The 69727-nt window shown below is 43.8% G+C and overlaps 5 protein-coding genes across 8 annotated transcripts; 4 read left to right on the top strand and 1 right to left on the bottom strand.

The window, feature by feature from the left end:
- The first annotated feature begins 29648 nt into the window (after positions 1-29648).
- LOC128951159 (arylamine N-acetyltransferase, pineal gland isozyme NAT-3-like) lies at positions 29649-32996 on the top strand. Its single transcript, XM_054296404.1, has 2 exons — positions 29649-29736; positions 31585-32996. Exon 2 carries the CDS (start codon positions 31592-31594, stop codon positions 32462-32464), a length of 873 nt encoding a protein of 290 aa, XP_054152379.1. The 5' UTR covers positions 29649-29736; positions 31585-31591; the 3' UTR covers positions 32465-32996.
- Positions 32997-37579: 4583 nt separating this feature from the next.
- LOC128951160 (arylamine N-acetyltransferase, pineal gland isozyme NAT-3-like) lies at positions 37580-40295 on the top strand. Its single transcript, XM_054296405.1, has 2 exons — positions 37580-37667; positions 38987-40295. The coding sequence occupies exon 2, from the start codon at positions 38994-38996 to the stop codon at positions 39855-39857; it is 864 nt and encodes a 287-aa protein (XP_054152380.1). The 5' UTR covers positions 37580-37667; positions 38987-38993; the 3' UTR covers positions 39858-40295.
- On the top strand, positions 37598-46533 carry LOC128951158 (arylamine N-acetyltransferase, liver isozyme-like). Of its 4 annotated transcripts, none has more exons than XM_054296399.1 (2): positions 37598-37667; positions 45277-46533. In XM_054296399.1, the coding sequence occupies exon 2, from the start codon at positions 45282-45284 to the stop codon at positions 46170-46172; it is 891 nt and encodes a 296-aa protein (XP_054152374.1). In that variant the 5' UTR covers positions 37598-37667; positions 45277-45281; the 3' UTR covers positions 46173-46533. The 4 variants fall into 4 exon arrangements, with proteins under 4 accessions (XP_054152374.1, XP_054152377.1, XP_054152378.1 ...); XM_054296402.1 differs by lacking the exon at positions 37598-37667 and adding an exon at positions 37682-37947; XM_054296403.1 differs by lacking the exon at positions 37598-37667 and adding an exon at positions 39401-39482.
- A 396-nt stretch (positions 46534-46929) lies between these two features.
- Positions 46930-53029, top strand: LOC128951145 (arylamine N-acetyltransferase, pineal gland isozyme NAT-10). The gene is made up of 2 exons (XM_054296378.1): positions 46930-48011; positions 49927-53029. Exon 2 carries the CDS (start codon positions 49932-49934, stop codon positions 50802-50804), a length of 873 nt encoding a protein of 290 aa, XP_054152353.1. The 5' UTR covers positions 46930-48011; positions 49927-49931; the 3' UTR covers positions 50805-53029.
- Positions 53030-56600: 3571 nt separating this feature from the next.
- MPHOSPH6 (M-phase phosphoprotein 6) lies at positions 56601-64000 on the bottom strand. The gene is made up of 5 exons (XM_054296379.1): positions 63880-64000; positions 60362-60474; positions 58718-58808; positions 57683-57780; positions 56601-57228 (listed from the first exon to the last, which is right to left on the bottom strand). Exons 1-5 carry the CDS (start codon positions 63928-63930, stop codon positions 57069-57071), a joined length of 513 nt encoding a protein of 170 aa, XP_054152354.1. The 5' UTR covers positions 63931-64000; the 3' UTR covers positions 56601-57068.
- Between the last annotated feature and the right edge of the window lie 5727 nt (positions 64001-69727).

Raw genomic sequence — 69727 nt, 5'->3', positions numbered from 1 at the left:
CTCAATGCTCTGAACTTGGGAAATCTGAGACTATTTCTCTCTCTCTCTTTCTCTCTCTCCCAATTTCTTCCCCTATTTCCCTCACTTTTTTACGTGTCAACAAAACTGTGTAATAAAACAATATAATATTTAGTAACCAGATGGCTGTGCCTCTCTGTCTCATCTCACCTTTTGTGTTTTTGGGGCTCAGTGCTCCATCCCTGCCTTGTTCCCTCATCAGGAGAGCACTGAGGGGAAGGGTGGGAGCTTTTCCAGAGAAAGGGACAAATGGCAGCGGATCCCAGTTTTGGGCAGGCTGTTTGGGGCAGGCTGTGATCCCAGCTGGCCCAAAGGCAGCTTTGAGCAGAGGGAGAGGTGAGTGAGGAGCTGGGGCTGTGCTGGTGCCAGCCTGGGAGGTTTGGCTGCCCCAGGCTGAGGGAGCTGCTGCCAGGGAGCCCATCTCCATCTCCATCGTGGATGCAGGTCGCTGCTTTTCCCTTCACACCCAATTTGGGTGTAAATTCTGAGGGCTGGAATTTTGCCCTTGGGCACACTATACAACTGAAATTTGTCTTAGCAGTCACTCAGCTCCTTTGCCTAGCAATCTCCATAACAATCTTTAATTGTTGCTTTGTTATTTGGCTCTGGTTATAAAATGTAATTTTTTTTTCTCCCATTGGCTTTCCTAATAGGAATATTATCTTGCACGTTGCAGACATATTAAATTAGCCATTTGCTTGGAAGTTTTGACTTCATTTTAATTTTTTAAACTTTTATTTCCCAGGAAATTTATGTTCTAAATAGTCATTTTATGTTTCTTCACCTAACTACAAAGATATTTTAGCAGATCTCTAATAATTGCAATATCAAAGATTGCTATTGTTTTGTTCCTACAGGGATCTTGCTTTGTGTTTTAAAGATAATTCTGTTGTAACACATTATTGAATTATGTGTCATTTAATGGGCTGTAGTATTAGAAGTAAATTTCTTTTGCTAATGGCTTGCATTGCAAATAATCCCAACTGTGAGAGTGGCAGAACTGCTGAATAAATTTTTGGTGTTTGTGGCCAGCAAGCCCAGGTGGATGTTGGTGCTGACACTGGTCCATGGTGTCAAGGACAAATGTCTGGGTGTGATGGTGCTTTGCTTGCCATAAAGGCTGATCTGATACGAAATATTTGGGCAGTGGAAAGAGATGATGTTGGGTTCTAGCAGTGGAAACAGTTGTATTAAAAACCCCAAATGAATTCTTGTGATTTGGGTCTATTCAAAGATAAGATTTTTTAAAGAAAAAGAGGCCTATTTTGGGCTTCTTTCAAAGATAAGATTTTTTTTTAAATGCACATGGTGTGAGGAAAAGCATCTGAGAAACTGAAGAAATTGGCTGTGGCCCTAAAAAGGGATGATGAATAATAGACTAAAGCATCGCATAATGCCCCACAGAAATCAAGTGTGAATATATTACAAACATGTGCACAGAGTAAAAAGGGGTTATAAAGTATGGAGATCACGATTAAAGAGCAGGTTTTATACACACCCCTCTGATCCAGCCTCTGGAATGAAGTTTGTGACCAATAAGTAAATGCTGTTGGATGCTTTTGACAAAGGAATTCCCTGGCTGGAGTCCTGGGGGTGCCCCTCTCCTGCTCTGCATTCGTCCCTTCCCTCCTGTGAGGAGCTGGTTTGAGGATATGCAGCTCTGGGGACACACAAGGTGAGTTACAAAGCAATTTGTTTTTATAAATTCTTTCATTCTGGCTCCATTTCCCCTCTTTGTGGGGCCCCTGCTGACAGCCCTGCCTGATGCATCATTGCAGGCTGGGGAAGATGGGTGAAATATTGTGAATTTTTGTGGTTGTGTCACTGACTGGCTATGGTGGGGACATTTTGGTGGCCACTTGCAGAAGGACCAGCCCTGCATTTCATGGAGTGTTAATATGTGGGGCTGAGGAAAAGGGCTGGGAAAGTTTAAAGTGTGCTCAAATGAGAGCTCTGACAGGGAATTTGGATTGGGTAGAAGAGGTGGTGTGGGAGAATGGGGAGCTCCAGGTCACTGAGGGTTATGGACTCATGCAGGGACAAGGATTAATCCTAAAACTCCTTTCAAGCTCTGCAGGAGCTTGGTCAGACCCATTTTTCACCAGGGGGGCCAAAAACAGCAATGGGGAGAAAGGTAATAGTCACTTTGTCTAATTTAATGAGCATGGACAGAAATGTAATTATTTCTAAACTAAAGATTTTGATCAGATTCAGATTTTGCCAGTTTGAGTCCCTGCTATCTTCAGACAAGAGAGGATAATTTCCATGTCCCTCTGGGGTATGTGAGGGGTTTTTTTGTTTATAGCTACATATGAAAAGTGTTTAGAATTTCTGTATGAATTCTTTGTTTCAAGAGGATGCTTCCAGGGGGCTTTCAGGTCTCAGTGATGTCAAAACACTGGTTTTGCTGTAAATTTACTCACCTGGACACAACATGGCAAAGGGGGAACTAAAATGTGTCACATTTCATTTGCTTGAATCCAAGAGTCCACGTGTAGCCACCAGCACCCATCTGAGCACCAACCATATTTGCAGCATGTTTGGGACAGATGTGTGAATTTGGATATTTTTCCTAAAGAGACTGATTCTGGAATCTTTTCTGGGTCACAGTGTTGTCTGTTTTATCCTGTTTATTCTCTGTTTTGAAAGTCAACTGGATTCCTAAAATGATGCAACCCCTGAGGGCATTGTGCATCAGAGAGTCACCACATTTCTAGGAACTCTCAGAGAAATTAATTTGAAATCCAATTCATGCAGGCTTCAAAGGAAAAGGGTTCAAAAAAAACATCTTGGTACTTGTGAGAAAATGGGGTGTGGAATTTTATTTTTTTTTCCCTCCTCCCAAAAATCTGAGGATACATAAATGGAAATTATTGCCACTGCAGGAAACACCCTGCACAAATGCATCCTGGGCTGCAATTGCCCCTGACAGAATGTGTCAGCTGCTGCAGGGGATGCACACACCTTCGTGGCAGGTGTGTGCATCCCCTGCAGCATTTCTACAGCCAATGCTTTTGTCAGTCAGGCTGAACATCAGAGCTGCTGCTGCTCAATTATAGATGAATTCTGGCGACCTTGAGGCAGTGGGTTTTTACCATAGCAAGAGAGGTAATTGCTTTTACTTTTAAAGCATGACCAAACCATAAATCAAGAATCACTGACATCTCATGAAAGGAGGAGAGTTTTAAATCCCTTTAATAGGATAAATGGGTTGTAAGCATGTTGTATAGGTCATTGTAACCTAAGCTAATGAATCTGACTTTAACAACCTGTATGAAAGTAATTGCAGAGATACAAACACTCTCCACAGGTTTCATGCCTGGAATATGTAGGTTAAATGATCCAAGTTTATATCCCTGTTCATGTTGTTGCCTGTGGCTCTGGAAAGAGCTCTGAACAAGCTGGAAACCAATCCTGGGAGCTGAGAATTTGGATCTCAGCATCTGCCATGGGTGAGAAAAGGGGGCACAGCTCAGTGGTCAAAGGATGGCTCTCAAATCTTGGTGGCCTTTCCTACCAGTCTGTTAAATCAGGAGAGGTCTGGAGGTACAGAGTGTGTGGCTCTTTCCACAGCACCTTTCAGAATTGACATATTATTGGACTGTTTTTTCTATGAGTTGTACATTCTGGCCATGTTTCCCTGATTTGGGACTTTTCCCTTGTGGTATCAAAGGACGCATTCCAAAATAAGAGGCAGGATATGTTGTTTTCTTTATGTCTTTCATGCTCACACCCCAGCAAAGATCAAGGGGTGTGAGCATGAAAGATATAGAGAAAACAAAGTTGTAGTGACTGGTACAAAGGGAGGGAAGGAAGGAAGCAAGAGGGATGATTCTCAGGAAATGGGTTTGGGCAGATCCAGCTCCAGTGACATCTCACACTCTGGGTCAGGCTGACCTACTCACTATCTTCCACCACCTCCTTTAACACCTGACTTTTTAAAGTGCCATTTGAGAGGCTGTGGCCTGTGATAAATTTATTTACTTTGAAGTCCTGCATTTCTTGCTCTTGTAGCACCCCAGCCCATGAAGAAAGAGGACGTGGGGTGTTGTGGTGAGGACAGAGGTGGATGCTCCTGCTCTGGGTGGTAATGGGAGACAAAATCTTATATTTCCCCATCCCTGTGAAAGGGGAGATGTTAGTGCAGCATTGCACTCCCACACCCAGCCCACACAAGCCTGGCAGCGCTGACTGCTTTGCTCTTTCTTTGGGGGAGAGAATATCACAGTGTACTTGGTTTCATAATGGAAAAAGAGACATTTTTGGCCTTTAGCCATAGCAATTAACATGTCAGCGATCTGTGAGAGAAGGCACTGCTGTCTGTCTGTTTGTCTGTCTGTCTGGGTTTCCTGTGGGCCTGCACTGACACCCATCCACTGGTGTGTGTGGGAATCTCTGGTGCTTGCATGGCACAGCCAACAAAGCCCTCAGGGTAGGGTGATGTGTCAGAGCATGGCCTGAGGGTGATTTATTCCCCTGCTCTGTGGGCAAGTCCTGTCTCTTTAGACAAAGGGATAGCAATCAGTGTTATGGCTTCTGTGTATCTCAGAAAGCATCTCTTTGCCTTTAGTTTCTCAGAAGAACTCAGCTGATAGAATCACAGAATGGTTTGGGTCAGAAAGGACCTTTATAGCCCATCTCATTCCAGCCCTGCCATGAGCAGGGACAGCTCCCATTAACCAGGTTCCTCAGAGCCCCATCCAGGAATGGGCACCCACAGCTTCTGTGCACAACCTGCTCCATTCACTGCCTGCAGAGCAAAATCCTAAAGGACTAATTGAATTAAAAGGATGAACTGGGGAAAGCAAACAGTCTTAATTAACAGTGTTCTAAGGTACAGGCAGCAATGGAGTCATGTTGTGTGCTTGGCATAGAAGAGTTAAGGGAGTGATAGGCTTTAAAAACAGCATTTTTGAAAATATTTTATCATGTAGAAATGTGTTAGAAGTTCATGTTGGGAGCTGGCTGTTTCATGGTGTGATTTGAATTGAATCATGCAATAGTATAATGTGCTTTACATCCCTTTTCCCCTAATGTTGCCAGTATGGTTCAAATGTGTTGCCTTAGAGCAGGAAGCACTGCTCTCAAAGGTTAAGAAAGCCCAACCAACCAACCAAAACTCCACAAAAACATCCCCAAACCAGGATCCAGGCACCAGCAGTGACCCCAACCCATGACTGGGCCATGCCATTTCTCCCTCTACATTTTCCAAGTGTCCTTAAGGGTAGGAGAAGGCTAACTGGAATATTAAAAAAGGAATGATGCTAAAAACAAGAAGATAAATGATTGTGCTCAGCCTCCAGGTTTAACATATGCTGTGGAGAAGCAAATGGGATGTGGTGACAGCCCCACGTGCCCTGTAATGGATGGTAGTGTCAAAGGGGAGCTGCACACAGCCCAGCTCCACTGGAACCAGCTGAATTTGGGCACCAGGGAGGAAAGGGTGCCTCAGCCTCAATGAGGGCAACGTGATGGATGTGCCACGTACCAGCCAGAGCTGAAAGCTGAAATCTATCCAGGTGGTTTTGTGCAAAGAGATACAGGAACTCCTGCTCTGGGAGAGGTTGTGTCCTTGCTGAGGGGCAGGGGCTGAGTGAAGTGGATTTTTTGGTTTTGTTTGTGTTGTTAGTTGCTTTAAAGCCTCTTGAAAGCATTTTTAAGTATCACAGACTTACTGTGTGAGGAAGGAAGGAATTATGGGCTTTCACCCTAATGCTGAGACTTTTAGCTGTAGGATGTGATGCTTGCTCACCACTCTCTGTCTTTTTGGGGATTAATGACTGAAGAAATGAATCTTTGTGGTTGGAAGGAAAAGCTTTGGGTTTCCTCCCTCTGTGAGTTGAGAGGCAGCTCTTGAAACCTTTTGCATACCTGACTCCAAAAAAATACCCAGTGCCCACAGAAAATAGTCCCAAACATTTTGAGGGAATTGGCTTAGAGAAACACAATTCCTCTGAAAGGGTTAATCTTCCCCATGGAGTTTGCACAACCCTCTGGTCTCCACTGAGTGTGTAGCCCTGCTTTTGGTTTTCTCCTGTTCCTCCATGGTGCCTGCTCAGCCTGGAGGATGCTCTGTTCTGGGTGAGGAGGGGAAGCAGGGCTGATGGAAAAGGGTTTGTCCGTCTATTAATGTCTGATGGTCTCGTGTTACTGAGGTCACTTTTGCCACCATGGCTCCCCAAAGCTGCTGTCTGCTCTGGATTTGGGCTGCTCTTGAGGAACCCTTGCTCCTGTGCTGTCCAGCCTGCAGCTGTGCATCCTGGAGCAGGGCTCCTGTGCAGAGCATGGAGGGACAACCCCTGTGAGGCTGATCCTGCTCCATCCCAGCTGGGGCAGCCCTGAGGGGCCTGCCAGGATCCCACCTGGATGTGTGAACACCTTCAGAGGCCTTTCCCTTTCCAGAGTGACACCAGAGCTGTTTGCACAAGCAGGGCAGCATTTGCACATCAGACTCCATCTGAGTGTATTCATTGCTGGGAGTGGGGTCACTGGGAATGGAGACTAATGCTGGCTTTCCTCTGGGAATGGGCAGTTATTTCACATCCATTAGCTTGCTGCTGGCACAGGTACAGCTTGGCAGGAATGCTGCCAGAGCAGCAGTAGAGCCTGCAGGATGGCCAGGGCACCATCCCAGGCCCTGGACATAAAGCAAATGCTTCCTCAGAGAACTGGAAGCTCTTCAGGCTTGGTTTCCTTCACCTTCTGAAGCCCAGTTTTAGCTTGGGTTGTTGCTGGTTCTTAATGGATGTTTCTACATCTAACAAATTCCTGGTGCAGTAATTAGTTTTTCAATACCAAAGCATTTAAGTGTCTTAATTTTTACACTAATGAGCTGGGATTCCCCATGGGTTGTCTCACAAGCTGTTTCAGCATCACAGAACTTCTCTGTGCCAAATATCACTGGTATCTTCTGGGAAGAAGGAGTTTCTGTGACCCCTCTGTGCCATTAAGCTGGTTGCTCTCTGCCTGTGTCAAGGGTGACTTTGACAATCCAAATTATTCCAGGCAGCAGAGCTGCTCACTGATCTTTCAAATGAACAGATTTCTGCTCACTTCCAACCTCAACCAGCTGAAGCTGCTCCTTCTCCCTGGTCTGATTTATTCAGCAGCTTCAGGGTGGCTTGGGACCAGCAATAAAAGCAGATGTTGCTGGGGCACAACCCATCTCTTGTGTGCAATATTGGGAGGAATGTTGCTGGCACCTTTGTGCCAGTGCTCACAGGGACCTGAGGGTAGCATTCAGGTAAAATCAGCATTGGTAGAATCTCCCTTTCCCCAAAATCCAGACAGCAGGACAGGCTGCTGCCGGCTCAGCTGCAAGCACCCCAAAATCTGCTCAAGGCAGCAGCAGAGGCTGTGTCTCTCTGCCAGCATGTTAATGAGACAATTGACTACACTTTGCTAAATATTTACAGCATATTTACACCTGAATTTGAGCAATAAATCCTCTCACCCACAGCTTTGGGCTGTGGAAATGGTGCAACATACTGAAACAGAATAATCCCAAGAATTCCTAGATGCCAGTTTTACCCAGCAAACACAGTTCCTCTGCTGCTGAGCTGTGGTCTCCAACAATGCAACTGTTGGAAGATTTAACAGGGAGACAAGCAGATGATTTAGCTGTTTGTCTGTGGTAGATGAAGAGGAAATCAGGCTGGAGTGGAGTGCAGGTAGCACCTAGAGAATGTGAAGGAAAGCAGGGATTTCCATGGCTGAGAGGGGATTTTTGAGGATGTTTCATTTTGATGTGCGCTGCCAAGGGGGACAGGGGAACAGCGCCTGTGCCTGGATGACAGAGGTGAAAATGATGAGAAGCAGGGCAATGGTGCTGTGAGGGGCCATCAGGAGCAGGTAATGCGGCATCCTGAGTGCCAGGAGCAGGAAATCTGGAGTTGGCTGCAGGACATCTCCCATGGAACCCTGCAGAGGTGTCAGGTGTGCTGAGCACAGCCCATGGAGGCAGGGGGGTACCAAAGGCTGCTCCTGGCAGCCCAGCCCAGACTGGTTCTCACGGTGCAGGAACCTCACAGCTCTAGAAAACACAGGAATGACTCTGGATCTACCTTTGAGATTGTGTGTTTTGTAGAAAGTTTTTGTTTTTGCTGCTTTCATAAAAACATCGTTACCCTCACATACATTTTTGGACTGAACACGTCCATGGATGTTTCTACATCTAACAAATTCCTGGTGCAGTAATTAGTTTTTTAATACCAAAGCATTTAAGTGTCTTAATTTTTACACTAATGAGCTGGCCAGTTGCTGTTGTTGCAGTGGTGGACCTGCAGCAGGTAATTCTCACTGTTTGCAATGAACAAGTCTGGGCTGCATTTTCTTATTAAAAAAAATGATGCTTGTGCACTCCATGAGTGTAAACCTAATGATAAAAACAGTGGGAACCAATCTGGAGGTGGTTTGCAATAAAGAGCACAGTACACACTGTCCCAGCCTAGAGCCTTAATTACTTTGAACAGCAACTAACTGCAAATTTCCCTCCCAGGTTAAGGAAAGAGAAGTGCCAACCATTTCAGCTCCTTGCAGACACACAGTGTCCCCTTCTTTAGCTAAATGCACTAAACTGAGGAATCTGATATTCTCATCCTGAGTAAATGCTTACTGCCAAGAATATGCAGAGTGAGATTCACAGGATGTTCTCATTAAAATCTAGATCCTTGTAAACAGCAAAAGCCAAGGGGGAAAAAAAAATATAGGGCTTGAATTTACAAATGAAATCATATTTCTTGCATAATTAAGAAGAAATTGTGAAATCTGCCCGGGCATGGGAAGCACTGCAGTTTGCTGCACATGCAGCTGGCTGCCCAGGGCCCTGCCAGGGCTCCCAACTTGTTTATCCTAAGCAAAAAGCATTGCAAGGGGAGGAGGCCAAGCCCCAGCACCAGCAGTCTTCTCTTGTGGTCATCTGTGTTGAATTGGAAAAGCATGAGAGGTTTGAAGCCCATCAGCCCCTTAGCAGGAGTTAGGTCTTTTTTTGTAATGTCTGAATAAGTAACACAGGTAGGAATTAAACAAAACCAAAATGAAACATGGAGAAATGAGAAAAACTGTCTCAGCTTACTGCACTAAAATGAAGCTGGAGAGAACTCTCTCCTTCTCACCCATCCTTTCCTGTTTCTTCCTTTGTGCCCCTGGTTCCCCTCAGGCTGTATCTGGTAGAGGTTCCCACCAGACAGCATTAATTAAAGAGCACCTCTCTCTCCAGAGCCCTTACACTCCTCTCTTGGGTCCATCCAGGCAGATTCAATTTTTCACCTTGAAACTTCTTTTACTTCTTCTTAATCTATGTGACTGCCTGGCTGTGCTTCTTAATTAGATGAGTTTTATTCTTTTAAATCTCATCCAGAAATACAATTTTATCAATTCTGCAGAGGTTCAGAGAAATATGAATGGCAGCTTCTTCCTATTCCATGATTTCCCAGCAGCTGCCACCAAGGGCTTGTGCAGTGATGGAGTTTATGAAGCCAGGAGGGAAAGCTGTTCTGCAGTTAAACAGGAGATGCTGTGGTTGTGTCACAATCTGTCAGCTGTCATGAAGATACAGCTAAGAAAGCAGCAAGGGTGGAACTTGGAGCACCTGGAGTGTTCTTTGTCCTGCAGAAACACTCCCTGGCCTCAGTGAGCTGAGGTTGGGGCTCAGCAGTGGTGGATGAATGTGACAGTGGCCATGGGGGGCTCAGTGAGGTGTGCTGGCCCTGTGGGCTCAGAAATCCTACGGGATTCCTTAAGTTAACTCCTGAACTCCTCCTGAAGGTCCTGCCCATGGCAGCAGGAGAGGCTCAGCCCTCCTGAGCCCAGCTGTGGATGGTCCTGCCATGGATCAGCTGGGCTGGTATGGAGGGAAGGCCAAAGAGAGCACTGAGATAATCCTGCCAGACTGAGCAGTTCCTGCTTAGCCACTGGTGTCCGGTGTCTTGGAGTTCAGAGCAAAGCCATCTTTGCCTTGTCTCACGCAGAGACCCTCAGCTGGATCAGGGGTGTAAATTTTGGGTGTCAATAGACACTCCTGAAACACCTTCTTAGAAAAACCAAACCCAGGAAAGCTCCCAGAAGTGCTGTCAGAGCCAAGCTGTGTCTCCTGTCCTGAAGGTGAGATTAAAAAAGTGAATTTCAGCTCCAGTGTTTCCCTTGCAAGGTGTCAGGTGTGGGATTTGGGATTTGTTTCCTTTCTGGGACATCCCAGGAGCTGCCACAGACACTGAGGCCTCCTGAGGGGCCCAGTTCGCCCTGGGACACTCTGGGCTCCTTGCACCTGATCTTCTGAAGTGCTCCTCTAATTAAATTTAAGATCCAATTATTTAAAAGGTCTGTGCATGCCAAAAGTTTGATATTAGTGTGACTTGGGAGCCTGCAATTCAGCACTCTAGCATAGACAATGGCCCAGGAGCTCCTGTGGCTGCTGGTCTGCATCAGCAGTGGCTGCCTCTAAAATGTGTCTGTACCTGACACCCTGAGCTCACTCATCTTCCAGCCTTGGAGGCTGGAACTGGGTGTCCCTCTCCAAATCCCATTAATATCCCCACCACCAGGCAGCTCTCACCTCCAGCTTAGCAGCAGTTATGGTTTTTAGCAGTCAGATTTGCTGTTTTCAAGCATGGAGCCAGAAGGAAGCTGGAGAATGCAGTTAATTTTAATGGACCAGTTCACTTAGAAAATCCTCTGCTAATTCCTGCTGTTTTCCAAGCTGCTAAAAAATTTAAGAAGACAATAATGTATGTCACTGTAGACAAGTAAAATAGCACAGTTACTTGTGTTTTAATTTTTTTAACCTCCTTTGTCTTGCAAACTTGCTAGAAGGTTGAAAACTAGGATGTAAAGAGAATAATTAAGAATAATAAGAGGTAGGATTTGTGTCAGAATGGTTTTAGAGTGGGATAAATCAAATGTCTGCATGTAGGAGCATGCAGACCATTTACTTTTTGCTTGTCTAGGACCAGCCTGAGCCTGTGTTGTTTCCCTGAGACAACCTCCAGGTACAAGAAGTACAGCACTGTGGCTGTACCTGTCTTTTGTGCAAGCCAGCTCCAGCTGGGATGTGGAGGCAAAAGGAAAATATTGTTTCACCTGGCTTCTCCAGTAAATCTGTCTCCTGGATGTGACTGGAAATCTGATGGTGCACTTCAATTATTCAGCTAATTGGGAGACGAGTTAATTTTTGTGTCAAGCTGTGCAAATAAGTCAATGGGTTTAAAATCCTCCCAGCCCAATACAAGTCTTTTTGACATGCCTCTGAAAGCCCTTTCCTTTTTATGCTTTCCTCTATACTAAAAGAGAGGTTAATATTATTTATTTTTTCCAGAAAGAAAGAAACATAATATCAAGTGTTTTGAAAGCTGTGACCTGGAGGCTTTCATTGTGCTGTGCAGTCAAGGGCAAGGCTCATATTCAGAATTGCAGAGAGACAGACAACAACATGGATCAACATTATTAAAATTATTCAGTGAAAGAGAGAGAAAAAAAAACAACAACCACACCAATACCCCAGACATCAAATATTTACTGGTAAGTGCAGTGAAACAGGTATAAAGAGGTGGTTGTGTTCTGAGTTTTAAAGACCAAATTACCTTCCCAGCAAAAGGGTTGCTGAGTGAGGTTTCCATCCCACCAGCAGCTGTGGCTTTTCTGTGAAATAATGGGGCAATTATGCCTTGTTGACCTCAGGAGTGTTTGTAGGGAACAGGAGGAGAAGCAGGAGCTGGTCAGGGCACACTGGCACACAGAAGAGGAGCATCACCCACCAGCAGCAGCTCCACTCTGTCTCTGGGACAGCAAAGATGAATTTTAGTTTGTTTTCTTTTTTTTCCTTGCAGATAATGTCCCGTGCTGCTCTGGCTCTGGCTGCTGGAACAGTTCAGTCCCACATCAGCTTTGCCTGGTGCCAAAAGGGTGAGTGAGTGCCCAGGCTGAGCAGGGGACAGGGAGGCAGCTGATGTCCTGATGTCCCCATGCTGAGGAGCTGGGTGCTGCCTAATCTCCCTTCCCCAGCTCAAAGGGCAGCCTAAGGTGGGAGCACTGCAGCAGCACAGATGGGCTGAGCTGCAGAAGGGAGCAGAGCACTTCCCCAGATTTTCCCTCCAGTGCCTGAGCTTCTGAGGCTAATGAAGCTTTAAGGGATAATGTGAATTGCTGCATAAATTGATATCCTTTGCTAATTGCATCAGCATTTTGCTTTGATGATATTCTAGTATAAGGTGCCAAGAAACTAATAACATACAACAGCAATAGCTATCTTACAAAAAACAAAAGTTGATGATTGACTGATTGATTGATTGATTGAGCATCTGATGATTCATGGAGCTGTGAGTCAGGTCACCAGGAAAGGTTTTGAAAAGTTCAATGGAAAAGTATTTCAACATAGTAAAGGATCATCACTTTAAAAAAAACAACCCCCAAACACTGTCAGAATATGATTCAGGCTACTCAGAGGAAGGTCACCTTGTTCTGCTAGCTGAGATGAGACTTTTCACCACCCACAAGTTGCTTCAATCCTCTCTTGCTTTTCCCCCTCTCTGACTGCCAGCCAGTCATCTTGGCCCAGCTGCAGGAAATCAGGTGGCCAGAAAACCCTGCTGAAGGTCTCCAGAGTCAAATGAGTCCCAGGCCAGGGCTGCTGTGAATACCTCACCAGCGTTTTCATGGCCAAATTGGACAGAGACACACTGGCTCCCTTTAGCTCAGGGTCTGACAGAAGGAAAAGCCCTGGTACTCCTGCACTCTGCTGCCTCTGTGTCAGATGGTTGATGGCAAACAAATTGTTATTACCTTGGCAGTTGGTTGGAAAGAGAAACTCATTCACTCCATCTTTTTAAGGACATTAAAAAGCTCATTGAAGTGGTGCCATTCCCTGAGAGCCAGGGGCTATGTCCTGCATGGCTGTGACCTCATTGCTGCTCCTGGCCAGCCTGTTCATCCTTATTTTGGACACTTCTGCCTCGACCTTGTGGCAACCTCCTCTCACTGCTGTGGTGTTGACAAATGCATTTCATGTCTCCAACTTCTGTGCTCCCTCCCCATCTCCACTGTGTGAACCAGAGGTGTTTGCAGGGACAGCAGGGTCACAACGGTGGCACCAAAGCCAAGAGCTGAGTTTGCTGTCCTGCTGAAGGCAAGGATTCCATGCCTTTATTTTCTTGGGTGTAGATAGTGATGGAAGCTGTTTGTGATGGCTGTGAGGAAGTGGCTGGCTGGCCATGGTGTGGCAGGTGGGAGCTCAGCCAGCAGGGCAGGGACAAACCCAAACATCCCAAACCCAAACATCCTGACAGATCCTGGGAACACAAAACTCCTGTAAACCATGGACAGAAGCACTGCTGCCTCATGAAAAGATATAAAGTTTGAATGAGGAGAGAGTAGAGGTGAGCTCAAAGGTGCAGGGCCATGGAATGGTGTTTGGGGATGTGCACATACCCACCTCCTTGTCAGGGGTTAATCACACCTCAGTGGTCGACAAAAATCATCCAAGTTGCATGAAAGCATTGCTAATTTCCAAATGGAGGAAGAACTGAAGAATTCCATTGAAACCACCTGGGTATCCACCAGGATTTCCCCACCATTCAGCTCCTGCCCCTCTGCTTCACCTGCATGATTTTTATTCCCATGTATTCCTTTTTTCATTGACACCAAGCATGTCACTGGAAAGTCTTATTGAATAATATAGAAATGTCTACAGGAAAATACATTGCTAAAGAGATTTCTGCATGCAAATAATTTCAAGCCAATCTAATTTATTTCTGAGATGGAGCTACATATGCATAGATCTGTGTTTATCCTCACAGGACTTTAGATGTTGTGCCTGTGCCATTTCTTTAAACCAGTGGAGGAAATACAGGCTAAAAAAATTTATGTATTAAAATGGGAAGGATGAGAAGAACTCTCACGATCTCAGCTCTGCATCCCTGAAAGCTATCCAGAAAAAATGTATGGGTATTTTATCCAGGTGCTCAGGCTGATTGTAGTGGAAGAAGTCAGTCCTCACTTGGATAAAGGATAAGATGATTAAACTAAGGATAAAATGATTAAGTTTATTTGAAGTTTCTGTGGTCATGGGCAGCAGTGTCTAAATCACACCAACAATTGCTATTAAGTCCTGCCAACATGAAGAATTTCTTGTTTAATCTGATTCCACTTTTCACATTAATTTAGCTAAATGAATGCAAGTCACAGTGTATTGAGAGAGTGGCTTATTTTAATTAATCTTAAACCAGTTCCAGGTCAAATGCAATAACTAGGAAGAAGTGACTAAAACTGATATAAGTGTGTCTGTATAGGGATTTCTCTGTTTAATTAAATGGAGTTTAAGTCTTGCTTTTATATAAAATGATGCAACTTTCATGTGCAAAGATTTGGAACAGTTAAGCACCCTTAAAAATTTAATTCTAAAAAGTTACAAATTAATAAAATAATCAGAGATGCCAGCAGGAAAAACATACGAGAGAGATCCAGGACATAATTTGCATTACTCTGTTGGTTTAACCATTGGATTTCCCTGTCCCTGCTGGCCCTGCAAGCTGTGGCCCTGTGCAGCTGCACGAGGTAGGTGTGAAGCAGCTGAAATCTGGTCTTGAGCTCCTCCTTTCCTGCACATTCCTGACACATAATGAATTTCTCTTGCTTTTTAAGCAGGGTGATGAAAGCAGTGGCACTGCAGCACTTGGGCTTGGTCCAGCTGGGGGCTGAGGCTGAGGTAAGTGTGGAGCTCTGATGGATCATTTGCTGATTCAGGATGGGGGCTCTGTGCCACAATTCCCAAATGGGTGGATCCCAGACCTTGTTCCCCCACAGCCAATTATACAGCTCTTATCAATTTTATGCTTTGTTGGGTATTTTTAAACCAGCCCAAAGGAGCTGTGTAAGTATGGAAAATAATTGCTAACAGCACCGTTCATAACTCTTCCTCTGCTCCCAGTTTATGCCTCCACACTTGATGTTACCCATTATGCAGAGATCAATGTGTCAAAATGAGGTAGATTTACAGTGAAGATAATTCTGCTTCTGAGTTTGAAAAAAAAAGAGTGTGATATTTTCACTGAGTTAATCAAAGGAATTCAAAGGGGGTTTAAATCTTCCAATTTTCCATGGCTCATGGAGGAGATGAAAAGGGTTTGACCTCTAGTAAACCATCTGAATTCATGTGGTGGCTCTGTAGATAAATAAAATGTCCACCCAGGCAGAATATTGATTACTTAGGTGCCATTTGCTGAATCCCAAACAGGACCATCAAACACAACAGCAAGGAAGTGTCATAAAATACATCAGGGCATCCCAAGTGTTGGGCTTAATGCAGAAAGACAAGTTAAATAAGTGGTATTGCACTAACAGGGCTGAGGACTGGCAAGATGCATTGTTCCAGTGCATTATTCACGGCGCTGGCAGGAGCCCCACTCACACTGGCACCTGCTTTAGGGGCAGCTTGATAAAGGCACTGAGGTTGGCACAGCAAATTTGGCCTCCAAATGCTCTCACTGAGACAGGAGGTTTGGACAGGTGATTTACCAGAGCGGGAATTACCCATTTGTGCCATTTGCAGCTGAATTTTTTAAAGTGTTGGTTGTGGATCAGAGCTCACAGGCTGATGAGGTGACCAACTGGGGACACTGGAAGTGTCACTGCTGGGGACAGTGGCCACTCTCACACAATGGTGGGATCAGCACACAGAGAGGATCCATCACCACTCTAGACATTAAGAATGAAAGAATTGGGATTTTTCCCCTCCTAAGGGACCAAAACCTTGGATGGATATACCCACCTGATTTAAACAAAAAACCCACAAAAAAATCAAACCAAACAAAAAAACCCCCCCAACAACAGCAACAAAAAACAAAACAAAACAAAACAAAAAAACCCAACCAACCCCAAAAAAACCCCAAAAAACCCCCCAAAAAACCCAAACCAAACAAAAAAAATTCCACCCCCCCCAAAAAAAACCAACAAAAAAAAAACCCCAAAAAACAAACAAAAAACCCCCGCAAAACAGAACCAAAACCAAATAAACAAACAAAAAAAGGGCAAATGTGGGGAGTTTGAGTAGTTGTCTGATTTCTGAGCAGAGACCTTGTGGCTCTGATCCTGTGAGGGATTATCACAAGAGGGCAGAGGGTACAGAATCACCCTCCCCACCTGTCAGGGATCTCTTCCATGCTGAGAAGTGGCGTGGGAAGTAAGAGAAGAGGATTATGGAAAATGTGGAATGAAAGATTCACTTCTTTTTGCCTTCCTTGTGGAAGTGAGCTCTGGTCAGTCCTTCTGGGTGTTACACTGGTTTTACTATCAGAAAAAACTGAACCAGTAGCACAGTACAAAGAGACAAAGTTACAGATATTCTCCATGAAAGAAATTAAAATAAGTAACTTTTATATATTTGTGCAAGAAGTCACCATGAAATGCATATCCTGTTTCACCTTCTTTCTACAGAAAATCCAAAACCTGCAATTAATTTCAAGTATAGCAGCACTGCTGGAAGAAGTGCTCATAAACCAAACCTCAGACTAACAATCTGGTTAGTAATATTTCCAAGTTGAGATAATTTTGGACTTGTCATCTTTGGCCAAAGTTCCAAGCCAGGCATATTTTCTTTTGTATTAAATATTTTATGTGTCATGAGGCAAAAATGAAAATAAGCCTGGACTTATTTCATAGAGCTATCTTCAGACAGAGCTGTAAGGACTGTTTGTTTGTTTGGCTTTTCTTGGATGACAGTGGACTTCAGATTGGAAGAATATGTGCAGAATAATCCTTTCAGCAGATGTGGGTATATCTCCAGTAATTCTTGTAGCAGGGTATGAAACTCTGGATCTGAGCAGAGCAATGGGGTGGGTCGGGGTCTGATGGGGCAATGGACACTTTCACCCTGCTATGAAATCCTGAAGGGGATGAATTCAGAAAGAGAGCACTATTTGCAGCAATTTGTGCCTTTCAGGGCTCATCCAAAGCCAGGCTGCCAGGGATCTGCTGAATTACTGCATGAGCTGAGGTCAGTGCCTCAGCTCCTTCTGAAGGGCTTTTTTATTGCTGGGTTTTGGTGTAAATGGGGGGAATGGACTTGCACAAACATCTCCTTGGACCCAAGGAAGCAGAACAACAGGAGAAGGGTGAGCTGGACGGAGAATCTGCCAGCCAAAGAGGAAACCTGCAGGTGTTATGGTTTGTGCTAGTGTTTGGCCATAGTGTTTTCATAGATATGAAAATATCTCTGTTAAAAACCCCAACAGTTGAAGACCAGGGTTTTTGAGAGAAAAAAACTCAAAAGAACTCTGTTCAATTCTGTTCAATTCACTATCTAAATATCTTAGAAGTCAGACTGTAGGTTCTATGTCTCATGAGCAGACACCTGTACTAGCACCAGCTGCTTGGTGTTAATGAGGGAGAGAAACACCAAAAGCAGAGAGGTGTTTTTATGCTTTGGCATGGGCTGTGCTGCTGCAGGGACCTGTTAGGGTTTGCACACAGCCCTTGCTCTGTACATCCTGTGTTTGAGCACATATCTGGGAGGTTTCCTGCATTTTAACTGGCACAGGTTTGGAATTTGGGGACACTGGAACAGGCTCCAGTGCTCACTGAGCTGGTGCTGGATTGCCAAAATCCCACCTCTGCCTGGGCTGATTTAACGTGATTTTGTGCCTGTGAGGTGAGAGATAAAGTGGATTTTCCTGGGGCTATGAGCACAATATCTAATCTCTATCCTCTGGATTTTGAATGGTGTGATTTCAGGTTAATAATTAACAGTGCAGGCTAATGGAAATAAATGTGTCAGCAGCACTGATTGCTGGGGCCCTTTGTTTTCTTATGGCTGCCCATGTTTTGGAAATGGAGGAATTCCCAGAAGTGGCTTTGCTGATTTGTTTGTATGTGGAGCCATTTGGGCCATCTCATCCCCAAATCTTCCCTTGTCCACTTTGATGCTCTGCTGGTGCTGCTCTCCCTCAGCTGCTTCTTTCCAGGCAGGAATATCAAACAGGGGGGATAATACAATTTTACAGATAAAAAGGTTGGATAATTAAACAGAGCTTCTATAAGTGCATTAAGGTTTAGCCTTATGCCTGGTTGGAGAAACTTGATTTTAAGATACCAGACTATCCTCCTGCCATAAAAAGACAAAAGTCATATCCATCCTAGAGATGGGAGACACAAAAGCGGGATTCTGTGTCACTTCTCCCTTCTCTGAGCTCAGTGTTCATTGTAACAGGGGGATAATTTTTTATTATTAATGATTACTTATTTTCCTCTTCTTTTCTTATGGTCCTGGCTGGGCACAGACTACGAAGGAAATAAAATCCTGGTGACATCTAGTGGCAGCTGGGGCTTCTCTGAGGCATTAGAGGTGAGAGTGCCTCTGCTCTGGGCATTTCAGCAGGCTGTGCACACAACAGAGATGGAAATGAACCTTTCAAGACCAACAGACTCCCACAACCTGATTTTAGAGACCTCCCCATCTTGCTCAAGGACAATATTGCTGGAATTGCTTTGATTTGTGCAGCAGCCTAAGCAGTCCTGTCCCACCTTCCTGGTCACACCCAGCACCTGTGATGCTTTGGAGGCACCAGAAATGGGTGATGTCACCAAAGTAAATAAATCCAGATTTCCTTTAGAACAGTCCCTGATGTCCCACTGCCTGGCTGTGTGCTCCAATGTGTCACAGGAAAATTGGTTTGCAGATGCCTGGTGAGAGAAATTTGGGCCAATTACAGAAATATTTTGAAAAGCCAATTTGCAAGGAACACAACGTGGCACTATGTGTTAATTAGCAAATCCAAAAGGAAATACTGAATGAAGCTGGGAGATTTGGGGTGGGTGGTAGAACACAGGCTGCTTTCATGCCAAGGAAAGCTGGTGCTTAGACAAGGAACATTGATGTGATTTGAGTTTGGACACGAAGTTCGGGCAGCCTGCAAGACTGCAAGAACAGGCTCCTGCCAGTGTGCATCAGCAGTTGGAGGTGAGTGTGGCTGGGGAGAGGCTTGGAAAACAACAACTGCAGAAAGGAAGCAACACCTGTGTGCTGCAGGGCTCCTGGCAGCTGTTTCCCCCAGGGCAGCCTCAGGGAAGGGTTACCCTCATTAAGGCAGAGCACAGATGCCAGCTTGGTCTTTTCCCATTGCTCTGTGCCTGGAATGGGGAAAACAAGCTTTGATTTTGTGATGAATGAGTGAAATTGTATTTGGGTTGTGCTCGAACAAATCAGCAGTAATTTCAGAGTGCCTGAGCCAGGGACAAGGCTGGCACGTGGGGCAGCACTGTGTTTCTGTGTGTTGCTGCTGTTTCTGTGTGATTCTGCTCTCTCAGGCAGCCACAGCCACAGCCTGGCATGAGCTGGGCACTGCCTCACCCAGCCAGGACTGTCAGATCCAAACACAGAATCAGCACACACACACACACACACACACACACCCAGTTTCAATGAAATAAAAAATACCAGAGGTGCACAGCCAGGCAGTTCATCCCCTCCCACTCACCATCTGCCCCTGCAGTCCCACATCTCCCCTGGTCATGCAGCTGGCCTGGCTGCTGCTGTGGGCAGCTGGGCAGAAGCCTGCACGTGTCCTGCACTCATGGCTTGCTGGGGAGGTTTGAAGGAGAGAAATTACAAGGGAAACTGAGGCTCTTGATGGTGCAGTTGAGAGGTTTCAGCATGGCCAGTCAACACAGCACGTGTCCAACTAGGAGTGGGGGTGGCCCATCATGTATAATTCATCAGGAAATGAGAGCTGCAATTATGATGTGTTTGCACAGCAATGTGCCTGTAATTACTGGATATATTTACACCCATTACAGCTCAGTACAGAGAAAATGAACCCCTTCCCCTTTCGTGCTGCAGTGATTCGAATCCTCAGAGTAGTCAGGGCTCAGACCACCAGCACCCTCCTAGGAGGAAAAAGCAAGCAGTCTCCTTTTTAACAGGAACCCAGGTTAAAAATGATTATTGGGTACCAATCAGGCTGCAGGTAAGATGTGGGAATACAAGAACCCTACAAATAAAGAGGCAGAAAGAAAACCCCTGGAGGGAGCAGGCTGCAGAGCTGGGAATGCAGCACATCCCAGGCTCCAGATGGGGCTGCAGAAGGCTCCTGTCTGCCTTCCCTGGCTCTGTGCTGCAGGATGGGAGTGGCACTCCCATGGGAACCTGTCTCCTTCCCCTGCTGCACCCCAGGTGAGAGCTGAACCCTGTGCAGGTGAGCCTGGGCTGCACAGAACCTTCAGTAACTCAGATCTGTTAGTGGGGACTCTTACTTCACTCAAGGCCACGTGCATAAAGTGCCAGCCAGAGTGAATTGTGGAGGCAAGGTCTGACCATGGATAAATGTTTCCAGACTGGGGATTCACTTTTGTTTATAAACACCTAATGATATTTTTGCATTCAAGTCCAATTTGCAAAATGGAGTTGAGAGCAGAGCTCCCTGCAAACCCCAACCTCGGGGCTTGTCTGCAGGAGGAACTCTACCTGCACTTCTCCTGTAGTCAAAATGTAAGTGAATTAAAATAAATCCAATTATGGCCATGTTTTCTCTGATGGAGCACATCCACACAGGCTCACCATCTGCTTTAACTAATCTCTGCTCTGAATTCATAGCCCTGTGTTGTTCAAGTTAGTCTTCTGGGGTATTTTTGGGTAAACAAAGATTAAATCTGTTCAAAAATATGATTTACAGCAATGTTTATGCAAGGGTGTTCTACATAACTTCAGTCTTGTTTTGAGCTGTTTTCCATGCAATATTAATCTGTTTTGCAACTGATGAAATGAAATGTGTGCTAACTCTTAATGTGCAATCCCTCACCTTGGACTGACAATGGTTTATGCTGGCTTTTGTTGAAAGGGTTCCTGATTGAGTTGAATTATGTTGAAGGAAGTCAATGGCCTGGAGAGCCATTCTATGTTTAGGAGTTGCCTGTGTTTAAATGGGGCTTAAAGTTGTCACACCTGTAACTGAACTGTTTCACTGCATTTTATGTATGCACAATCAGGTTCCAGGTAATCTATGGTCCTTCAGGATGAGTCAGAAAGTGCATGCAATTCCTTAAGAGGAGCCTGCTGTATATATGAAAGCAGATTCAAGATGTTATTTTCATTACTTACTTGCTTTAGACCTTTGTTTTCTCTCTCCCTCCTTACATTTTTTACCCGTTGTTTCCAGGAAAGACCTTCCAGTTCCTGGCAGAGGGACACCATGAGAGCTGGCATGATTTCACGTGCCCACCACAGACATGGACCTTCAGGACCCTGAGTGTGACCAGAGTTGTGTGCAAATCCCAATCCCACTCCTCCTGCCCCAGGTAAACCACCAGTGGCTCTATATCAGCTTTTTCCCAGGGCTAATGAGTCTCCAATTAACAATTTCTTCTGTCTGTTGGGCACCAATCTAACAGAGATGTGGTTACAATATCTAACAAGGCTCCAAGTCATGTTGATAAGTGAGATCTGTTTATGGGTACTATAATTTCATTCAAGGCCTGTTGCATAAAGTGCCAGTCAGAATGAATTAAGCACAAAAATCCTAATGTTTGCCTAAATTCAGTGGCAAAACTTTTAATATTCTCTTTACCTCTGAATTTGTCTGTTGCTGTTACTCATCAAAATGTGGTGGTGTGCTGTTGAGTGGAGGAGAGCTTCTAAAGAGGGGACTGTGCCACTTCAACTAATTAACAGAACCCAAAGGAAATTTAGGACTTTTTATGCTGTGGCTGACACAGAAGACAAAAGATGTTTGACAAATCTCCTCTGGTGGCTCCAGAGAGAAATAAAATGCTGGTCCAGAAGCATTATTGCTCATGAGTCCTGGATGGCTCATCAAAACTGAGGTGGTGTTGGTACCAGTGGTATCAGGCAGCCAAAATGTTGGGGTTACTGGAGGTGGGCAGGCCATGGAATTTGGGTGGAAGTAGCAGAAGGTGCCTTTATTTGTGGTGTTTCCCCTTGCCCAGGCAGCTCACCCCAGGAGCCTTTAAAATCCTGTTGTCACCCTGGCAGAAGGTGACAAAGTCAACGTGGATGAGTTCAAAGGGCAAGAAGTTGTTTCAGAAATCTGGTTTGTACCCACACACATCCCTCTCACACCACCCTGACTCCCTGTGTTACTCCTTCACAGAAAATTCCTTTTCCTGGCTCTGAAGCTCTCCTGGAGGTGCCCAGGCCCTGCCACTGTGTCCCATGGCACTGCAGGGACAGGGACACCCCCTTGGTCCTTTCTCCCTGCTCACCAAAAGGTGCCAGCAAAGAGCTTTGGTTCCTCGGGCTCGGCTGCCAGTGCTGCACACCCGGGAGCTGATTTTCCTTGAAAGGTCTGATTTTGGCATATTCCCCAGTGGGACTGGAGTGCAGAGTGAAGCCTTATTCTGCTGATCTGGATAATGTCATCAGATGGAGAAAAATGATTTTTAAGCAGGCATTTTCACTAATTTTAATGGTGGATTTTTTTCCAATTAAAGGGAAAAAAAAGATAAATCCCATGTGCGCCCATGCAGGAGTGTGGTCTATAATATTTAAATTGCCATATCCCAAGGGCTGAGTACAATGGAGAAATCAACAATTCAGGAAATAGGGAGTGTGGATTTGCATTGGCCTTGAAGAAATGTATTCTGTAACATCTTTTAAGATAAGTAAAAGAGGCAAGATGCTTCTATAGAGTTTTCTGAGTTCTAAAACTTGTGGTTTTACCTGAAGTTACTGTAGGAATGGGATGATTGGATGGAAAAGAGGAGATGGGAGTGCTTAGATGATGGTGAGGGAACCTGGGCTCTGTGTTTGAGAGAGAAGTGAGGTGATTATTGAGGAAAAACAACAACATTTTAAGGGCATTTGGTCATTAAAGCTACAGGGAAATCTGCAGAAGAGCCCTACAAATGTCCCAGCCCCAGTGACCCACACACAGCCAGAGCTCTGCAGGGCTGCACACACCTGAGGGATCCAATAAATCACACAAAATTAACAATAACTCACAAAATTAACAGGAATTTCAGGTGTTGAGCTACACATGACACATGCACACACACATGTGTGAGTGTTTGGCCCCAAAGCTGCCTGGTTTTGTGTTATTCACACACCAGAACCAACAAAAAACTCAAAAAACCTGCCCCAAAAAACTCAGCCAAAGCTGGTTCTCAGCCCTCTGTCAGGACAGAAGCTGGGTAATTTTCTGATCACTAAAAAATTCTCCAGAAGCATTTTAAAGCAAGCTCTCTTTAAAGCCCAGGGATCACAAAGATTCAGCAGGGCTGGACTGCAGACAGAATAAAATCACAGTGACATCTAGTGATCACTGTTGTTTCACAAAGGGGTTACCAGTGGAAACAATAAACATTCATTTAAAAAAATTTTAAAAAATCAGCATTTTAAGCACTTAGCACAAAAAATCAGAAGCCAGGGAAAGAGGTGGGCTAGGAATGAGGGTAAATTATGTGACTTAAAGTGCTGCAGGGCTGACAGAGAGCACAGTGCCACAGCTGTGCAAGGGCTGGGGGATGATTTCTGCAGGGATCTTTCCTGGCTCTGCATTTCTCCCTGTTTCAGCAGAGTTTGCTGATGGTACTAAATTGCAGCACGTTCATATAAAAGAAACTTGACGTTTTGGAGCCTGGGAATAGAACTAATAAAATGATGTGCAGCTTTGGAAGTGTGAGCTGGTCCCCAGGGAGGGGAGAGCAAAATGAACCTTGTTTCGTGGCTGGAATATGTGGTGTGGCAGCAGCTCTGCCTCAGTGCCAGGCACACACAGGGAAAAGGCAAATAAAGAGGAAATGCCAGCTGGGCAGCAGAGCTGCAATTCAGGTTTGCATCTTGAACCAAAGAGGGATTTGGGTTTGTGCTTGGCAGCAGGAGGAACTAACTGGTTTTGTGATGTTGATTGAGTGTTTTCCACTCCAGGTTAGTGATGGCAGTTAAAAAAAAAAAGGGTTTTTCTTTTGGTTGTGTCAGCCAGGCAATCTGGCTGATTGCCTGATTGGATTCCAATTCTGCTGTCCTGTCCTGCCCTGTCCTGTTCTGCTGGGGCTGAACCCCATTAATGGTGCATTAATGAGCAAAGGATCAAGAGAAACTCTTCCTCCAAGGAGGATGGGGCAGGACATTGCCTGTTTATGTCTTCATTGTGCAGAGTGATGAAAGCCCAGTCAGACAGCTTGGCTGGAGTTACAGTGGCCATGGAGAACCGATGCAGTGGGTGAATTGATTTTGCAGCTTTAACCCAGGAGTCTTTGTGGCCACATAAATATGCAGGCAAATTTTCATATGATGAAACATTCAGGAGCTGCTTTGACAAAAGTTGAGAAGGAAGCTCTCAGCCAATTTCCAAGCCCTTCCCTCGAGTCCCCAGCAGCCAGGCAGGTTTAGTCTCTCAATTATTAGCTGAAAGCAGAATATACATTCTCACTGTCTGATTGTGGATGCCACTGGAGGATATCTCTCAGATAGATGCATAAGGGGAGAGACAGATTCAGGCACTTCAGATGCTGTGGCTGCCTCTGACTGTTGTGAGCAATAGCCACAGAATGGGAGTTTATTAAGAATGGTAGCACAAATTAACTACTGGGTTTCTATGATTAGGTATGAGATTTTCTAGGAGGAAGAAATGTGTAGTGGGACTTCAGGTGCTGAATTTCAGAAAAGATTTTGATATAATTCTGTCTGGAAACTCATTAGCTATGCTGACATAGACAGGAATTGGAGGAATAATTGCAAATTGGGTAAGGACCTGGCAAAAGACAGATGATTTGGTGAGGTTGCTTAGTGCTTTCATGGGGATGTAGGGGAAAGGTTTCACTTGCTGAAGGATTTACAGACCTGCTCACCCCATCTTCCCTGCAGAGCTGGGGAGCACCTGGTGCCACCGAGGGAAGCTGGAAAATGAGGAAAAAGGACATTGCAGCTGCTTTGCTGGCCTGGCTGGCTGCTGCATCTTGGAAATTTCCCAAAGGGTTTGCACAGCTCAGATCTTTTAGCAGAAAGCTGTCCTGACTTGGAGGCACTTTATTCCATCACCACCCCGGGTTCAGGGTCTCAGCCTCCAGCCCCAGAGCCAGCAATGGATTTGTCAACATCATGTTTGAGTCTGTTTGTGTGGCCCAGGGGATGGCAGGGGCTGCCCTGCAACACAAGGCGCAGAGCCTGGCACTGGGCAGGTCCCAGCACAACTGCTGAGAAAGCAATTAAAAACAGCATTAGTGGGAATTGACAAATCTAGTGCTTGGTTTGGTCTCAGGGGGATGTGGCTGAACCACAGGCTTTTCTCCATGACAGCTCTATTTATTTTAAATAGAGGAGCAGAAGAGATGTGCCTCCAGATGCTTAAAAAGCACGTGGTTACTTTTCAAGGAGTATTTGACCAGAATTTCACAGCACAGCTCCATTTTAATAAGGGTTTGGGAGGTGGATGACAATCTTCCATCATGACAGAATCCTGTGAGGAGACACTGCCTTGGGTGTAGCATCGATTTGCAATGGTGTGATGAGGAAAAGGAAATACCATGACCACTGCAAGGAAATTAGCTACCTTTTACCTTATGCGATGAAAATGCCCAGGGATGATGTCAAATTAATCAGGTTCATCATCTCACAGCAAAGGCCATTCAGTAGTTTGTATGATCAAGGATCAAATTGCTCCTTGCTAGAAAAAAGTAATATTATTATGGGTAATGTGTGGGTTATCACAGCAGGTGTGGAGCTTTATTTTGGGAAAGGGATGATTTTTGTCATAGGCATAGCTGGATTCCTGGATACTGGATTTCTGACTGGATTCAGCAACCTGATATTTTTTTACAGGATTCACTCATCTCCCAGGGCAGAGGTGGATGTGATTTTAGATCCCAGCAGCTATGAAAATTTACATGGAATTTCTTTCCCCACTCTGCACTCCAGAATATGACTCCCTGCACTGACCACATCTACAATCTGCTTCCCAGCTTTCAGCCCCTCCCAATCTCCTGGAGGACTCACTCCTCCTCCCATTCCTGCTCAGATACCTCAGTGCAGTGTGACAGTCAGCAAATCCATGGGCAATTCATCCCAGGCTGGGAGTGATGCCTGAAGTTTTAACTTTCATATTTTTCAGATTCTATACTGCCTTAGTGTGTGACTCTGAACTTCTTATAAAGTGTTTGCAAGTTCTCTTCACAGCTTAGTCAGACAGAACAATCCTTTTCCAGCTTGAGAACCAAGGACACCACTGGAGCTTCAGGCCCAAAAAGTATAAAACCCAGAGAATTAAGGAGAATACACTGTGAGGATGGGACTTCATAACCTGAAGCTGTAATTGGACAATTGACCCCAATATGGAAATGGACCAAAATTTATAAAAGTGTGAAAACTCGTGACCTGTCATCCATCTTGGGCAGAGCCATGGCCAGGCTCTTGTGCTGCCCAAGGTGTATCCTTTGAAGGCCTTTTAATAAATCCATACTTTATTCCTTTGACTCTGTCTAGCCTCTGTTCCAGGCCAGCCTCTTTAAGCATCAGGAGGAATTTGCTCCCCTCCTGCTCCAGGTGTGAAAATGTCCCCCCTTTTCTGTCCCATGCATGGTGCACATGGCTTTGTGCTCTCCGGACCAGCTGTAAACATACAGGGCAGGCAGAAAAAAACTGTGAAAAGGACATTTAAGTGTGCACTCCCACTTGGGAGTCACACCATTGTGTCCCCCTGAGCTCATTGCAGGGCAGAAAACCAAAAAAATCCCACTAAAGGTAAGTCTGGAAGAGCATTGTTAATCCAGAGCATCTCTCCTTTCTTTTCTCTGCTTGTATACCAAATTCAGCAGTGGAGTGATGGGAATACTTTGTCATCACAAACATATTTAATTTCTGTGATGTGTGTTAGTACATTGTAATGAAAATGTGTTTTCCAAAGGCACAGTTGCTTTTTTCCCCTTTGCTGTCACTATAACACTCCTTGCCAAGATAAAAGGTTTCCTTCCCACCTACCTCAAAAAAAAAAACCCAAAAAAACCCTGAGTAATGGGAATGACAGAACTTGTGTAATTGTTCTGCTTTGCATGCTTCCAGGCTGATTGCCTGAACTGTGACTGATCCAGATTCCCACTGAAATCCAGGAGGGTTTTTGCACTGAAACAACAGTTTGGTTTTACAGGAGCTTTTCTGAGGAGCAGACCCAAAGCCAGGGAGTGGAAGCAGCATTGCCACGTGGTTGTGGTGGAATGTGAACAATTTAACCCTGCTGAGGATGAGGCTTGTAGTTTCATGGCTCATAAATGGTCACTGCTGCTGCATTTTTATGCCCAAAATGAAGACTTTTTTTGTTTAGAGGTTAAAAAAAAATTATCTATGTCTATATCTATATTGATCTATATATATAGAGCTAAAAATATAATATAATATAATATAATATAATATAATATAATATAATATAATATACCTTCATTTCTTATACAGTGTGCCAGAGAGCTGAATATAGAAGGGAGCAGACACTTGGCTTTTACCTCAAAGAGGGCACCCAATGCTTTTATTTCCCCAAGCAAATATTGCAGCATCAAATGCTCCATTAAAGCCGGGAGGGAGAGATATTTGATGAGGCCTCTCAGGAGAGTCAGTATGAGAGAAAGATTTCAGTATTAAATTTAATGCTGTCAGCAGTTCAAATTTATATAAAAGTGAGTGCAATTACATTGAGGAACTTCTGGAACAATCTCAGCCAGCTCCTGCCAAGGTTGGGAAATGGCATTTCAGTGTCCAGGTGGACAGCAGGGTCCTTTCCAAGGACATTCCTGTGGTTGTGTTCCCCATCCTTTGTGGCTCCTGGGGGCAGGTGGGGGCACCTTGTGGCCATTGCCCACAGCTGTGATTGCAGTTTATTGCCCCACCTGCAATTAGCCCTGCTGATCTCGCATGGCACTGAGCAGACCTCAGCAAATCCTGGGGCTCAAGATCAGCCTTTGCTTACCTTCAGCACTCCCTGACTGAGCTTTGCCCTGTTCTGGCCTTGGGCCTGCCTGGGGAGGGTGGGAGTTCGTGGTTTCAATGGCTTGGCTGTAAAATGTGCCTGAAGAAAAAGGAGAGGGGTTCTGGAGCTGCAGGCTCATCCTCTGGCTGGTGGGATGGACAAAACCCAAGTGCACGTGGTGGATGTTGAGGATACAAATCCAGAAAGACACCCAGCCACAGCTTTGATGGCTGGAATTACATAAGGAAGAGAATGAATGTAGTGGGCTGGGATGAGAATTTGAAAGGCATGGAAGAAAATGCTCAGTAGCAGAAAGGTTTTAGGGAGAGGAGTTGAGAAAAGCTGAGTATAAAACCACCAGGGAAAATGGATTTTGCTCCTTCTGGGTGAGAAAACACCTATGTTTAAAAAGGGACCCCAGATTTCCCTGGAAGTGACCCTGAGCCAGTTCACATAAGGGAATGTGGCAAGGGTTCAGTTCTGGCACGTTCTTTGGTCCCAGTAACTCTGGTCAAGGAGCATGGATGGGTCTCCTCACACATTATACAGAGATGCGTCCACAGAATTTCAGGATGGTTTCCATCAGGACTGGGATCTGCCTGCTTGACTTCTGGCTTCTCCCTGTCAAAATGAGGGTCTGTGGGAAGAGAACACCAGCAAGATCCAGACAGGAATATGAACTTTCTCTTTGTACTGATTTGGAGCTGCCCAGATGAACCTGATGAGGGCAGGTTCTCCTTTCCCTTCAGCATCTTGTGGCTTGGGCATGGGTTCTGTCTTGTGGGGTCACAGACAGGGCACTGAGGGGATGATAAAGAGCCAAATTTGGATATGGGAGTGGAGCTAGTAATGGGTTATCACAGACATCTTAGTTTGATCTGATTTATTAGCTCTGCTAATTATCCCAATAAATCAGTGTTTGAATGGAACTTGGCATTGACACTACATGTGAGGGACTGGAACTGCTGTTGGGGAGCTAACAGGGAAGATCCAGCTGCAGATGTCAGGGAATGAAGGAGACTTGCAAAATGCAATCACAATTGGGAGGTACAAAGGCAATATTTAATACTGTGAGAGGATGGAGCTCCCTGTGTTTTAATGCTTCATCTCTGTGCCAAGAGCATCTTGACCATCAGCAACATCTGCAGGTGATTCCTGTGGGCAAAGAGCAAAGGAGACACACACTGCTGGCCCAGTGCGTTCTTACATTCTATGAAATTTGCTGCAATAAAACCCACATGGAAATCACACAGAGAGCAAAGGAAGCAAAGGTAGCAGTGAAGTTCCTGTGCTGCAGACTGGGGTAAGCAGGTTGCAGATGCAGGTTACTGTGCTGAAATCTTGCTGTTCTTCAGAAACAGTGCAAAAACATTCTTGGACTGAATGCATGCAAGCTTTCCTTCCCCACATTTCCAAACAAATAGTAATCTAATGACTGGGAGTAACAAATTGCATCACCTGAGCACTTCTCGCAAGCTACTGAAACCAAAATATTTTGGTGACAGCCTGAATAGGCCCCTGCAGACAGCATCAAACAGGTGAAAATGTGAAGCAGCCTCTGCTCTGACAACAGGCAGGTTTGCACCGCTGCTGGCTGTGCTGGCTCACTCCAGCTCTCATGCTCCACCCTTCGGGGTTTGGTTTGTTTTTTTTCAGTTTTGCAATCTGACAGAGGCGGGTGAAAGCAAGTTGAGGGAAAGGACATTCCCCTGAAGAGCAGCTGGAGAGCAGTCCTCAAGCCCTGTCTGCCTGTCTGTGCTGAGTAAAGCACAGCCACAAACCTTCTAGGCTTTAGCCCCGGAGCACACTGGCACTTGAACTGAATTTCCAGGTAAGCCTTTTTTTTAACTCCTGGATCTTGGCAGCTGAGCGCTCTCTAACCAGGAAGTTAAATCTGTCTGGGGACAGAACACAGCAGGAATGGTGTAAGGGCAGAGCAGGGAGCTCAGCTGCTCGCTGTTGTAGCTACGCTGCTTTATTTACTCAGTGGTGAGCCTCAAGCTACTCGGGCATTTGTGCCATCTGCCTCATTTCAGCACCCCCATGAAAACAGCCCTGTAAACACCCTCAAGAGATGGACAGACAGACAAAGTCACACTAACATTTTCCTTGTGAGTAAAAAGTTACTGCACCTGTTCTGCTTGCTGTGGCAGAGGGAAAGGAAGGGAGAAAAAGGGAAAAACTGCTTTAACTGGGACGTTGGTTTAAAATTCACCCAAGAAGAACTAAGCTTGTGCCAAGTTTTCAGAAATGAACGGAACTGTAGTTCTGGGAAAATCCTGGGAACAGCCAAAAGCTGAACAAAGAGAACCTCCTGACTCTGATGCTCTTAACCCCATCGTGGATCACTCAGGCCTGCTTGGATGTTGAGGCAGTGGTGGCCATGACCAATAGTCAGAGTTCTGTAAAGCCTCTGTCCTAAAGGTTGTGTGGGGATCCAAACCATGGCACCCTCTGTTTCTGCCAGGATATTATACCAAATGGGAATTTTTCATTATCTTTGTTTATTGTCCTGAAAGTACCTTTCCAAAATTCCCATATAATTTTGGGGTTGCCACTTTTCATGAGATTGGGAATATAATCCTGTTGAACAGTTAGATATTTTTCCTTTGATTTTACTTTGGGAGTTGCATACAGTAATGTGAGAGCATTTTTGGACCTCTTGCATCAATAATGGGAACCAGATTGCTCCATATTTACAGATGTCTGAAATTTAGCAGTGCCTGGGGAGAAATAACAAAAATACTTGGCTCCATCAAAATCCCATTCCATCCATCAAGGGCTGGGAAGGCTTGAACTGCTTTCCAGCCCTGTGTTTGTGCAACAGCCTTGCACGGAGCCCTTTGCCATCCCAGAGGAGGGAAATGCCTGCTCCCTCACCCATGGGCAGCCACCCACCACTGGGAAGACAGTGAACAGAAAGAGGAACTGCATCCCAAAACATGATTTTAGAAAATGTGAGGCCTCTGATCCTTGTGGTTTAGGCCCAAACCTTGGTTTCCTCCTGGTGCTGGAGAAGGGCTGTGATTATCAGGACTGGGGAGCTAAGCTGTGCTATGGGGGGGCAGCTCCCAGCAGATGCAGTAAAAACCCTCCCACAGCATTTTCTGCCCTAAAACCCTTCTGCACTCCAGGTCATGTCTGTTACTGATGGCAGAAAGAGCAGGAGCAGGTGAGACCAGCTCATTCCTGGCTGCCTAATAATGGATGAAACACCATGGCAGGACAGACTTGCTTCAGATTTGGTTGCAGAAGAGGTTCTGGATCCCACTGAAAAAGTGGGAGGGTTTGTTTTCTGCTTCTGCTTTGCTGAAATCATGAGCAAAGCAGTTCAGATCTGGAGAGTCTCAGTTCCTATAATTTCTAGCAGGGTAACATTGCTGCTACTGCTTTTGTTCCTTCCTACAGAGATTTGTAGCTTTGCTGGGCAGGATCTCTGCTGAAATGTGCTTAGCACAGCTGGAGCCTCTCGTCACAGCTGTAAGAGAGGGAAATAAAAATAACATTTGTGCTTGTCAGCAGTGTCCCATTGGCTTCTCTCAGCATTATTACTCAGCTGCCTTTGATTCAGATATTAGTCAAATCCTGCTCTCTTTCTAAGCACCCCATTATAAGGGATGGGGAAGAGCCTTCCGTGACTTCTGACACAGCCTATTATTTTTTCCCACCCTTCTCTCAGAGGCAGCATGGACATCAAGGAGTATTTTGCCAGGATTTCTTACAAGGGCTCCCACAGTAAGCCAGACCTGGCTACCATGTCAGATATAGTCCAGCACCACATCCAAGCTGTTCCTTTTGAAAACCTGAGCATCCACTGTGGAGAAAGAATTGAGCTGGACCTGGAAGCGACATACAACAAGATAGTGAGGAAGAAACGTGGGGGCTGGTGCATGGAAAACAACTACCTTCTGTCTTGGGTCCTGAAAACTCTTGGCTATGATGTCACTCTTCTGGGAGCAAAAGTTTATGTCCCAGAGCTCGACGGCTATCCAGAAGATATTGATCATTTGCTGCTACGAGTGGATCTTGATGGCAAATCCTACATTGTAGATGTGGGATTTGGGATGGCCTACCAGCTGTGGCAACCAATGGAGTTGATTTCAGGGATAGATCAGCCTCAGACTCCCGGGGTCTTTCGTTTTCAGGAGGAGAATGGGACATGGTACTTGGAGAAAGTGAAAAGGAAGCAGTGGGTTCTGAACCCGAGCACCTCGACTTCCCCAAATGTGGAAAATGAAGTTTGCCGTCGGGTTTATCTCTTTACCCTCCAGCCACGAGACATTGAGGAGTTCAGGGGCTGCAATGCCCACCTGCAGACAGCACCTGACTCCCTCTTTGTGACCAAATCCATCTGCAGCCTGCAGACCGCCGATGGTGTCCGGGCACTGGTGGGGTGGAAACTCACAGAGATAAAGTACAATTATAGGGACAATATGGATCTTGTGGAAATCAGAATGCTTGCAGATGAAGAAATAGAGAAAACACTGAGGGAGAAATTCAGTCTAACACTAGACAAGAAATTTGTACCTGCCAATACGAGCAAGTTATCTCTGTTCTAACTCACTGCCTGGATTACAATTCAATTCAGTGGCATTACAGGCAATTCTTCCCTCTCTTTCTGACAAGCATCCAAAGGTTAATCTTTCTCCTTCCAGCTACACCTGTGTAAGGCAGAACATACTATCATGAATCTGGAAAACAAATGGATTTTCACAACTATTCCTGCATTTCTCTTTAGGTTGGGTACCGATAATTTCTGCCAAGTTCAATCAAATCATTACCCTTGTGTTTGTGCTTAGCGGGAAGCAGACTCAGCTCATTCCCTACTCCTTCCATCTCTTAAAAGCTTTTCTAAACACACCCAGTATAGCTGGGCAGAATGGTGGAGCTGTATGTCTTTGTCTTTACTACCTGGTGCTGCCACCTGGGGAAAATACCTGCCTCTAAAATGAACACTATATTATTTTGGGAGTGTAATAGCCAAAGCCACAAAGACATCCTGGGCCTGTTCTCTTTGTTCTCACATCCACAACAGCCTCTCACATGGCACTCAGGCCATCCCACACCTGTGCAAAGTGACCATGTGAGTACCTGAGGTTATTTATGACTCACAACTGATGATAAGAAATGCTCTTGACAATGCTTTGCTGTTTCAGACTTTGCACAGCTCCTGTTCTCTCAGTGACATAACCAGTGACATAACTTTTCTTTGAACTGAAAGCATCTCCTGAGCATTTTGTTTGCTCTCCCTCAGCAGCAGACTCCTGGCAATACATGGTCCTCTCCTCAGACTACTCTGGGTGCTATTGCACATTAATTATTACAGCAGAACCCAAACACATGCACAGAATTCTTTTTGTGAAACAGATCTGTTCTACTGAGGATGTGTTTGCAGTGAAACTAATTATATTGATATAAGGAGATGTGATGAATCTTAATCACATACCTAAGGGCTAAGATTCCTAGTAGGAGAAACGACTCAAATGTGACCCCTTTGCCCTTTAAAAGATGCTTGATGTTCCTTTATGTACAAATCTTGGAAGCATTACAACTACGCACTTATAATTAAGCAAATTATATTAGTGAATTACAATTAAATAAAAAATCAAGCACTGTGAACTAGAATTATTCAGATTTTTCCCCCCTCAAATTACAGCATGTATTCCCATAGTAAAAAATAAATGTCATTAATCACCTAAGTTATCCTGATTATTTGTACGTGCTAATTTTTGCCAGCTATGGCTTGTAAAAGGAGAATATCTCACTGAACATTTTTCATTTGTTATGCAGGCAATACAGGTTTCTAGAACTAGCAGTTCAGATTTAATCAAAGCTGCTATTCTGCATGTTCATAATGTATTACTTCGAGGCACAGCAAGCTCCTGGAACCCTGGTCTTCCCAGAGTCATATTCACTTACATATGCTTGGCTGTAGGAGTGCAATAGCTCCTTATAGTACATGTGGCCCACCCATCCTATGAGAAAATGAAATGTGGTTGTAAAAGAAGGAGAGGCTTCTTATGGTGTGGACCAGGACCTTGCAATACAAATGATCAGAAGAAATTGTCCCAGGATCTGGCTTGGTTTTGAACTGACTTTTTCTGTGGCCCCAAATTAAAGGAGCTAAACTCAGTGGGACAGCAGGGAGAAAGCATTGGGATGAGGTAAAAGTGCAGGCAGATCTTGCAAAGCCGTGGAGCAAGAGAAGATCCACACAGAGCCAAGGTTCTCCATCCTTTGTGGGAACAAACATTGGAAACACCTAGAAAGGGCTGTGCCCACTCCTCTCTCCCTGTGTCAGGGTGTTTCGTGCACTTTGTGCTGGCCCATAGGCTTGGGGAATGAGTCCAGAGCTACAAAATCACAGACCTTTAAGATCAGAGTAGGGAGTTATGTCCATTGGCCCTGAGATGCAGTGCGTGGAGGGCAGGAACAGGGAAAGGCACTTTTCTTTCTGCTGACTCATCTGCAGTGTGTACCCGGAGCTGCCCGGGTGCTGCCCCTGCAGGGCACAGCTCAGAGCTCCTGCCTCCTGCTCACCACAGAGGAACAGTGCACTGCCCAGCAATGCAATGGAACTTGCTGTTGGAGGGATAAAAAAAAGGGAAAAAAAAAAAAAATAAAAGAAATAGTTTTCATTTCAGATAGCGCTTGTTTGTTTTTTCCTTATCACTAACCTTGGGGGCAGATACTCAAAGGCACAGCAGGTTCAGGGAGCTCAGAGTTCTCTGGGGGCAGCATCTTCCCTTTCAAAGGACAGGGCTTCTCCTTGAACCCTGGGGAATTGAGACAACTCTGTGACTTGGCAAATCTGACCCTGATGCTTGTTGGGGCTGGTGTCAGCCACGAGGAACAGCTCAGTGTGCTGTGATGAGTTCAACAGCTGCCATCCCCACCAATAAAGCAGTGACTTCCTGCCCTGGATTATTCTCTGTCTATCACTTCCCACGAGAATCTAGACCACATCAGTGTCAACAACGTAAAATCTGCATCATTTTTGCACCAGTGCTTTGCTGCTTTAACATGAGAGCACTCATCAAGGTCTCCCAGGCTCTGAAGCCCTTGGGTGACCTGCAGGGTGGAGGATGGGTTTATAGGTTATAGCCACTTACAGAAGTTGCTCATGGTACCCATGCTTTGCACTCCAGGAGAGTTCAGCTGTCATTCAGTGATGTGGAAGGTTAAAGTCTCCTCAACATTGTAAGTAGTTTGGGGACTGGATCATTTCCAGGCTCTCTGTGCAGCACCCAACACAACAAATTGCTTGACAGGGATTTCCACACATACGCCAATACCAATAAAGCAATAAAACCATCAGAATATAATCTAGTAAAAGAGAAGAAACTCTCTGCCCTCTGTGGCTGCTGTGCTGGAGGATAAGGCAGTCCCTGACAGGCAATAAAGGCTGCCTGGACCTTTAAGAGCTGCTGTTGCCAGTTCAGCTCTTCCTGGGACCTTTGGAGCAGCGCAGGGTGGAAAGCCTGAGCTGACTGCGTGCGAGGTGAGCTCTGCATGCCTGATCTTTAACTGCATCCTGCAGCTCTGGGTCAGCCCCTCTGGGAAAGCTCCCCCCTGTGAGTCTGCACAGCCTGTGCACAGCACTGCAGGTGTATTAGCAAAGCACAAACTACAGGAACCAGGGAAAATGGGTTTTACTCCTTCTGGGTCAGAAAACACCTATGTTTAAAAAGGGTCCCCACATTTCCCTGGAACTGACCCTGAGCCAGTTCACATAAGAGAACTGGCAAGGGTTCTGTTCTGGCACCCTATAGAACAATAAAAATTGTTATTTGTCCCAAGAACTCTGGACAAGGAGCATGGATGGGTCTCCTCAAACATTATACAGAGATGCGTCCACAGAATTTCAGGATAGTTTCCATCAGGACTGGGATCTGCCTGCTTGACTTCTGGTTTCTCCCTGTCAAAATGAGGGTCTGTGGGAAGAGAACACCAGCAAGATCCAGACAGGAATATGAACTTTCTCTTTGTACTGATTTGGAGCTGCCCAGATGAGCCTAATGAGGGCAGGTTCTCCTTTCCCTTCAGCATCTTGTGGCTTGGGCATGGGTTCTGTCTTGTGGGGTCACAGACAGGGCACTGAGGGGATGATAAAGAGCCAAATTTGGATATGGGAGTGGAGCTAGTAATGGGTTATCACAGACATCTTAGTTTGATCTGATTTATTAGCTCTGCTAATTATCCCAATAAATCAGTGTTTGAATGGAACTTGGCATTGACACTACATGTGAGGGACTGGAACGACTGCTGGGGAGCTAACAGGGAAGATCCAGCTGCAGATGTCAGGGAATGAAGGAGACTTGCAAAATGCAATCACAATTGGGAGATACAAAGGCAATATTTAATACTGTGAGAGGATGGAGCTCCCTGTGTTTTAATGCTTCATCTCTGTGCCAAGAGCATCTTGACCATCAGCAACATCTGCAGGTGATTCCTGTGGGCAAAGAGCAAAGGAGACACACACTGCTGGCCCAGTGCTTTCTTACATTCTATGAAATTTGCTGCAATAAAACCCACATGAAGTCACTCAGAGGAAAGGAAGCAAAGGTAGCAGAGAAGTTCCTGTGCTGCAGACTGGGGTAAGCAGGTGTAGGTTACTGTGCTGAAATCTTGCTGTTCTTCAGAAACAGTGCAAAAACCTTCTTGGACTGAATGCATGCAAGCTTTCCTCCCCCACATTTCCAAACAAATAGTAATCTAATGTTAAAAACGACAACACCTGAGAAAAAAAAAACACCTGAGAAAAAAATGACATCACCTGACCACATCCAGCAAGCTTTTGAAACCAAAACATTTTGGTGACAGCCTGAGCAGGCCCCTGCAGACAGCTTCAAACCAGTGAAAATGTGAAGCAGCCTCTGCTCTGACAACAGCCAGGTTTGCACTTGTGAAAAAACAGGGTTCACTCTCCTGTAAAAATTTAAAAGTTTAATAAAGGACAATGGGAGACAAAGACCATAGAGCAAAGGTTATTACAGCCGGGTGCATCTTGGCACTCGGGCAAGAGTTTGGAAACACCCTTTATATACCATTTCTATTGCATTGGCCTGTTACACATTTATAAACAATTATGCACACTAAACTATTCCCTGAATTAGTTTATCTTTTCCAAGAAGTGTTTAGCATAGCTCCTCCTTTGTCCCTCCTTTTTGGTGCATGCCCATTCCTTGGCTGCGGTTTTAGTCCGTTCTTATCACCGCCAGTTTTTGGGCCCTGGTCCACACTGTCTTCAGACAGTGAGTGCTGATAGTTGGCACATCTGTAGCAGGATCCTCATCCTGTGCTCATTGGATGTTATCCTGTCCAAGTAGGCACTTTAACACAAGCATACTTATATCAGCTATTTCACAACTATGTCTAAGCTTAATTAACAACTGAAACAACTTTTATAGCAAAGTCACTTTAACACCACACATACAAAATCCATGGAATATTTGCAAAAAGACAATATAATAACATGTATCTATAACACACACTGCTGCTGGCTTGGCTGGCTCAAAGCAGCTCTCAGGCACCACCCTTCCGGGTTTTCTTTTCTGTTTGGCTTTTTTTTTTTTTTTCAGCCTTTGCTATCTAACAGAGGCGGGTGAAAGCAAGTTGAGGGAAAGGACATTCCCCTGAAGAGCAGCTGGAGAGCAGTCCTCAAACCCTGTCTCTGCTAAATATAGGACAGCCAGCTATGCCACTTTAACCTAGAACCACCCTAAGCCCCGGAGCACACTGGCACTTGAACTGAATTTCCAGGTAAGCCTTTTTTTTAACTCCTGGATCTTGGCAGCTGAGCGCTCTCTAACCAGGAAGTTAAATCTGTCTGGGGACAGAACACAGCAGGAATGGTGTAAGGGCAGAGCAGGGAGCTCAGCTGCTCGCTGTTGTAGCTACGCTGCTTTATTTACTCAGTGGTGAGCCTCAAGCTACTCGGGCATTTGTGCCATCTGCCTCATTTCAGCACCCCCATGAAAACAGCCCTGTAAACACCCTCAAGAGATGGACAGACAGACAAAGCCACACTAACATTTTCCTTGTGAGTAAAAAGTTACTGCACCTGTTCTGCTTGCTGTGGCAGAGGGAAAGGAAGGGAGAAAAAGGGAAAAACTGCTTTAACTGGGACGTTGGTTTAAAATTCACCCAAGAAGAATTAAGCTTGTGCCAAGTTTTCAGAAATGAACGGAACTGTAGTTCTGGGAAAATCCTGGGAACAGCCAAAAGCTGAACAAAGAGAACCTCCTGACTCTGATGCTCTTAACCCCATCGTGGATCACTCAGGCCTGCTTGGATGTTGAGGCAGTGGTGGCCATGACCAATAGTCAGAGTTCTGTAAAGCCTCTGTCCTAAAGGTTGTGTGGGGATCCAAACCATGGCACCCTCTGTTTCTGCCAGGATATTACGCCTAATGGGAATTTTTCATTTTATTGGTTTTTTTATGTCCTGAAAGTACCTTTCCAATATTCCCATACAATTGTTGGTTTACCAGTTTTCATGAGATTGGGAATATAATCCTGTTGAACAGTTGGATATTTTTCTTTTGATTTTACTTTGGGAGTTGCATACAGTAATGTGAGAGCATTTTTGGACCTCTTGCATCAATAATGGGAACCAGATTGCTCCATATTTACAGATGTCTGAAATTTAGCAGTGCCTGTCTCTGGATCCCACTGCAAGAGTGGGAGGGTTTGTTTTCTGCTTCTGCTTTGCTGAAATCAAGAGCAAAGCAGTTCAGATCGGGAGAGTCTCAGCTCCCATAATTTCTAGCAGGGTAACATTGCTGCTACTGCTTTTGTTCCTTCCTACAGAGATTTGTAGCTTTGCTGGGCAGGATCTCTGCTGAAATGTGCTTAGCACAGCTGGAGCCTCTCGTCACAGCTGTAAGAGAGGGAAATAAAAATAACATTTGTGCTTGTCAGCAGTGTCCCATTGGCTTCTCTCAGCATTATTACTCAGCTGCCTTTGATTCAGATATTAGTCAAATCCTGCTCCTCTTCTGGGCACCCATTATAAGGGATGGGGAAGAGCCTTCCGTGACTTCTGACACAGCCTATTATTTTTTCCCACCCTTCTCTCAGAGGCAGCATGGACATCAAGGAGTATTTTGCCAGAATTTCTTACAAGGGCTCCCACAATAAACCAGACCTGGCTACCCTGTCAGATATATTCCAGCACCACATCCGAGCTATCCCCTATGAAAACCTGAGCATCCACTGCGGAGAAAGAATTGAGCTGGACCTGGAACCAATCTACAACAAGATAGTGAGGAAGAAACGTGGGGGTTGGTGCATGGAAAACAACTACCTTCTGTCTTGGGTCCTGAAAACCCTTGGCTATGACATCACACTTCTGGGAGCAAAAGTTTATGTCCCAGAACGTGATGCCTACCCAGAAGATATCAATCATCTGCTGCTACGAGTGGATCTTGATGGCAAATCCTACATTATGGACGCAGGATTTGGGATGGCCTACCAGATGTGGCAGCCAATGGAGCTGATTTCAGGGACAGATCAGCCTCAGATTCCTGGGGTCTTTCGTTTTCAGGAGGAGAATGGGATCTGGTATTTTGAGAAGGTGAGAAGGAAGCAGTGGGTTCTGAACCCGAGCACCTCGACTTCCCCAAATGTGGAAAATGAAGTTTGCCGTCGGGTTTATCTCTTTACCCTCCAGCCACGAGACATTGAGGAGTTCAGGGGCTGCAATGCCCACCTGCAGACAGCACCTAACTCAAAGTTTGTGTTGAAGTCCATGTGCAGCATGCAGACTGCTGACGGCATCCGTGAACTGGTGGGGTGGAAACTCACAGAGATAAAGTACAATTATAGGGACAATATGGATCATGTGGAAATCAGAATGCTTGCAGAGGAAGAATTAGAGAAAACACTGAGGGAGAAATTCAGTCTAACACTAGACAAGAAATTTGTACCTGTTGATAACAAGTTCTTCTAACTCACTGCCTGGATTACAATTCAATTCAGTGGCATTACAGGCAATTCTTCCCTCTCTTTCTGACAAGCATCCAAAGGTTAATCTTTCTCCTTCCAGCTACACCTGTGTAAGGCAGAACATACTATCATGAATCTGGAAAACAAATGGATTTTCACAACTATTCCTGCTTTTCTCTTTAGGTTGGGTACCGATAATTTCTGCTAAGTTCAATCAAATCATTACCCTTGTGTTTGTGCTTAGCGGGAAGCAGACTCAGCTCATTCCCTACTCCTTCCATCTCTTAAAAGCTTTTCTAAACACACCCAGTATAGCTGGGCAGAATGGTGGAGCTGTATGTCTTTGTCTTTACTACCTGGTGCTGCCACCTGGGGAAAATACCTGCCTCTAAAATGAACACTATATTATTTTGGGAGTGTAATAGCCAAAACCACAAAGACATCCTGGGCTGAGTTTCTCCAGTCAAGTCAGAAGCTTTTTGCTCTCATATCCACAACAGCCTCTCACATGGCACTCAGGCCATCCCACACCTGTGCAAAGTGACCATGTGAGTACCTGAGGTTATTTATGACTCACAACTGATGATAAGAAATGCTCTTGACAATGCTTTGCTGTTTCAGACTTTGCACAGCTCCTGTTCTCTCAGTGACATAACCAGTGACATAACTTTTCTGTGAACTGAAAGCATCTCCTGAGCATTTTGTTTGCTCTCCCTCAGCAGCAGACTCCTGGCAATACATGGTCCTCTCCTCAGACTACTCTGGGTGCTATTGCACATATTAATTATTACAGCAGAACCCAAACACATGCACAGAATTCTTTTTGTGAAACAGATCTGTTCTACTGAGGATGTGTTTGCAGTGACACTAATTACACTGATATCAGGAGATGTGATAAATCTTAATCACATACCTAAGGGCTAAGATTCCTAGTAGGAGAAACAACTCAAATGTGACCCCTTTGCCCTTTAAAAGATGCTTGATGTTCCTTTATGTACAAATCTTGGAAGCATTACAACTACGCACTTATAATTAAGCAAATTATATTAGTGAATTACAATTAAATAAAAAAATCAAACACTGTGAACGAATTCAGACGTTTCCCCTCTCAAATTACAGCATGTATTCCCATAGTAAAAAATAAATGTCATTAATCACCTAAGTTGTCCTGATTATTTGTACGTGCTAATTTTTGCCAGCTATGGCTTGTAAAAGGAGAATATCTCACTGAATCTTTTTTACTTGTTATGCAGGCAGTACAGGTTTCTCGAACTAGCAGTCCAGATTTAATCAAAGCTGCTATTCTGCATGTTCATAATGTATTACTTCGAGGCACAGCAAGCTCCTGGAACCCTGGTCTTCCCAGAGTCATATTCACTTACATCTGATTGGCTACAATAATTCTTCATAGCACATAAGGACCTCCAATTCTATGAGAAAATGAAATGTGGTTGTAAAAGAAGGAGAGTCTTCTTATGGTGTGGACCAGGAGCTTGCAACACAAATGATCAGAAGAAATTGTCCCAGGATCTTGGTTTTTGACCCAAGTTTTTCTATGGCCCTCAATCTAGTGGGGCATCTAAAGGAGCTAAATTCAGTGGGACAGCAGGGAGAAAGCATTGGGATGAGGTAAAAGTGCAGGCAGGTCTTGCAAATATGTGCAGCAGGAGAAGATCCACACAGAGCCAAGAATCACAGCTCAGAGCTCCTGCCTCCTGCTCACCACAGAGGAACAGTGCACTGCCCAGCAATGCAATGGAACTTCCTGTTGGAGGACGGAAAGAAAAAAAAAAGAAAAGAGGTTTCCATTTCAGATAGCGCTTGTTTGTTTTTTCCTTATCACTAACCTTGGGGGCAGATACTCAAAGGCACAGCAGGTTCAGGGAGCTCAGAGTTCTCTGGGGGCAGCATCTTCCCTTTCAAAGGACAGGGCTTGTCCTTGAACCCTGGGGAATTGAGACAACTCTGTGACTTGGCAAATCTGACCCTGATGCTTGGGGCTGGTGTCAGCCACGAGGAACAGCTCAGTGTGCTGTGATGAGTTCAACAGCTGCCATCCCCACCAATAAAGCAGTGACTTGCTGTCCTGGATTATTATCTGTCTATCATAAGTCACTTCCCACGAGAATCCAGACCACATCAGTGTCAACAACGTAAAATCTGCATCATTTTTGCACCAGTGCTTTGCTGCTTTAACATGAGAGCACTCATCAAGGTCTCCTAGGCTCTGAAGCCCTTGCGTGACCTGCAGGGTGGAGGATGGGTTTATAGGTTATAGCCACTTACAGAAGTTGCTCATGGTACCCATGCTTTGCACTCCAGGAGAGTTCAGCTGTCATTCAGTGATGTGGAAGGTTAAAATCTCCTCAACATTGTAAGTAGTTTGGGGACTGGATCATTTCCAGGCTCTCTGTGCAGCACCCAACACAACAAATTGCTTGACAGGGATTTCCACACATATGGCAATACAAATAAAGCAATAAAACCATCAGAATATAATCTAGTAAAAGAGAAGAAACTCTCTGCCCTCTGTGGCTGCTGTGCTGGAGGATAAGGCAGTCCCTGACAGGCAATAAAGGCTGCCTGGACCTTTAAGAGCTGCTGTTGCCAGTTCTGCTCTTCCTGGGACCTTTGGAGCAGCGCAGGGTGGAAAGCCTGAGCTGACTGCGTGCGAGGTGAGCTCTGAATGCCTGATCTTTAACTGCATCCTGCAGCTCTGGGTCAGCCCCTCTGGGAAAGCTCCCCCCTGTGAGTCTGCACAGCCTGTGCACAGCACTGCAGGTGTATTAGCAAAGCACAAACTACAGGAACGGAGGCTGATGGTGAGTGAAGGGCATTTCTAAGTGCAACATCGAGTGTTTGAGAGCGAAACTAACCCTTTATTTTGAGCCAGAGTGTGTGAAAAATGCAGGTATTGACTCACAGTGTAACTTTGAATCAAACAAACAATGTGGGCATGCACAAGAGGATCCAGCCTTGGAACTCCCTCCTGATTCTCAGCAGAGGAGAACTGATCCTAATATTCAGCCTAATTACCAAAGGACCCAGTGATCCTGAGGGACATGTGCAGACAGGCAGAACCAACATCTGAATTTCTAAGCTGCTGGAACACTGAGCAAAGCTCAGCTGCTGCAGGGGCAGAAGCAAACAAGGCTGAGATCTGGACTGAGGCTTGGGATATTTGGCAACTCAGTTTTGGAATGCAAATTGTCCCCTGGGAGAGGGTTTGCTCACTGCTGCAGCCTCCTGGCTCACACAGCAGGAATGGCTGTGCCAAGGAAAAATCTGCCTGCAGGAAAGGCAGGGAGTGAACACTGATTTATGTGGATGCTCCCTAATGTCAATGATGTTGTAGTGCAGCTTTATTGTACTTGAACCTCTTTAAGTATTCATTGAGATTAGAGCACATGTTGTCAGCCACTGCAAGGCTATCTCTTTAAATTGATGAGGCCAGAGAAGGGGCAGCTGGGGAAACTGAGGCATGGAAGGGAATTTTCCAAAAGGCTTTCCCAATATATTTTCCCAAAGCCTCACTGGCAGCGCCCCATGGGGGCTCTCCATGGCTGGATGAAGGGAGCTGGTTTTATTCTATGCTTTCACCATATAATGGGGCACTCCAGACCCAGGAGATGGGTTACAGGGGGGGCATCAGGGCTTCTGCTGCTGACCCAGGGCAGGGACTGATCTGGTTTTGCTTGAAGGTAAATTCCAAGCGTGTCAGACCCACAAAGCTGATGCACTTCTCTGGACTCCTGCAGGTCACAGAGATTCAGCTCCACGCCCTCATGGGGTAAAGATGTTTCTATCTTCCTATGTAAAACAGCTGAAAGTGGGTGGAGAAGGAAAAATGAGGCAGAGGCCCATAGGATGAGCCTGCCTACCACGTGTGCTGTGTGTTGGGGGAAATGGCTTTCTACAAGTGTTTCCAAGGAGATCCTGCTACAGATGAGGCCCTTGTCCTAAAAAAGGGATGGAAAAAATAATAAAATGCAGTATCAAAGAGAGATTGCTGTTTTTTCATGTAGACTCTTTGGTTCCTTTTGAAGTGATAATGTTTATTTGTTATTCCCTTACTGGGATGATCTTCTATTCTATCAAATTTTCCTGTGGTTTGCATTAGCCAGTCTGAATGTTGGTACTAGTGCAGATCAGGAGCAATACAACCAATACATGTGAGTTGTGCTGCTGGCATCAAGATTTGGGTTAAAGTCTAGAGATTAGGCCATTGGATGTGCTCATCTGCTTGGGTGGGGGCACTTCCACCCATAGATTTGAGGTGGGATTTTCACAGGCTTCTGGCATGGACATGGGGTCAAACTTCTGGGGGAAAACACTTGGAGCAAAGCTAAGAATATTCAGTGGAAGGGAGTTTGTCCCATCTCATCCACATCGAAGGATTTTTGGAAAATCCTCCCAGGGAACATTCAACTAGTTGAAGGAAGCAAGAAATCCTCAGACTTTCTGGAAATTAACACAGCCCTTAACAGATTGTGAATTGTTCTGGACAACAAATATCCTTGCATGGAAAAAAGCCAAATTAAATCTAAACTAAGGGCAAAAGAAATCCTTGCAGAGAGAAGATGAGTCACTGAATTAAAAGTCTTACAGGGAACCTTTTGTATCTTGGCCACACAACCAGTGCCAATGACAGTGTCTTTCTGCTAATGAAAGGGGATCAGAGATACAGACAGAAAACCACAAAATATTTCCAATAATTTGATCTGAAACTAAAGCCTTTAATTTGTAAAAGATGATCAAAGAAAAGAAAACATTATGACTTGCTTTGTATGTACTTTTAGATCAATTCCTTTGATCCTTAGGTTAGAAAAACTGAAGTCCCTTCCTTTCACAGTCAAAGCCCTGTCTAAACTCCTCAGGGAAATTTAAGAGATTAAGAAAACAATGATCTATTTCACATGGAAGCCTGTCTGAAATGGTGGCACACTGAGATGTTAATCCCAGTTAACTTAATCCATGAATGCAAAACCTTCCAGTTAAATTACCTGTGGGATAAAGAAAGAATTGCTTACCTGGTACAGTAAAAGAAACAGTAAGATCTTGCTGCGACTTTTATGCCGGTATGGTGTGGCAGCTTTTCTGCAAACCTGTTGTTTCTTGATTTTGGAAAAATTTTGTTATGTGCTATCCTCCTCTGTGGCCATAGATTCTGTTTTTGGCATGTGCTGTGTCTTCCCACGGGAAAAACATCCTCCTGGTTTGAAGGCAGCCCCTAAGAGAGGGGAAGCATTATTGCCACCCGCTCCTGTCCCTGTCTCTTTTTAAAGAAATATTTAAAATTCTTTTAAATCTTCAATAAAACAGTCCAGATTACATGTGCAGGCTGGGTAACCTGTGCTACAGAAACAGGAGTGAACCCCTTGTCAGCTGCACAGCAGTAACTGGCTACTTTTCTGCTCCCACAGGCAAAATGAACATTCAGGAATATTTTGGAAGAATATCTTACAACAAGCCCCATAAGGATGCAGACTTGCAAACCCTGACAGCCATCTTCCAGCATCACATCCACAGCATTCCTTTTGAGAACCTCAGCATGCACTGTGGGGAGCCCATCGAGCTGGATTTGCAGGCTATTTACAATAAGATTGTGAGAAAGAAACGTGGTGGGTGGTGCCTGGAAACCAACTACCTCCTCTTCTGGGCCTTGCAAGAATTAGGGTATGATGTCTGTATTCTTGGTGCAAACAGCTATGAACCAGCACAGAAGGGATATGATGCTCAGATGAACCATATCCTGCTGAAGGTGGTGGTGAAGGGAGAGCCCTACATAGTAGATGCTGGGTTTGGTGGTGCCTACCAGATGTGGCAGCCGCTGATGCTGATTTCTGGGAAGGACCAACCCCAGGTTCCTGGCATTTTCCGCTTCATGGAAGACAACGGCACCTGGTACTTGGAGAAAGTCAAAAGGAAGCATTGCATTGCTGAGCACAGCAAGGATGAATTCCCTCATACTCCAGAGCTGGGGAATATCCGAAAAATACATAAATTTACCCTCGAGCCACGGCACATAGATGACTTCCAGGAGCTAAATGCATACCTCCAAGTGTCTCCAGATAACCTCCTTCGGAAGAAGTCAATCTGCAGTCTCCAAACCACCAATGGGGTCCTTGCCTTGGTTGGATGGACCCTCTCTGAGATGAAGTACAACTACACAGAGGACATGGACCTGGTGGACATCACAACCCTTACAGATGAAGAGGTTGAGAAGACACTGAAAGATAAATTCAGTATAGAATTGGAGAACAAGCTCGTACCAGTAAACGTTCGTGGCTTGCCACCTAATTTAGTGGATAAGATCTAACTGTAACACTGTGCTAGATGGATCTTTAAATAACCAAGAGGAAAATTCTAAAATTAACATTAATTACAATAATCTCATTTTTAACTCGAGCTAGTCACAAAGCTTGGTAAATTCCCGTACATTGCTAATTAACTGCATATATCAATTGCATATTTTTTTATTAAACCTCTCCTTCTTTAGAAACCAAGACATCTTACTAGCTCTGTTTTGCTCATATGGAAGTTGGTTTTTGACTCCTTAACTTTTTTCTCCTCTTCTCAAGAACTCATTTTATTGCAGATATATTTTGTGGCAAATGAGACCAAAATTATGCAGAAGGAGAGGTTGTGTTACCATTTTACACAAAAGACCTCTAACCTTTTTTGGCATTATTTCCAATCTTCTCAGTCACTTTTACAAATTATTCACTTCTCTTAACAGTCTTAAAGTTGAGTTGAATTTGGCTTTTAAATACTGTAGAAAAAAAGAAAGGTTAAGGCTTTCTCAAAACAAGCCACCATTAGGTGCTGATTAGCATATGAAAAGTTGAAAGACTCAAGTCCTGTTCCCTTTGCAGAAATTGACTTAAAGTAAGATATTTATCCAAGGGTACCTAATCCCCCCAAAAGCTCCCTAATTTTGAGTACCCACTTTTTCTGATTTATCTGTGTCACTGAATTCAAAATAAAATCTGTAGAAGATGAGATGATTCAACAGTTCTTAAAAATCAGGCCTTTGTATCAAAACTAGAAAAAAAGTTAGATCGATCTTTGCACACTATAATCTAAACTTTTGGGACCATGCCTTCATGTGATGTCAAGAGGAGATGATAGTATTATAGATAAAATCTTCATATTTATTACAAACAGTATTCTGCACAAAAGCTACCTTAAAAAGTGTGGATGCAAAAGAAAGCCCTGGGAAGTGAGGACATGCCACCAGTGTGGTGTCACAGCAAGACACCCATGACACAGAAGCCTTTTCCCTGATGATACCTGCGGTACTGTACAGGACGTGCCATGACAGAGGGTGACAGAAGAACATCAGCCAAGAAAAAGACTTTGATTCTTGTTTTAGTCAACCACACAAACTTACCTGATGTGCCTAAAACTCAGGTGCTTCCCCAGGTGCAGTCTAATGTGCTCTTTGCCTTTCCCAGAGGCCTCCTCTGATATTCCACCTCCATCCAATGAAGAAGGCTTGACCAGGGAGAATTAAATGAGCAGCAATTAAATAAACAGCACTGCAATGCTGTGGAGATGCAGGAGGCCAGGTTTTAGAGCAGAAATGCATTACTTGATGCAAATAAATATTTGCCATGGCATCCATTAGCTCCACAATAACTCCCTGCTACAGCTGAGGAGTTGAACAGCTTGAAACAGTTCCTGTGTGGGCAAAGAAGGGTCATTTGTGCATCCATGGAGCTCAGCCTGCAACACCTTGGCACCTCAGTGTACCCACCAGGGCACAGATGAACATCCTCCACTGCAAAGTGCTGGTTTGCAAAATAACAATATTTAATTAAAAAAAGTTATAACACCATCTGCAACTGCCTACTGTAATTATTTTACATAGAAAACGAGTTCATTCTGGTCTTAACTAGGGGAAGGCATAAACATCTACTAATAGGAAGAAACAAAGTTTAATTTGCTCACGGATCAGTGAAGTCCAAAAATGTGAATCCTATTTGGGTGGACTCTGCCCTTTCTTGGAATTTAAGATTCAGGAGCGAGGACCAGCAGAGCTTAGAAAGACAATCCTCACAATCTGTATCCACTCCTGGCTTCACTGACTGCTGCCCCTGTAATAAACCCCCCAGAAACTGAATACCTCAATAAATAAAAAGGGATCTCATAAGAGGTAAGTTTATTTTCTTAAAAATTCCCTCCAAAGAAAGATACAAAACCCTGGTTTCTTTATGATGGTAAAGGTCATGGACAATAACGTAAACAACATTCTCTAGGAAAAATGTGCTAAAAATGTGTGGATATAGAGCTAAAATATCACCTGCTAAACAGGGGCTGTTAAAGAGGGCAAAACAGGGATGTGCAATTTCAATTCTTCTACCTTTCACTCTTCAGGAGAAGCTTCACTATAAAATAGATTCCTTTGTTTAGGTACAATAGTAGATATAAATTTAGAACTGCAACTTCTTGTTGGAAATCGTGCTTTTAGATACTTGAATTTATTTAGAAGCATTGCAAGTGCAAAGGAAGCAAAAGTTCAGTCTAATAATCAATAGATTCTGCTTTAAGGGAATAAAATTACAGCCCTTTAAAAACAACTTAAAAAATTACAGACTCTGGGTTGTACAACCCAGGAAGTCCATGTGCTGATGTATTAGGATAAAGAAGATAACATATTTTCAACAGTGGAATTGCTGATACTGTGTATAATCCTGGTAAGGAATAGTTTTGTATGAACACCTTCATTTGCACCTTTAATATTCTCCTGCTGATGTTTTTCTGTACATAAATCATAACCACATTTGTGGGACGACCTTTTCAGTACCTGCCTTTTCATCTGGTCTGCTCACATTTCAAAAGAACAGTGGCTTTCATCTCCTGCAGTCCAGATCTAGTGCTGATCAAGCATATTATGGAGCTGCACAAAGAAATTACAAATAATACAAACTTGAGAACCAGCTTTATACTGGTGTGATCTATTTAGCATTCACAGTCAGAGTGATAGGATCAGATATGCTCAGATTCCGCAAATCAAAAGTGCCATGACTTTTATGCTACACTTAAAAAATATTATTACATTGAATATATCCTCCAACAATACACCTAGATATCACTGGAAGTTAATTCCTCTCTGTAGCAGGTAATGTGTAGATTTTGCTGGTACTCTCTGTTCACTTGGGACAGCTGCCTCCAGACCATGAATATGCACAGCATGAATCTGCCACTGAGAATCACTGTGAGAAATTCTAGTTTGCAGTAAACATTCAATAGTTCACTGCTGACTTAAAGGATTGATGGGCTTTGAGAAAGCTCAGGACCAGAGAGAGCAAAGCCACCCCTGTTCATTTGCAGGGTGGCCTGTGAGACACAGGGCAGAGGAGGGAATGGAGATGTCCTCCTTTTCTTTTAGGCCACTCACTTCCCTCCATTCAGATGCATTATTCCAACACCAAAATGAGTTTCTACAACACTCTGAGCAGACACAAGACTCAGTGGTCTGTGACTTTCAAAAGTCAGACTTTTTTCATTTATCTGAATAAAGCTTGTCACTTTACTTTTCATGTTAACTTTTTGTAAGTGGTGGAAGAGTGTACTGAACAAGCAATTCATTTACTGTCACATCCATCAGTGGCAGACTCATGAAAAGAACATGTGAATCCTGGCTCAGAATGTCCTCCCTCCCACTGGCAGATGACACTGCCTCCCCCAGTGACAGTCCTGTCACTGAGCAGTGGCTTTAGACCATTTCTCATGAACCCTGGTACACACTCCCCAGCAAGACCTTACTTTTCTTCTTAACCCTGCTGTTACAATGCAAATACAGCAAATCCTAATCTTGCAGCTGCCTCGTATGAAAGTGAAATGGCATCAGCTGTTTGCCAGAGGGATGACTCTAAGACAAAAGCAAATCTCGTGTGCACTGCTCTTTGCTCAGGGAACCATTTGATGGGAATGCTTGTTTCCTTTAAAAGCTGTTCTGATGAGGTTCAGTAGATTAAAGAATCTTTGCTGGCAGAGCCAGGGCAGCTTTTCACAGCATCATAAATCACTGATGTAAAGAAACCAAAACACAATTCCTTCCTTTACAGGTGAGATGAACCTTGAAGAGTATTTTGCAAGAACTGGCTATAAAGGCTCCACTGAAAAACAAGATTTGGAAACCTTAACCGATATATTCCAGCATCACATCCGTGCTGTTCCCTTCGAAAATCTCAGCATCCACTGTGGGGAGAAAATTACGTTGGAGTTGGAGCACGTTTACAACAAGATTGTGAGGAGGAAGAGGGGTGGCTGGTGCATGGAAAACAACCAGCTGCTGGGCTGGGTGCTGAAGGGCCTGGGCTATGACACCAGCTTCCTGGGAGCCTACGTGTTCAACCCCCAGCAGAACGCCTACGCCACCCTCATGACCCACCTGGTGGTAAAGGTGGTCATCGATGGCAAAGCCTACATCGTTGATGGAGGCTTTGGGGTGTCCTACCAGATGTGGCAGCCCATGGAGCTCGTGTCAGGGAAAGACCAGCCCCAGGCTCCCGGCGTGTTCCGCTTCTCGGAGAAAAACGGCGTCTGGTACCTGGAGAAAATGAGACGGAAACAATACATCCCCAACCAGAGCTTCTGCAACTCTGACCTGCTGGAGAAGAAGGAGTGTCGCAAGGTTTATATGTTCAGCCTGGAGCCACGGACAGTGGAAGATTTCCGTTTCCAGTGCACATACCTCCAGACCTCTCCAGATTCCCTCTTCACAAAGAAGTCCATCTGCACCCTCCAGACCACCGAGGGATTCCGGGCGCTGATTGGGTGGACACTCACTGAGACCACGTACAACTACAAGGAAAACATGGATCTGGTGGAATTTGTAACTCTTGAAGATGAAGAGGTGGAAAAAACCCTCAAAGAGAAATTTAACATCACCCTAGAGAGAAAACTTGTCCCCATTAATGTTAAAGGATCTTACACAATCTAGAATGCCAGGAAAACCTACAGTAATGCTATGTGGGTACAGCAGCTTCCACTGTCTGTGCATTCCCTACTGCAAGGTTATGGGATTCTTTTGCAGGTGACTGAAGGATATGTACATTAGTATGAGATTAATGTGAATTTCACTTTGGGAAAAATCAGGGATTTAAGACTCTTGAGTCAGTTAGGTAAAATTATTTGCTGGGAGATGACTGCCGTTCAATTTTTGGCACAAATGTAGGATTTGATTTGAATCTGGTTATAAGCTTGGGTAAGAAATATGTCTGGGGAATTTTGGACTGCCTGTAGCACATGAGTATGGATTATTAATTGTGATATGCTGCCAACACATTTTCTAAGGTTATTATAGGGAGACAAGTAATCTGTGAGCATTTAGACAAGAAAGCACACATTTAAAACTTCATTTTTCACAAGATCAAACCACTCACAGCTCATCTCATTCCTCTACCTTTAATATGAGTAAAACATTGTCATCTTGGAAAGGAGCATTAGGAGGCATAATTCTTTCACCATCATCCTTAGACAAACCATAGTACAAGATGAAAATCGTCATCATGTGCATCCCTCTGGCCATTACTGCAGTAAACTGCCCCAAGTAATTTTTGGTATGTACTATTCTTCTGGTGATGAAAATTCTATATATTGCAGTGTATTGTGGCTGATGGGCTCTAAGGAGATAACTACTAAGCTTTGTTTCTGAGATATAATCATCCTGGTACTTAAAACTGTGACTGGTACTTAAATGTCACAGCTGGCTTAGATTTACTTTTGTCCCAAAAGGGGTGGAAATTCTGTACTTTTAGGACTGCATTATATTTGTATATGAAGCCAAGCCCACTATACCCTTAACTTTGTCCTGCAAACATGAGTGTCTACATGGCTGTCCTGAATGGGTACCACTTAGCACAGGAGCTTTAATGCCATTAGTGTTTGTTCATCTGTATCAAAGTGAAAAAACAACCCAAGAAGCCAGCCAAATCTAAAGGAAACCTTTTCTTTTTTCACAATCATGTTTCCCCATTTTCCAGAAAATGTTGCTTCTCCTACCATGCTTCTCTGCAAAATGCCCAACCAAGAAAACCACTAAGAAAGGGGAAACATTCTTAAATGCATGAAAAAATAGCAGAAACACTGAAAACCACTCTTTCCCCCCAGTCTGTAATAAGCCTGAATATCAGTCAAATGTTGATTCCTCCCACTGAACAGTCTTTCTGCTCAAAGACATAATCTGATCATTAATCTCACAAATGCTGTAAGTGTATACCTGAAAATAAATAAAAGGAAAATAAAGACATTATGAGTTGTTTTAGAACAGCTGCCCCCAGCTGCACTGACTCCTGCACACCCCATCTGCCAAGTGAGAGCTGCACTCATGCTGCTGATCTGCTGGCCACCCCTTCCCACCTCAGACTTCTTAGGATCACTGAGGCTGGAAAAGCCCTTTAAGATCATAGAGCTCAACAATCAACCCAACATCACAACCATGTTCACCATAAACTCTGCCCTTCAGGTGTCACTTCCAGGGATGGTGACTCCACCACTGCCCTTGACATTCTTCCAGTCCTTTCCAACCCTGTGAAAAGATTTTCCTAGTATCTAATCAAAACCTTCCCTGGCATAATTGGACACCATTACCTGACATCCAGTCCCTTGCTACCTGTTCCTTGGAACCTGTTACCTGACACTTCTTGAACTAAACAGGCCAACATTGAACAAATGCAGCAGTGGTGTTGGAGATGGGGAGTTCCTGCAGGTGCCTAGATGAAAAGGTTGTAGGCTGAGGAAGATGATTACTGAAGAGGAGGCCCAGGAGTCATCTCTGCTGGGCTTGGTGTGTGCCAGCTCCCGTGGTGGCAGCTCATGGCCTGGGTGCACACATGGTTGCATAGGGATAAGAAACTGAGAGCCAAGAAGAGGTGACAGGGGACACAGAAAGATCTTACTGAGGTCAGAACACAGCTTCTCTGTTAATAATGGAATTTGTTCAGTAATTTGTGTTCTGTTATTCCCTCATATTAATATCCCATTAAGGGTTTTTACCCCTTTCTAAATAATTGATCATGACAAGGTGTTCCCTGCAGACCTCAGGGAACATTACAAGCTTCAAAACACTGACCACCTCCATTCCATCTGATGGGAGTCTCATTTACTCAGCTTACCAAACCACATTTCTCTGTGCCATCAACCCCAGCTGTTTTCTTGTCTTGAGGACAGCCATTTAGGTTATTTTGCCTCCCAACTTCCCTGTTTCTCCCAGGTAATTGCTTGGATTTTTGTATGCAAGGGTTTCTTGGGGACCAGTGGGCTCCTATCAACATTTAACTGGGCCTGCAGTGATGGGACTCACCCAGCTATCCCTTCCACTCCTTGGTTCTTACCAAAGATTTACAGAGCTGCTGGTGATTGAGGCTCCAACCATCTCCCTGACTCCCATCTGTTAATTTTTCATCTTGACGTGACAATTATAAGCAGGTCCTCGCTGAGAAACATGAAATCACACAAAGAAATGTCAACACATGCAGCTAAGGAACAGTTTCACAGTTTAACTAAAGCTTCCCAAAAGCTGATGAAAGCAGGTTATTGAGGTGTGAATGCCAGGCCTGAAACCCTCAGAGGTTTGAGATGAAAATGGTGCAAAACCAAACAAAACCAAACAAACTCTGAGGCCTCATGCTGGGGTTCCATTAGCAAGGCAGTACTGTGGAAGCTGATGTTCTCCCAGCCTGAAAAGAAAACAAACCACCAAGTCCTTAAAGCACCAGCTCTCACAGAAACTTGAATTCACATGTGGTTGGGAGCTGTGGGATGGCTGCCATCCTTCCCTACCATGATGCTTCATTAGCATTCTCAGAGAAGGGTTTAATGAGAGCCTAAATGATTTTGCAGTTTTAGTTGGGGACTGTTGTTCAAATGAAGCAAAACAAATGCTGAGAAACTGCCCCCCTCCACCCCCAGACTCATCTAATTCCAAATACAATTTAAAAGCATGGTATTCCAATCAAGGGAAAGACAAACAATTTCTTTTAAAGCTTGAATGCTGGATGAAGTCCCAGAATCCCAGCCCAGCTGCCCATTACACACACAGGCAACGGCAATGACAGTCACCCGTGGCTGGAGCATTGCATCATGGAGAGTCTCATTAGAGAACAAGACAGAGCACAAAACATGGTTCAAACTCCACAGCACCACTGAACATCCTGCCCCTCCCCAAGAACCAAAGTTTAATCAGCTCAAGCATTACTAAATTCAGACTGGATGGCTCACTTCAGTTGGACTCTGTCCTGAACTTTTTAAGATTCAATACTAAGCAAAATAGAAGCAAAAGAGAAACATCAGCAAGAAAGATAAAGTTGTTCAATACCTCCATATTTTCAAGCCCAGCAGTTATTACAAAATAAGCACCAAGAGCCTGCCAAAGGGAGGGACCAAACTTCACATGACAAGGGACAGACAGACATGAGCTGTCAGTGACCACTACTTAAAACCACACTTCACTTCTGGGGTCTGGTAACACTTTACCAGTTTGCAGGTAGCCATTTTCTGTAACAAAACCACTACTTACCCAACTTGCTTCTGTTTCCAGAGAAGAAACACTTTCATTTAGAAACATGACCACGTGGGGAAGTGCTACAGCTTAGGAGCTTGCACATAAAATGTACTGGAGCCTGTGTCAGAGCCAAGAAAGCCTTAATCAATGCAGGTTTGCTCTATGAATATTTCACTGCTATGCTTACACCTCTGTCAAGAGTAGTTCAAGCATAGATTTTATACAGCACAACGTTTCTACCTCAGGTTGGAAGCTCAAGTCAGACTTAAATCCATCCATAAATGTATTTATACCATTGGAAATGCAGACAGGTATTTCAGAACATCCCACCATGTCTGCTTGTAACTCTGTACTTAAAGTACATTTAAAAAGTCACACAGGGCTGAGTTTTGGTTTTGTCTTGCTCACAAAAACACACTATGGATGGTGCTTTTAACGGCACATTTTGCAAATGCCCCAAGAATAAAAGATTGTGCTAAAAATAGTAGCTGGTTTTACTGTAGCACTGAGCCACCAGCTGAATGTGAACAGCAAAGCTCCCAGATTTAAAGACAATAAACTAAAATCTACCTTTTCTTCACAGTCTGTTCCAACACAGTTCTGTTGAAACAGAACCAACCCTCCTCTGTCCCAATTCCAAAATCGTGGATTTTCTCGGAAGCTGTTTAGCTTCTCATGTGCTTATCCACGCACTGTGCCACTCTCATGTCCAGCTATCCCTCAGGGAATGACGTGAAATTAAGGAGGCAGGATGCCCTTAATCAGAATTACTCCCCACTGGACTGAACAGAACCCTGCAATGCAGGAGAGCTCTCTGCAGAAGCCTGAAAAAGGAAGACTCCACATAGAATCCATCTCAGCCGTTGTTGTTACCAAAATAACCCAAAAGCTTCTTTACATGGCACCACTGGACACTTCCCCAACCCACAGCCCCTCAGGACATGCCATTGCAGTGACATCTCCTGGCTGCTGGTGGCTCACCAGAACACACCTCACCCCTCAATTATTCAGCACAGCTATGCAGAAACTCACTCTCCATTCAAGAAATCCATTCAGAGGAATCATTTTCCTACTAATAAGCAAGAAGAATAATGGGATGTATTCCAAGTTTTTCTTGTGATGACCAACAATAAATCATTTCATAGCTCAGGTCACATCTTCCGTGGGAAGAAAAATGTCTTGCCATCATTAACTCCTTTTCAGCTAGCAGTAATATATGATCAGGTTTTAACTAATTGAACCAGTAGCATTTAATTAGCTCTGAAAAACTATCTCAGATCATGAATCACAGCCTTTCCACCTGCACAAAGTCCCCTTACTAGGTTAAAAGTATATTTCTCTTTCCATGTGTGATCCATCTTGAATATCTAATTAGGTGCTCCTGATATATGGATCATAGTTCATGTATCACAAGCAAAATACAGCAGACACAGTGTGTCCTTCTTTAAATAATTGAGTTTCACATCTTGTTTCACTGAGCTGTTAAAAAAAGACCAAAAAAAAGCCTTGTGCCCATGGCAAAATGGCCACTCCTCACTTCAATTAACAAATTCCTTTCTGCAGAGAGCCAGCATTAAGGATGAGTGGTTTGGACATCCTGAGGAAATGTAGCAACAGCAATATTTCTTGTTGAAAGGCCATGCACAAAGAATTGCTATGATTTTAGACAAGAACACACTGATGTTTTTCAAAAAACCCAGAGCACCAACTGACCAAAGACAATGCTGTTTCTATCCTAATACTACTTCAGATGGCTTCATCACATGCTAAATAAATCAGTGCACTCAGCTAAATGCTGGGGGACATCTGTGGCCAGCACAAAAACAGGATTTCTCCTTGTATCAGACTGTATTAAGCATAATTTTTTACACTAAATAAACTAATCCACAATCATTAACACAAAACCCCACAGTTTTTATTCTGCTTTCAAGTATGTTCCTGAAACTGTTATTATGCTTTTATGACAAGACTTACATAATTATAAGATTGGATTTTTTTGCTGAAAAAGAGGCAAAATTAGCAAATTTCTTTTGGAAGGCAGAAACTAAGATTCACAATCTGCTAAGATGTCATACTGTAAACGTCGCCCAATATTTGGCTTGCTGTATAAAAAAAAAGTTTCACTACAAAATCCTCTATTTTTAAATAAACTTTATAAAAAATAAAATTCAATAAAGTGGATTTTATCTCTCTGTTCTTCTCTCATCTTATTTTTAGCAGTAAAAAAGTAGTAAAAAAGACCACAAACCAAGCATGTTTCTGCTGACTTTTTTCAATTTGAAGAGAGCGCAGGTTTCATTTTCATAATAAAGCAAGCAGTGAAAGCTGAACTGCCTTACTGAATTGGACACAGCTCATCTTTACTCCAAATAATTCTTTCAGATGTTATCCTAAATTGTAAATAACGTTGCTTTTGATTGCATGCAACACTCAATTTAACTATGCAGAACATTTAAAGAGACTGATGGGATGAGTGCCCCACTCATGAAAAGCTGCTGAGAGAGGAAAGGATGTACAACATCCATTATATAAACACCCACTTTGGAAAGTGTCTGTCCTGTGGATGGTAGAAATTTCAATGAGAATAGAACAGATTTACAAATCCACCCTTTACACTAAATAGCAAAAACTCCAAACAATCTCCAGTCCTTGGTACTCTGTTTGGTAGGCATTAAGTAACAAGCTCCACTTGTGCAGTTGACATTAATCCTGAGGTTTTAAGAACATTTTCTTAGCTCTTTTACTAGGTCTTGCATTACTATTCCCCTCTTCATCATCTTCATCTTCATCATCATCCTTGAGTACACGTTGGTCCCTTTTTCTCAAAAATTTCTTCCCTATTGTTCCCACTAATGTTTCATATCTGTAGAGAGAAAAAAAAAATTAGACCTTCAAGTAAAATCAGAGGAAAAATCGTGGTGCATCTCCTAAACATAATCAACAATTCAAGTGGTGTAAAAACCCTGGTCATTAAAAGCTTGGAGAAGCACAAGTACTGCATGACTTATTACATTATTATTCACTCATAGTTTCAATTTGTTAGCAGCTGGTAACAAGGAGGGAATTAGCATGGAATACCTGGATATCAAAGGGCAGAAAACCCCACAAGTGATGCAGAATTTACCCCCAAATGCATTGGATATTGAAGTGAAAATACACCAGCACTCCTGGAAAACCAATCTGGTACAGTTCCATATCTACTGTGGGCTTTTTTAAAATTTTGTTTGTTTCATTTTTGGGTTTTATTTCCCCACACATAATACACTAACACATCATATTCCTAGCTAGTACTGATTATGTCATAAAATGTAACTTACCTTCTGGCCATTTCTTCATCTGACACATCAGCCTCCATTTTATCATCCTCTTCAATTTTTTCCTCCTTGCACTTGGAGTTCATTTGGATCATTAACTTCTGAAAATGAAGTGAGAAACAGCTTAAGCATGTAACCATGACACAACGGCAACAGTGCTGAAATTCACTGGTAGAAGAGCATAAGAGGAAAAAATCAAATTAGTAATTATTTTCTGTTCGTGGTTAGGCTAGAGCCCATCATTATGAAAACTCATGAAGAAAAGGCAACAGAGACAGTGTTTCAGTGTATTGTACTACTCAAACATCCTAAAGGGCACTCCAAACATCTCCAGGAGACCAGATCATAATTAATTTTTCATTGTGATGTTAGCACACAGACCTTGAAATGGTTTTGTTAAAAAGAAAGAATATCTTCAAGCATTTACAGTAAAAGCCATGAAGCAATCATATGCTCTGTCACAGGGACAGCAAGTTCAAAGTAACTAAAAGAATTCTCTAGTAAATTACCTTACATGGCCTTCTGCCAATTTACACCATCCTCCTGCTTCAGGTTCAGTGCTAACCTTTTGATTCCTGTCCCTGTGTACTTCTATCAGCATGAATCATGCCAGAAAGAAATTAAAGACTCTTGCCCAGCATTTTTACTTTGGAACTCTTAAGCCCTTATTGATACAAGTAAGTGTTGAATAAATAGAGTTGAGTGTTTGTAGATTGGACTCTGCATTCTATGTCAGGAGGAAAAGTGAGCTTTTGTTTTGGTGAGCAGCATGTGGGATGGCTTCCTCATTTCAGGGAGGGAAAACCTGCAGGAGTCTGCAATTACTGACCAACAACACAGGGTGCTAAAAAGATTCCATTTACCAGATGCTGCATTGATCAACATTTAGGGTTGAATGATGGAGTTTTGGGACATGGGAAGGTTTATGGAAGGTGCTGCAAAGGCCAATAATGCTGCAGTGTGAACACTCAAATCCCCATCCCCAAGGGCTTCAATCCTAATGTGAGACAACCTCAAAGCAGGACACTGAAATGGTACCTCAATTTCAGGATTGAATCCTTTGAAGGACATTCTGCCATAAACGAGATCCTCACATCGCAGAAAGCTTCTCTCTTCTATTATACAGCTCCTGAAACCCCAAACCCAGCATTCTGTCAAACCATGCACTTTAAAATGATCAAATTAAACAAATGCAAAAAGGATGTGCTGTCTTCCCCCCACACAAATAAACAAAACCACAGTGTATTTTAAACCATCAACTGCTTTCTGCTCAATTGCCCTGATAAATCTTTCAGTACAAAGAGTTTGGAGTGCAAAGGAATCCTTTTTGCCAGCAAAGCTGTGCCAGTTCCACAAGCAAAATTAACTCTTCTGACAAAAAGCACTCTTTGCTGGTATGGTTCTGCCTACATTAATACTTTTACCAGAATAAAAATACCACATAAATATCACTCCCCAGGTGGCACTACTATACCAGCAAAAGCTTCTAATTAATTTTTCATTGTGCTGTTGGACCTGGCATTAGTTGAGTCTGTCAGGGTATAAAACACTGTGTCACTGTTCAGCAGACAGATTTCCCCTCTTCTTCCTCCTTTTTTTCCCTCTTTTAATGAGCATGGAGCGAGAAAAGAAACATGACCCTGAGGCATTCATAATACACGTGCCAGATAAAAGTACTTTGGTGGATTGTTCCATCCTTTTCCTCACACACATGTACCTGTTCCCTCATCCTCTTCATCTCCCATGTAAATCAAACCCTCATGATCACAGAACTCAGGCTGAAGAGACTGAGCTCATTGTCCTGCCTTGAGGCAATATCAGTCACACATGTGCCATGAACAGCAGAGGTCCAGCTAACCTGTCCTCAAAAGACTTCTCATGATGAAGAATCCAGTGTCTCCTCAGGCAATCTACTCCAGAGCTTCAATAGCCTTATTGTTACAAAAGTTCTCCCAATGTCCAGCTTGAACACTCCTTGCTGCAACTGAAGCTCAAATACCTTTTTGTCAAATCCACCAAGAGTAATGGAAAAGAGTTTATCAATGGCCTTATTCAGCTACAGTTAATTCCTTGGGTCCCAGCTTTTTCAAAACTATGTATGTTCTCCCTCAGTGGAATTTGTTTCACTTTAGAAAGGATGAAACCCAAGCAATTTCAAAAGTAGTTCTCCTGTTATTTAAGGCACCTTTCTAAAGAGCAGGACACATTTCCTTATTAGCTAAGCCTTCCTTTATTTTTGCCATTATCCCTCCTATTTCAAAACCAGGATTTGAAGTGAGCTGGGCACAAGAGGACAGAACTGTCCTGAATCAACTTAACCATGCGTCTGGAGCTGAATTTACTAACACAAGGCTCCAAACTTTGTTTCTAATGAAGGGAAAAAGCAGCAAAGAATGAATTGGACCCTGACTGAAAGAAACTAATTGCATGCATCTAGAAGAATGTGTGAGTGAAAGAAAACAACACACACAAGAACTGAAAGTAGGTCAAACTACACTAGGGAACTTCAAGAACAGCCCTAAAAATAAGTAATAAAAAAGTTGTAATGCCAGTCTGTCACTATTTTTGCTTCTGTTAACTGGTTATTTATAAAACTTATCTTACAGGAAAAAATATGAATCTGCTATTTCCATTTCAAAACAATCCAATGACGATAAGAAGTACAAAAGATTACAAGCTTACTCTTTTTCCTTTAGATCTGGTACATCAAGATACCAGTGTTCTTCACTAATTATCTTCTTTTCTTCTTCCTCTAGTTGTTTTTTAGTTTGTGAATCCAAACCCCTTTGCATGAACTACAAAGAAAGACACAAACACACAGCTTCAGTTTTCTGCATCATGAGTATCTTCTGAACATGCAGTAATTACATGATAGCAATTATCCATTACATAGTGTTTAGCATTTGATACAAAGTTAATGTTTTTTGTGATTTTTTTTCTCTGAATTTGGTCAAAGTCTGTTTGTGCAAACAGACAATGGAAAATTACAACAGCTGCTGATCACAGCTATCTACTGAAAGTTAACAGTCAGTCACACCTGGACTTACATACAAATAAACAGAGCTGTCCTGGCTAGTTTTGATGGATCGGAGTTGTCACATTCCCTAATTTTAGTGAGGTTTTTCTAATGTTTCAGTAAAGGCCAGAAAGAAGATAATGGTGTGGAAGTTATTGCTGCACATCAGGAACCAACTCCACCCATACAAACAGCACTGGAGCTCAGAGCTGGAGGTGGCTCATGCCAGGCTGGCCATTTTTTCAAACATCTGTACTTTCAACCATCCTCTTCTCAGATTTAATGAACTGGATTGTGTTTGTAGCTCTGAAGGTACAAACCTGACTTTGGAAGTGGAAAAATGTCAGAGTTTGAAAGCAGACTATGAGGAAAACTCCTCTGTATCCAGCTGTGATAAAGGAAGATGTTCCCAGCTCCTCAGTTCTCACTGACCCACCAAAGTCCTGGTCCAGCACTGTATTCAAGGACCTGCTAACCCTCTGCAGGAACAGTTTGCCAAAATAGCTGAGACCAATAATCAAGTTTAGGGCAAGTTTCTATTTTTTCCTAACACAAGGACACTCCTGTCACTGGCTTCCTTGGTGATAACCTCTGTCAGAGGATGGGAACAGGCAGGTAGGAACAGCAACCCCTCAACAGCTGGGAGCAGAAGAAGACATCTGTCAGAGCCTATAAAAAACTGCTGAGAGCACAGAACTACAGACCTGAGGCCTGTGAAACAGCATTTTAATTTCCACTTGTCTTAAGTCAGGTGCCTGAACTGAGTGACAATGAAGTCTAAACAATGTCAATGATACATGGTGGGGAAAAACAGAACTCTTCAAAATTTTGTGGTGATAACCCATATAGTCCCACCTCCCTAAAAGCTGGGACCTTCCTGAGGATCTACAGAAAGTGTTTGGATAACTGTACCTGTCAGAAGTCTACATTTATACCAAGCTAACTCCCAGACAGAGGCAAATCTAACAGTACAGTTCACACACAGTCATGTAAAAATATATAGGTGATGTAGGTGTGCAATGTATGCATTACAAACAACCCACACATCTCCAGTCTTTACAAAATGCCCAACCAAACCAAACTCAGAAGTACAAGCCAACAGAGCTAGTGCTTAATTTTCTATTTCTATTTGCATCCACTGTACAAGATCTTTAATGAAAGAAAAATTGACTTCTGTTTTCTGAGTCGATTCAGAATATGTCAAAGCTTTCCAATTAAAATTACAGTATCTTCTTGAGGAAAATAAGTGAATCTATCATGTGGAAAAACATATTGCTCAAGGAAATTGGTTAGCCAGTTGAAAATCTCAACACAAGAAATTCTGCTACAAGAACCCAATTAAATAATCATTTCACACTCCATTTTAAAGATTATGTTCCTGAAGATTACTACAGGAAAAACCTAGATAGAAATTATGTGATCAGGTTTCTCTCGAATGTAAACACACACTGATGAATTAAAAATATATCAGTTGTGGTAGGCACAGAATGTGTAAGTCAGTAACTGAGGAACTGTTTGGGTGAGTTTCCCCAAGCTATGAGATCTGGATCAAATGGTGCAAGATCTAAAAGTGTGTCTCCATGTGGCCCAGAATTTACTGTAAAGGTCCTTCCAACACCACTCACCACCTCTGGGTGCCACTGCACCCACCTGCTGAATTCTGGCAATACATTGGATCCCTACCTGCAGAGGCAGCTGCTAAAGGCTTCATTAAAACATTTGTAAACAGGAAGATCTGCAGAAACAAAGTGCTAAATGCAAGATCTGTGTATGACCTTTTCAAAACCTTACTGATCTCTTCAAAGCTGGTTATTACTGCCTGGACTGTGAACCTGCAAATGTCATGGCAGCATATTCACATGCCTGGTTCTCCATGGCCTTCCAGAGGAAAACAATCCAAAAACCTGCTTTTGAAACCTCCAGGGGGTTAGTATGCTGGCAAACAAGAGAAAGAAAAATTTCATTTTAAAAGTGTATTATATAAAAATAAGAAAAAATAATGATGCTGCTATCCAGGTTATGGGAGTCTGTATCACACATTGCTGGCTGACTCAGTTCAACACCTACTCCCTTTAGAGAGAGAGGCAAGATGTATTTTGTTCCTTATGTGTACAAGTTTTAGATTTAGAAGCATCTGTTAATTAGGGTAAATATTCCATCATCCAACTGCTGCAGAGTGCACTTTATGTGAAAAATTGAACTGAAGTCAGCTAACTCTTTTCAGCCAGAATGTGAAATATAAGCCCATATACGTGGGGAAAAAATGGCTAAATAAAACACCACAAGCAAGAAGCCACAAAGGCCCCATCATGTTCAGTTAAAAAATTGAATATTAACATAAAAAAAAAAAAGTACTCAACTTTTCCTGGTTGTTTTCCAGCAATAAAGGACCATCAATCAGAGAACGTACTCTACTGAATTAGGAGTTGTAGTACATGGTGTGAAGCAGAATCCATTAGCCAGTGAGCAGAGACTAATTTCACACTGAGCAGAGACTAATTTCACACTGGTGACATGAGATTCACAATTCCAAGGGTAATAAGCACATCGGGATGTTACCAAGATCCCTGGCTTTTATGAGTTGGGAAAGCTGGTTAATATTAGATGTTAATCCCCATTCAGGCTGAGATTTCCTTAGCCAGCAATGTAAACAGGGTAAAAATGAACACACCAAAACTTTCTTTTCTCAACACTAAAAGCCCCACCCCCAAGCAAAGCAAACAGCACTGATATTTTAATTTCAATGTGCCGTTGAAATATTTTTATTTACATTCACAACAAACAACCCAGCAGTAGAGGAGCGAGCTGGAACGAAAGCATTCCCAAAAGGTGCGCTGGAGCCGGCCCTTGAGGCCAGGCTTTAGCTGCAACCATGAGGCTGCACCGAACCCTGCAGTTTGTAACCCCCGCGTTCGAGCGGGTCCGTGCCGGCACCAGTAATTTATTGCCGGGGGAGCAGCCCATCGATAAACACAATCTGTTTATCCGGAGCGTGGCTGGCCGGCAATAGGCACGGCAATGCCCCACACCAGGCTCCGGGACGGCCGCGTGCGGCCGGGGACACGCAGCCCGGCCGCGCCTCACAGCGCCGGGCCCCGCACACCATCGGTGCCCGGCCCTGCTGCCCGAGCTTCCAGCCCCCCCCGCAGGCCTCCGGCTCGCCCTCCCCTCCTTCCCTCGTCACCTTCATGCGCAGCAGGTTCTTGGACAGCTTGGTTTTCACCTCCCCGGCCATGGCGGCCCGCAGGCCGCGGCGGATCCCCGCGCTCGCGTAGCGCCGAGGCCGCGCACGCCGCGGGAGGAGCGGGGCGAGGCGGCGGCGCGGCTCCACCCTCCGGCCGGGGGCGGCCGCGGGCACGGCACCCTGCCCACAGCACCCTGCCCACAGCCCCGGGAGCTGCCGGGGCCGGGGGGTGCGCTGTGGTGGTGCAAAACCAGCGATAAAAATAAACTTTACGGCTGTGCGGGTGAGGGAGATCGGGGGTTTGAGCAGGACATAAATCCGCTCGGTGTGAAATGGTAAATCAGTGTGTGAACCTAACATGCCTTACTCATGCTTGTGTGTTGTGTAGTACTGCCGGCTTACAGCTTCATCCGTAATTTTCTGGTGTTTCAAAAAGAGAATAAAATACTTCCCACACTGACATTTGGAGACTGCTTGATTTTAAACGCACTTATTTTTTTACAATCAGCACTGACTTTTATTTAAAAAAAAATTACAAAATGGTCAGATGTGATTAAAACTGGAAAGCACACAGATTCAAAGACCCTCAAAGCTTTGTTAGTCCTGAATTGTGATTTATGAATTCACTATTGGCAGTGCTGTTGTTGGACTGCCCCACTGGGCACTGGGAGCTGAGGAGGAAATCCTGATAGGGAATTGCCAGCTGACTCCTAGTCAGAAGCATGTACCACGATTTCTCTATATATCCTCATAAATCAGATTTCTGATGCCTGTTTTGACATTTGGCACATAAACTGGGTGATAAAGCAATAAGAGTGAGGGTTCAGTGTTCAAAACTTTAATGAACTGGTGTGCTCCAAAAGACAATTTAGGGAGAAAAGTTCTCATACATGCAAGATGTAGGTCAAAGCTTGAAGAATTCTGTAAAGATTTATGTTCTAATAGACTCCACAGAAAGGTATAATGAAGGACAAAACCTGATTGCAGTGGGAAAGGAGGGAGAATTATCCACATCCAGGCATCCTTATTACACATTTAAGCTCAGTGGACTAAAATGACCACAAATGCCAATGAAACATGGAGCCACAAATGCTTCAAGGCAAAGTCATAACACTGCGTGAAAATATTTAATTTTCATATAGGGAAGGCACCTTCATTCCCAGGCTCTGTAAATGAGTTGAAGCTGCTCTGAAGTTCAAGGCCCCAGTGACAAAGTCACTTTGTGAGCGTGGCAGCTAAGCTGTTTTGCTCCTTCTCTGTTCCCTTTCTCATTAACAGCTATCGTCCCTTCCCAACAAAAGAAGGCTGGGAAGAAATTTGCCATTTTCTGAATACAAATGTTCATCAAAGAACAAATATGTTTGAATCTTAGTGAGCAAACCAATAGGGGAAAGCTGCTAATTAATGTAATGGCAGAGTACAGCCAGAATCTGTCCATTTTTGGTGTTCTGTTCTATTTGCCGTGCATTTTAATAATGCATTTACTTTTTGTTGATCGTTGCAAATCAGAGCCCTGTGTTTAATTGCATGACCTTCAACGTCAGGGCTTTTCTGAGCAGTTTTGGTTCATTTACAGTGCAGGAATGTACTTTGAATGATTCCTTCTAAATACTGTGCTCTCCTCAGCACTTCTGCAGCCACCGAGCTGTGGTAGTGCCTGCCTTTGCTTGGTGGCCTTTCCAAGAGCTGTTTCTGTCCCTCCATCCTGCAGAACATTCCAGCTCAACAATTCCTCAGCAGACTCTGCTCACAGCCTGTTTGGGATTTGGGCACTGCACACAACAGCTCCTCTCTGCTTTTGTTGAGAAGCAGCATCCTGCCCCCAAATTCTCTGGGAGCTACAATCTAGTAATTTACATCACCATGCAGTGATGTATGAGATGAGGAGAATGCAAGGAATTTTCACTTTATCTAACCATGAAGATTATACCTGGTGCTCCCTGCTCCAGGAATAAGCTGTACCCCATGTCTTGGTGCTGCACCCCAGGCTTGCACAGAGTTTCTCTCACTGTCTGTTGGCACATCAGCTAAAAACCCGCCTTGATGCAGGCAGGGAGAAGCATTTTGCAGTAAAAGCAGTATAGGTTCTGTGATGTTTATTTAGAAAAGTGGGGATTGTAAAAAGGCTGCCAAAAAATGTGATCTATTTTGGCAGTAAAAAAGCCCAAAGGAAATTTTTGGGTTGCATCTCCCATCACTTGAATTGGATGGGGAGGTTATAGATAACAATCAGCTGCCTTGTGGACCAGATTATACTGTCTGGTAAATGTGAAGACACTCCATTGATTGCAGGAGAAATTTTTATGATTTACTGGTGGTGGTGGAGGTAACTCAGAGAAGAATCCAGCCCTGTAAATACGCCTGCTTGTGGAGCGAGGGAGAGGAGAGTTAGGAGAGAAAAAGAAGCTCTCTGTGTTTAGAGAAGAATTGAGGGTCATTGTAAATGACAATTAGACTCTCTCCCACAGCTGAGTGCTTCACAGCAGCTCCATTTTCAACCTAGAAATCAATTTCTTTTTCAAAACAAAAATACTCGGGAAATAACTTAGGGGAAAGGAGTTCCATCTCATCAAAGATTGTACATTAAACAAGCAGATAAAAGATTTTTCTTCCTAGGAAATGTGGTCCCTTCTCCCTCTAGTAATTACTGAAGTCAAATCAAAGTTGTCATTAACATTATTTAAGGAGTAATCTCTCTTGGAGCAGCACATGTGGCAGCTGTGAAGTAATTTCACGTCAATGGGATCTAATTTGGGGGAACTCGTGGCTTACTTTTCCCATAATCTTTTATTTATTCATATTATTGTAGTAGTGTGATTTTAGTGCAAAATGGGTATCTCAAACCTTACAGCAAACTATCAGTTGATTTGATTTCTTATGAGCTGTCTTTGAATTCCGAGGCAGCTTTTTAGAGCCCTCTGAATACCTGAAGCCCTTTTCCCCTCCTTGCAAGTATCAAAATTCTTATGACAGGCAAATCATTAATTTGTGTCAAACTCCTCCACTGTGTTTTAAATAAGCACATTATGTGTTTTTCTCTATGAATGAGGAAAAGAACATGAGAAGTGGAGCTGCCGGAGGTCTGTTTGCAAACCTGAAGGAAGGTGTGAAGTGCGCCGGGGCTGGGTGTGATCAGGAAAGCAGTTTTGTCCCCTGTGCTCCCCACGGAGAGAGTGTGAAATCTCCGCGTGGCAGAGGTGCTGTTCTCATGGGGAGGACTCGTTTTTCATCCCTGCTGCTCCCACCCCGCTCCGAGCCGCTGATGCATGCGGGGCTGTGGCAGCTGCTGCGGTGCTGGGTGCCCGGGGTTTGTTACACTATTCATCACCTTTGATGTGATCCTGTACAACCTCACCTCATCCACGGAGGATACAGGGTAGCTCCAGCTCTCCTTCACACCGCACTGATCCAGCCTCTTTTGCTTTTTTGCTTTTCTGGCATTGACACCGGTTTAGGTGGCAGCTTGTAGCAGTGTATCTGAACTTAAGCCCCATTGTGCACCAGCCATACTGCTTGTAGCTACTCTTATCAGAGTTCTCTCAGCGCTCTCTGGAGTGCTTCAAGGTTACTACGACATAAACTGTGTTAAATTAAGAAAGAAGAGGCTGAGAAACAGAATACCAAGACCACAAGAACTAGATAACAGAGGGCTGTGAAGCACCTGGACTGTAACCAGTCTCATACTCTGAGAGGTGCATGCAGAACACCTGGACAAGGTACAGGCACCAATGAAGAAGAACATGATCAGGGTGTGCAGTAGAGCTAGAATGTATAAATAAATGTGTAATATAAACAATAAACATCTTCTGCCTCATCATATTGATTAGTCATACGGGAGTCCTGTTTCCTGCAGCAAATGACACACAGAGGGTGTTTTAAATCCCTGCCCCACTTTCCTCAGCTGACCATGGGTTTTCCTGCGGATGGGAATGATGTGGAAAGAATTACAGCCAGACTTCTGTAATTTGGGTAACACAGATCTGTGAGGGCAGTTCACATTGCTGACTCTTTCCTTTTAATAGCCTTCAGTAGTTCACAATTTGTGCAGCATGGAAAGGTGTGTTTTAAAAATGTGCTCATGGCAAAACAGTTACAAAATCTCCAGAACAATTAAGATGTGTCTTTGGAGAAAATGCCTGATGTCAGTTTGGGAGAGGACAGTTTGTTCTGAGTGCTTTTGGCTGGTCCAGTGACAGGGTGAGCTTTGTATGAATAAATAGAGTAATTCCTTTTTGATTACAGAAAGAGCCAGCTTCATAATGGCAGCTCTCTATATTCTGCCATCAGCTGAAGTGGTGGAGAGAACTCATGCTGCTGGCATGTGGAGAAGCCTAAATATTTGAAATTATTTGATATATGCCCATGTTAGAAGCCAGAGCAAAGAGAATGACAGTAGAACGGTGTGGAGCATCCTTCTCTTTGCTTTCCTTTAAAAATCAGGATGCTTTTAACTTTTTGGATTTGAAGGAATCACAATTAAAAGAGAAAAAGGAAATATCACCCTCTGTTTGTTAACCATAAAAATGCAATCCAGCGGTGCTGCTGGTGCTTTGCTGTTTCCCAGGTCAATAAATGGCTCCCCTGACTTTAATAAACATTGATGCTGCAGGCTTGTTCTACCGTGATTGAACATTTTTATAGTTTCAACCACTCGCATTGCATGAAAGCTTTAAGATTTTTTTTTCCTTTTTTTTCCACCCCTCTTTTCAGGAGGGTTGGTTCTGATTGATTAAATTGTCATTTTCAGAGTTAGTTGCTGAATTATAACTTGGCATTTTTAACCATGCGATTTGTTTAAAGAGACAGCGTTTTGATATAGCAAAGCAGCTGAGAATTTTTAAGCAGTAAAAGGAAATTTTGTTCACTTTGTTCTCAGCCTTTCATCACTGCCTGACAAAAATGCTCCTGAAAACAACATGAAGGCCATGATATGAAGAGAAGGTGCTTAGATCCATGCTCACTTCTTTATTCCATCACGGAGCTGATCTGTGCAGAGCTATATTGCTTTCGATTAGTAGTTGGATACCTCATTGTTGTTGACACGTTTATCTTTCTGAGGAGGAAGGACAGGAGGGAGGGGGAATTAGAAACATAAAATGAGTGCCACACAATGTGATATTAAGAGTAAGTGGCAGCACTGTACTTTGGACCAGCCCCTTAATATGCACGATGGATTTCTTTGCACCAAAATGATGGGTTCTGAGCCAAAAACCTGCAGAGGTTTCACCTAAATCCAGACTGAGCCTGATTCAAAGGGACAAAGACCTTGTAATTCTTTATAAACTGAGAAAATCACATCCATGTGATGATGCATTCATTTTTTTATTTAACCAGCTGCCACCTTCCTTCTCTCTGGATAACTGCTGGGTTTCAAGGTCTGCTTTTTTTTACTTTCCTTCACTCCCCCCAATTTAAATCTGTATTCAAGACAGTAAAGCTGAAGTAAATGAGACTCACATAAAAAAACACGTGTGTTCAGATTGTGTTTGAAAAGAAAGGCCAACAAAACTGTCCTCTAGAACATAACAGGATATCTTTTGCTTTTGATTTACAGTGCCTGCAGGGGAAATGGGATAATCTAGGGGCCTGAATATGGGAGATCTTACACTGCAGTGTTACCCTGGTCAGACTCTGAAACAGTGCTTAGCAGTGGAAATCTCAGGGTATCAATATGAAATACTGAAGTCCAATTATACTTCTGCTTGTACACTTTCCCCTTTCTGGCCATTTCAGCTCCTGCTCTGAAATAATAACTTACAACGGTGCAAAGCTGAATTTCAGCAGTGAATTATATCCCTGGCCTCTAAATTTAATTGCATGGTACTGCAACTAACCCTCTATCCATCTT

The sequence above is a fragment of the Melozone crissalis genome, unplaced genomic scaffold (genome assembly GCF_028551555.1).
Source record: "Melozone crissalis strain CALT ecotype California unplaced genomic scaffold, PUWL_Pcris_2 ptg000007l_1, whole genome shotgun sequence".
Taxonomy (NCBI): Eukaryota; Metazoa; Chordata; class Aves; order Passeriformes; family Passerellidae; genus Melozone; species Melozone crissalis.
This window is presented reverse-complemented; position numbering and strand designations above follow the sequence as displayed.

Coding starts and splice junctions, on each gene's coding strand:
- LOC128951159 (XM_054296404.1), top strand. CDS start 31,592: ATGGACATCAAGGAGTATTTTGCCAGGATTTCTTACAAGGGCTCCCAC.
- LOC128951160 (XM_054296405.1), top strand. CDS start 38,994: ATGGACATCAAGGAGTATTTTGCCAGAATTTCTTACAAGGGCTCCCAC.
- LOC128951158 (XM_054296399.1), top strand. CDS start 45,282: ATGAACATTCAGGAATATTTTGGAAGAATATCTTACAACAAGCCCCAT.
- LOC128951145 (XM_054296378.1), top strand. CDS start 49,932: ATGAACCTTGAAGAGTATTTTGCAAGAACTGGCTATAAAGGCTCCACT.
- MPHOSPH6 (XM_054296379.1), bottom strand. CDS start 63,930: ATGGCCGGGGAGGTGAAAACCAAGCTGTCCAAGAACCTGCTGCGCATG. Junction 60,475..63,879: donor AGAACCTGCTGCGCATGAAG/GTGACGAGGGAA, acceptor CTTTCTTTGTAG/TTCATGCAAAGGGGTTTGGA. Junction 57,229..57,682: donor GATGAAGAAATGGCCAGAAG/GTAAGTTACATT, acceptor TTCTCTCTACAG/ATATGAAACATTAGTGGGAA.